This window comes from Gossypium arboreum, chromosome 9 (assembly GCF_025698485.1).
Source record: "Gossypium arboreum isolate Shixiya-1 chromosome 9, ASM2569848v2, whole genome shotgun sequence".
NCBI classification, from domain to species: Eukaryota; Viridiplantae; Streptophyta; class Magnoliopsida; order Malvales; family Malvaceae; genus Gossypium; species Gossypium arboreum.
Genome location: NC_069078.1, coordinates 49,657,563 through 49,729,651, shown reverse-complemented (window position 1 = coordinate 49,729,651; position 72,089 = coordinate 49,657,563). Strand labels below are relative to the sequence as shown.

Below are 72,089 nucleotides of genomic sequence, written 5' to 3'. Positions count from 1 at the left end.
GCAAACGTGTATATTTGTATATTTGTATTGATGGAACCTTATATTTAATATTCTTTTATTTGTTTGCTTTGTAATTTATTTAACTAACCCATCTAACATTAGAAATTGTGAGTCAATTGTATATCACTCGAGAGTTATATATTTATTTACATTGTCTTGTTAATATACTTCTATCCAATTTCATGTATCAAGCTAGCTCGAGTACAATTTATTTTCTTTTCATGTTTATTTATTTATTTTTAGTTTAGTTTGTTTTTAGTTTTTATTTTTTGTTTTTTAGTTTGCTTGAGGACAAGCAATGACTTTAGTGTGGGGGTATTTGACACGTCTTCAAATGTAGTACTTAATTTGGGTCATTTTCGCACTTAAAGAGCTTGTTTTCTAGGCAATTTAGTATTTAATATTACATTTTCGATATTTAGTAGCTAAAATTAAATATTAGTAAAATAACTATTTTTTAATATATCTTATAAGTGTTGTGACCCAATAGGCTGACACGAGCCTTAAGTAGTACTAATATATTCAATTGAGTGTGTAGGATGAAGGATTATAGGCCCAATTGACATGGAAGTAAGGGATAAGTGATACACAAGCTTCCAGAGACATCAAAGCACAAAACAAATGACACAAAGCAGAAAATGCATGTCATGTCATGCCATGCAAGGGCTATGCTGCGACATAGGTCGACATGTTGCCCAAGGAAGGCGAGGCTATTTTTGTCCACGCAATCAACTTTATACGAAGACATAGGACGTGTCGAAAACTTAATTTGGGCTACCAACACTTCTATAAATAAGACATTAGTGGTTTAATATAACTAAGTCATCCTAGACGCGTTCAAAAACCCTTGTAGTTTAGGAGTAGGATTATATTAGTTTTCTTTCGACTTTTCATAAGTTATTTGTTTTTCATCTTGGAATCAGTTTCGATCCAAGATTTTATCTATATTATTCAAGTATTTCAGTTTATTTTCTCTTTAGCATTCGATCTATTTCATTATTCTAATTAATTGATTTGCTACCCCATTCTCCTTTCAATATCAAATCCATGATTATTCAACTCTCATTTCTCTTCCGAATCAATTGTGTTCTTAACATGATTTATTCAATTGAGATTGAGATTATGAGTAACATAAGTGGCTAAATCTCTTAGGGGAGATTAAAGAGTAGATGGGGATGTGATTAGTAGTGGATTTATAGTTTTCTCAAGAGGGTTATTTGGTATAGATTATGTGCTCTTAAACCCTAGGCCTAACAACCTTAACCTAGACGAGGTCAAGAGATAAGTCAAACTGAGTTGTAACAGCCCGTTTTCAGTGAAATTAAAACAGTAATTTCGAGACCACGAATCTGATGAGTAAATTAATACTTTATTATTATTATAATGTCTATAGAATGTTAGTAAGGTCGTACAAAAATTTCTTAAGAAATTTTGACGTTTGCATGATTAATTACGTAAAAAGGATTAAATCGTAAATGGTGAAAAAGTAGAGTTCTATTAGTCAAAAGTGTCAAATAGCTATAAATTTTAAAGTGAAAGGACTTAGGTGCTAATTAAACCATTCATGAACTTAGTGGATGTGCATGGCATGATTTTGATGAAATTATTAAAGATTTTAATGGTTATAATGGTAATTTGATAAATAAGAATTAAACTAAATGACAAAATTACACCATCTTTCTCAATTGATCAGCCATCACTAAAATTAAAAGAAGAAAGACACCATGGAAGCTTGTCAGGCATTCGGTTAGGTCATTTTACTTGCATGGCATGAATTCCAACTTCGTTTTTAATGGTTTTTATGTTTTCGTGATCGGTTTAGCTTAACCTAGCTAGCCCGGGGATCAATTATAAAACTGTTAAAGGTTTAAGGTTTTTCCATGAATGTTCTTGCATTATTCTTGATGTTTGAGGGTACATTATAAGTCCTTGTTAATAAATAATCAAGTTTTGTAAAGTGACTTTCATGAAAATAACATTTAGAGACTTATTTGTAAAAATGATAAAATTTCATGGTGTAATTGTGAAATGATGGGTTTTATGAATTGATATAGGTCATTAGTGAATTCAGCTAGCGTGAAATGAGAATTAAAATGCTTAGATTTCAATTTATGAGCTTAAGGATTAAATTGTAAAAAGCTAAAATGTTAGGGGAAAAATTGTAATTTTCAGAAAACATGTAATGTGGACTGAATCGAATAATAGAGATATTAAATGGGTTGAATTTTTTTATTTAGATCAAGATAGTAAAGCCTCAAATTAGTCGATTTCATTTCTACGTTCTAATTGTCGAGATAAGTTTGTACGTTTTTAATATGTAATGAACTTTCTATTTTTTTTCTCGTATTATGATGTTTTAATTATTACATTATTAGAAGAATAATGAGGAATTGCACTTACATGCCCCTGTTTGTACTCCGGTACCCCTGAATTGCACTTGTGTGCCCCTATTTGTACTTCGGTACCCCTGAATTGCACTTGTGTGCCCCTATTTGTACTTCGGTACCCCTGAATTGCACTTGTGTGCCCATGTTTGTACTTCGGTACCCCTGAATTTCACTTATGTGCCCCTATTTGTACTTTGGTACCCCTTAAATTGCACATACATGCCCCATTTTTACTTCGATAGCCCTGGATGTACTTTTGTACTCTGTTTAGACTTAAGTAATTCTTAATTGAATAATATAAGAACTGTATGCAATTTATTGATAGATTAAACGATATGATACGTTCTTACTAAGCTATATAAGATTATTCATTTTTGTTAATTGTTTTATAGATAATTTTTGCTAACACTTTGGATGGATCAAATCTTCAGCTCACACTATCCACCGTCTTTGGTAGGTTTTTTGTATCTCCTGAGGTAGCAGCATGTATAAACTTAAGTAGTTGAATTTGGGGTTGAAACTTATTTAGGATGGTATTAAATGGTGTTTGATGAATGTGTACATAATAACTAAATATGTTTGTGTTTTGAAGTCATGTATGCATAAGAGGTTATTTTGGCATGTACAAATTGTTTTGGTACTATTTGATGTTGGTTAGTTTGTGTCGTTTTACTACTTATGATGTATGATAGATATGGCTAAAATGGTAATTTATGTTGAAGTGTTAGTAATCATATTTGAGGTATGGTTTGGTAAAACTTGAATTATGTTTGGTAGTAGAAATGTGATCAACATATGCTTGTTTTTGTTAAGTTTGTATGTTTGCAATTGAGGTGCCTTGTATGACATATTGGTTGAATGGTTTTAAACTTTTGGATTGGTCATTTCATGTTGGTTTTGGTCATGTTTTAATGCTTTGATTAGGTGTTATGAAGGCTTTTATATGGTTGCTTGAATTGGTGATGGAAATGGCTTGTAATTGGGAAAATTCATGTCCACAAGACCTGAGACACGGACGTGTGACTAAGCCGTGTGTGACACACGGCCAGGAAACACGATCGTATGTCCCTTGTAGGTTTTAAAACATGCAAGTTTGACTGACATGGCCCAGCACACGGCCTGGCACACGGGTGTGTGGCTTGGCCATGTGACCCAACTCAAAGAGTTACATGGGTGAGGACACGAGCTAGGACACAACCGTGTGTCCATATTTCGATTCTTACACAGCCTGAGATACAGGCTTGTGTCTCAGCCATGTGACCCCTGCAATCCAATTTTTCTAACTTTTTCTTATACTTTTCGATTGTATCCAATTTAATCACGAATTGTTCTTAAGGTATTTTTAAAGCCTCAAGGGCTCGATTAAGGGAAGTTATATATGTGTTTGAATGTATTAGATTATGTTTACAATAATGTATGAAATGATCACTTTAATGTTAGGATTGTATGGTAATGCTCCATAACCCTACAATAATTTATCTTGGTTAAGAAAGTGAGGTCGAGAGCTAAGCAAGTATCAACCAATCAATTAGTTAATTAGAGGCCGAGAGGTAATAATTGGTTAATCGGTAGCTAATCCACTCTAAAACCCTGATCTGAAGTTGATTGCAAACCCTGAAGCGAGTTAATCTTCCTAATTGGTTTATTGATTTTAGTCATTTATTATTTTCTTTCTTGTTTATTTATTTCTTTTCTCTTAATTATCTATTTTACGGTTTATTGTAATATAAGATTTAATTACTACTACTTAGACTTGTTAGTGTAAAAAAGTTTTCATAGACTCATTCCATCATTCCTTGGGTACGTTCCTTGGAATACTTCCAAGTGTTTGGTTGTACTAAGAATATTACAATTTGACTCGTGAACTTGCAGACACCATTGTTTTAAATTTTTATATATTTTTGGTGTTTTTTTTTACTATAAACAATAACTCGTTTATTGGTGGTCATCACTCCAATGTGACTTGATTCAATGGGTGTAGGAATTATCTTTGCAATGACTTACAAATGCTTTCAAGGTCTAATGTAAGATGCATGCATCATCTTAATGCATATTGTGATGTTGCAAAATCTTTTCAAACATTTGCATAATATAAAGATATTAATATATGAATGTTTTATTTTCAGTTCAAAAATGGCACCAACTCCCTTATCGAACATGTTCACTAAAACGAACTGAACGGAAATAACTATAAGGAATAGAAAAGAAACCTACTAATTGTCCTAAGTTGTGAGAAACTTAAATCAGTTCTTGAAAATAAGTTCCTTTTGGCCACTCAAGTTGAGGCTAGAAAACATTAGGAGTAGTCTGATGAGATTGCTCGTTACTATATGCTAGCAAGTGTGACCAACACCCTATATAAGCAACTGGAGAGTTGTAAGTCAGCCAAAGTGATTTTGGATAAGTTAGAAAACATGCTCAAAGGCCAAGCTTCCTTGGCTCCACAGTCTGTTATAACTAGCTTGATGAATTCCTAACAAAAGTCTGGTATTCTGGTCAAAGACCATATGATAACTCTTATGGGATACTCTGACGAGGCCACGGACAATGAGGCCAATTTAGACCAGAACACTCAAATTGATATGGTGTTCAAGAGCTTGTCCAAGGACTTTTCTAGCTAATGGGCCACATATAACCTTGGCAACAAAACCCTGATGCTTACACAACTTATGACATAGTTGCAATCCTATGAGTTGATGTTGAATGGTGGTTAACCAGTCCGAAGAGCATAAGCAAACATAGTTGTCGCTTCTTCCTTAAAAGGGAACATAAAGCACACTAAGAAAGGCAAGGTGAATATCTCTGGGCCACCATAAGTGGAAAAGAAGAGAATTAGAAAGCCTAAAGACTTAAGTTTAAATGCTTCTTCTGTAGTAAGAAAGGACACTTTAAGGTAAACTGTAAAGAGTGGAAGGAATACCAAAGGCAAACTATAAAGTCATTTTCAAAAGAAACTTAATTTTAGTTGCATGTTTATATAAAGATGGCTTGACCATGACTTTTAATAATGGAATTGCTATATTTAGAAATCGTAATTTTATCTGTAATAGATGGATGTCAACCAAAGATGTACACATTGCTTGAGACTAAATTAACAAATAAAAGAATTAAAACTTCTCACTCTAATGAGACGTACCTTTAGCATTTGAGACTTGGTCATATTAACCAAGAAAGAATCACTAAACTTGTGAAAGACGGCATCTTAAGTTCACTTAAAAAGGTTGACCTTTCACAATATGAATCTAGCTTAGAAGGTAAGATGACCAATCAATCTTTTAATGCAAAATTAAAGAGGGTCATAAAACCTCTAGAACTTGTACACATTGACGTATGTGGCCCCATGAGCGTCAGTGTAAAATGTGGTTATGATTTGATCGAGGTGAGGAATATTTATTGATGGTTATTCCAGATATGGATATGTATACCTTATGCACCACAAGAGTAAAACCTTTGATCTATTCGAGGTGAGGAATATTTATCAAATGAGTTCTTAGGGTACCTCATAGAGAATGAGATTTTATCTTAATTAACCGCGTCAGGCACTCCACAATAGAATGGCATGGTAGAGAGAAGGAATCGAACATTGTTAGACATGGTACTTTGATGTTAAGTTATTCAAAGCTGTCAATCTCTTTTGGGGGATATGCAGTACAAATAGCTTGCTATATTCTGAATGATGTGCCAACTAAGGCTATATCAAAAAATTTATACGAATTGTGGCATGGCTAGAAGCCCAGTCTAAACCCTTTGAAGATTTGGGGATGTTCAACCTATATATTGGATAAAGATGTGAGGAAATTAGACTCATGGATAGAATTGTGCATGTTTGTAGAATATCCAAAAGAAACAAAAGGTGGTTTGTTTTAAAAAATTGTTATAGTGTCAACTCAAGCTACTTTCCTTGAAGAAAGTTACATGAATGACTTCAAACCTTGAAGTAAAGAGGTACTCGAGGAACTTTTGAGAAATATACAAAACCCTATTGAAATGATTCCTGAACCAACTCCTAATAGTAGACCTGCAAATAATCAGCAACATAGGGTGCTTAATCACAATGGAAGCGCCTCTCGTAGGCCTAAGTTCTTCCAATCTGGCGAATGTGTTTTTAAAACTGAGTCTGTTGAACAGGAAGATGATGACTCATTCACGTATGATGAAATGATATAGAGTGTCGATTCCAAGCTTTGGGAAATAGTTATGAAAGCTTATATGGACTCTATGAACTCTAACTCAGTGTAGGAACTTGTAGACTTACTAGAAAAGATAAAACTCATAAGGTGTAAGTGGATCTACAAAATGAAAAGAAATACGGATAGAAAAGTGGAAACTTATAAGGCCAAACTTGCAGCAAAAGGTTATACTCAGAAAGAAGGTATCGATTACAAAGAAACCTTCTCTCTGGTTGTCATGCTCAATTGAATCTGCATATTGTTATCTATTGCGGCGGCTCTCAATTACGATATTTGGCAAATGGATGTCAAGATAATGTTCTTAAATGGCTATTTTGAAAACAGCATCTATATGATGCAACCCACTGAATATATAGCTAAAGGAAACAAGCATAAACTCTACAAATTGCTTAGATCCATATATGGACTTAAGCAAGCGTCTTGCTCATGGAATCAAAAATTTGATCAAGCGATCAAAACATTGGGATTTGAGCAAAATGTAAATGAATCGTGTATTTATAAACATTTAGGGGATGGAAAGGTGGTCTTTCTCATCCTATATGTCGATAACATTCTACTCACTTGGAATGGAGTGAGGACATTGTCATTAGCTAAACTATTGTTAACTTGATAGTTTAGCATGAAGGACTTAGGAGAAGCTAATTTTGTTCTAGGCATTCAAATCTTAAGGGATCAAAAGAACAAAGTGATAGCATTATCTCAGGCTTCATACATAGACAACATATTGGAGAGTTATGCAATACTGATTCAAATAAGAGAAATCAACCCTCCGTAATAGGATTTCATATATTTTTGGAGGATTTTCCTAAGGTAGCGAAAGAAAAAGAGAACATGAGAAAGGTTCCTTATACTTCGGTAGTAGGAAGTCTCATGTATGTTATGTTATTTACACGCTCAAATATCTATTTTGTATTAGGGTTGGTAAGCCGATATTAGGCGAATCCAAGACCAAGACACTACCAAGCAATTAAGCATATACTCGAGTATTTATGAATAACGAGAGATTATATGCTTGAGTATTCCGGAGGATATCTTATTCATATTGAATATAGTGATTCTAACTTCCAAACATGTCAGGATTCGAGGAACTCAACATCAAGCTGTATTTTATCCTAAACGACGAGTCCATAGTATGAATAAGTGTCAAGAAGGGTTGCACTTCTAACTTCACTATAAAGGACAAAGTATGAGTTATGGAAAACTATAAAAAAAAAATATGAGTTATGGAAAATCTATAAAAAAAAAAAACTATGGCACTATAACAGTGTGGGTATAACTATAGTTTAAAGAAACCACATAAGGACAAAACATATTGATACAAAATATCATAAGGGAGACGGTAATATTTGACGGTACAGTAGATGTAGTCAAAGATAACATATGAGGACAAACCCTGGGGATATGCTTTTCCAAGACTCTACTAGCTACAGATATTTTGGGAAACATATGGAGGGACATAGGAATACGAAGCATAACTCATCGACTTGACTAGGGCAACAAGGAGACTATTAGATCTAGTGCCCTAACTGTAATATTTTCATCTAAGTACACTTGTAATTTTTTGAACAGGTTGGTTAATAAAATTATTCATGAATTACATTAATACTTTGTATATTTTCCTCATATGGTTTTGTCATGCAATGAAAAATGGAAACAAATGTTGCTCATTGGTTGTCTAATGTTTAACTAATACTAAGCGGTATTACGTGGTTGGATCGTAATATAGAAAGATAACTTATATTAGCAGACAAACTTAAACATGTCCTTAGTCTAATTGGAAATAAAAAAAAAACTAACTAAAAGACTAATATGTTGTCTATCAAGTCCAATTGGGGAGATATTTTGTCTTAAGCATCGGAGCAGATGACTCCCAGAAGATAGAGACATAGATGTGACTAACTGAACTGATAGTACATCAGACTGGACCTGAGAAGAAGAGATCATAAATCTGTTTATAAATTTATTCACTTGTAAATTTTACAGTGTGGCATACCTGAATCTTAAGTGGATGACAAACTATGTATGTATGATTTGTACACTATGATATAAGTAAAAGTCTGAGTTCGAATAGATAAGGAACCAAAAGTTGGTGTGTTGTGTGTACGACTTCTACAGTATGTAACGTCATTCACAACAGTAGAATTTATAGCCTGAGACATGGGTAAATGATATCCTCTCACTGGCATTACATGGTTGATAAAAAGTAAACGTGGTTATAGGTCGTTCGTCTTTGTTATGAATGACTTGATTACTATTTGATAGTAATTGAATTTTCATGAAGGAGGATATAATGGTCACCATGAGATAAAATAGGATCATATTAGGAGAACGATCTCAAAGAGATTAAGGATAATCTATGAGGGTAACACACTTATGAAAATTTTATTGGACAAGCACTAATTGAATTGCTTTTGTAATAGTATGTCATTAGGGAAACCTCAGTACGATACTATAGTGGAATGACTTTGTGACTAAATAACTTTATAATTAATAGGTGAAAAGATGAAACTTAATTATAAATCATTTGAGCCTCAATTGCATTGTAACAACCCGATTTTGGATTAGCTAGAACAGTGGTTTCGGAACCTAAATCCGAGGCTGAGAAATTAGTTTTATTATTATTTTGGTGTCAGTATGATTATGTTAGTGTATGAAAAAGTTTGGTGAATTAATTGTGGCGTTTGAGAGCTTAATTTCAAAAAAAAAAAAGACTAAATTGCATAAAGGACTAAAGTCTTATTTTACTGGATAGATATACCAAAGAGCTAGAGAATAAAAATTGGGGGCCTTTAAAGTGAAATTAGGCCTTTAAATGAGTGATGGCCGGCCATGAGACAAGAAATTAAAATAGTCAAATGGTTAGGTGAATTTTTGGTAACCAAATTGACTAGAAATACAATAAAATAAACAAAGAATGATATCATCTCTTTATCATCTTCTTCTTCACCAAAATTTTCAACTATTCTAAGGGTTTTGGAAGCTTAAAAATTTCAGCCACTTATTCATCTCTCAAGTAAGTGATTTGATGGTTATTTTTGATGATTTTTGTGTTTTTGGAACCCATAAAGCTTAATCTAGCTATTGAGGGAACTATTTTGCAAAATAGTTGAGAGTCTAGGGTTTTTCCATGAAAACATATGTATTGTTAACTGAAATTTTATGGAAGAATATGAGTTATAGTTGTGAGATAAACAACATTTGTAAAGTGTTTTCATGGAAAACACCTAAAAAGACCATTTTTGTAAAAGTTATAAAATAGGTTGTAATTGTGTGAAATAGTGGAAATTTGGGGTTGTCATAGGAGTAATAAATGGTCGGTTAGGCTTGGCTAATAAAGAAATTTGATAAAAATTAATTTTTGGGCCTAGGGGCAAAATAGTCATTTTGCCAAAAACGTGAACTTATGATTGCTTAAATTTTTTTGGAGGCTAAATGAGTGAATTTTTATTATTTTAGATCAAGAAATACAAAATTTGAACCTAGACCGGGGGAAGGCCAAGTAGATCAAGTACCACCCATGTGACCTAACCAGTTTATCTCGTAGCTCTCTTGTCTACATGGTGTCCTTCACCTGGAACCACGCATGCGACCTAGCTACATATATCCCGTAGCTCTCTTGTCTACATGGTGTACACATAGTATCACCCATGCGACCTAGCTACATCATAATGTCTTGTAGCTCTCTTGTACACATGATGTGCACTCAAAGACTATACATGTGACCTAGCTACATACCATCTGTATCATCCAATCTTCCAGAAGGTTCAACCGGATTTCTCTCTCTTTCGAACAATTTCACCAATCAAGTAATTATCCACAAACATATTTCCAATATTTTTATAAAATATCATAATACAAGTAATAGTGATGTATTACTTACATATAAACTTACATCTCATTTAATATCAACGCAATAACATTAAATTACACATTGTCTTATTAAAATCATATGAACTTACAATTTCCCATAATATCCATAATCATAGAAATCACATTTATGTATGATAATTCAATGCACTTCATGTACCATAGACATATTTTAAATCAATTCATAAACTTGGCACCATAATCATTTAATTTAACATAATTCAATTAATTCACTAAATTTAACTTTCAAATATAAATTACAGCATTATTGTTGTATTATTATCATACCAACTTACATACTTTCAACACCTCGGAGATCATAGTAAATATATCAATTTTACATTGAAACATGCATAAATTAATGCTTATTATACATATGAACTTACCTTGATATTAAAACGGCCATTTTACCAACTTTCCTAATTTTCGATTTTTCTCTCATTCTAGGTTCAAATCTTGTTTTCCGGGATCTAAAACATCATATTTTACTTATTTAATTAATGTACTATTCAAAACAGTCCTTAACTCAAACTTTGGAAAAATTACAATTTTGCCCCTAAACTTTTGCATATTTACACTTTTTCCCCTAGGCTCAAGAATTAAACTTCACCCCTTATTCTTATGTTTTATGACATGATGATCACTTTTCCCTTCTATGGCAACATCAAATTCTCACTCTAACATATACTTATGACTATTAGGTATTTTTACCAATTAAGTCATTTTGCTCGTTTTCACTTAAAACCGAGTAGCACAAGTTGTCTAACATAATTTAAAACCTCATATTGTATCATAAAACACCATAATACACAAATTTTACCTATGGGTATTTTTCCAAATATGAACCCTAGGTTGAATTATTGCTAGCATAAGCTAAATCAAGTTCTTGGGACTCCAAAACGTAAAGAACTTGAAAACGGGGTTAGAACGGACTTACAATTGAGCTTGGGAAGCTTGAAAACCCTAGCCATGGAGTCTCCCTTGATATACACGTCCATGGTGAAGAAGATGAGCAAAATTGGCTTTTAATTTTGTATTTTAATTCATTTTACGCCAAAATGACCAAAATACCCTTACTACTAAACTTTCCAAAAATTCCATCCATGTCCAATTTTTGTCCATAACTTAGAAATTGGTCAAATTTCTACTTAAGACATCCTAATTAATATTTCAAATCAATTTCATACTAGAAGCTTCTAGAATGGAAGTTTTGCAACTTATTCAATTTAGTCCCTAACTTCGAATTAAGCACTTTATACATAGAATTTCTTCATGAAATTTTCACACAATCATGCAATCATATCATAGACCTCAAAATAATCATAAAATAATTATTTATATCTCCGATTTTGTGGTCCCGAAACCTCTGTTCCAACTAGACCCAATTTTGGGCTATTACATGGGTTCTGCATTGCTATGTGTTGGAAAATTATGAAGGGAGAAGAAGTCTTTTCTAAAATCGTGGCTATGCCACAATGAGTATTACTTTGACTCTAACGCTTGTCGTATATTAATCTAGCAGCTAAGTTGCGTCTCTAAGAAAGTGTCAATGAACACTCTAAAAGTGTACAAGGTTGGTTTGGCATTGAATGTCCATAATGGTGTGTTGGGATAGCCAAAGACGGAGTGTAGCGAATGAAAATAGGAATGTTGCATCTAAATCTGATCTGTACCATATATGAACTGAATTTGCATATATATATATGTAACTCATTTGTGCTGAATCAGAACTGAAATTACTTTTTAATTGAATCAAATCTCTGAATTTGGAATTACTTTATAAACGATCATTAATTGAATAAACTTTCTTTTACGCACTAAGTTCATAACTCATTTTGTTATTTATTGGATTTTAGGTGGTCCCTAATCTTGATCGGATTAGTTTCGCAAGAGCTCGGTCAAGCTTTTCTTTCTTTTAAGCATTATTATTAGGAATTTTGGTATTCCATGATGTTATGGTATTTTTGAAGATTATATGTTTAATTAATTGTGTAACGAATGATTCATTTCGACTACGTTATGATAGTAGAAATTTTAGTATTAGTGTAACTCTCTAAACATGGTCTGGAAGTCTACATCAGGTTTAGGGTGTTACATTTAGTGGTATTAGAGCTAAGCTTGTCAACACTCGGGCTGTGTTGGGCTCATAATATGTGATAAAAGTAATTTAGTGATGACTTAGTATTTGAATTAATATGGAGCTACTGAAACTTTAGTAAATAACTAAACCTCCAACACTAACCCTATAAGTATTTTTGTTCTGTTATAACAATTGTAATGTCTAAACTGTTGTTGATAAAATATTTTGGTGTGGACTAGTGAAATTATTCTATTGGTTGTGAGAACTGATCTGTGTACTCTGACATTGTAGCTAGATTGCCAAAATGAGTTCACGCGGTAGTCATAGACGTAGTATTCGGGGGCGTTGAGGACGCTAAGAAGAAGGAGCTTGAGCAAAGCCATCCTCTATGGGTAGTATGCCTAATCTGGAGACTAACGAGACTGTTGGTACTCCCACTGTTGTGAAGGAGTCCTAGATTCTGACGGCTAAGGACGACGTATTGTCTTAGGCCATGATTCGAGCACTGGAGAGGGTCGTAGTGACCCATTCAGGGTCAGAAAGCCGAGGGTCAGTTACTGAACAACTCCGGTCAAATGGTGCTGAATTGTTCAGGGGCATCATAGGAGTCGCTCCTACTATTGCTGAAAATTGGCTCGAGGCTATCGAGCGTATTATGATAAACCTTGACTACAGTCCCACTTAGAAATTGAGGGGTGTTGTGTCCCTACACCAGGATGAAGCTTATCAATGGTAGGTAAACGTTGAGCAAGGTGCTCATCTTGAACAAGTGAATTGAGATTATTTCAAGAACGCCTTCCAGGGTAAGTATGTGGGGGCGAGTTATGTTGAGGCTTACCAATACGATTTTATAAGCCTAGTTTAGGGTGACCGATCTGTGGCTGAATATGAAGCTGAGTTTCTGCGACTGAGTAGGTTTGCGTGGACTTTGGTAACATCCGACTACAACAAATGTGTACGATTTGAGGAGGGATTGAGATATGATCTGCAAGTCCTGATAGCTACTCAGAAGAGGCAAGTATTTGCGATCCTAGTTGACAAAGCAAAGATAGTGGAAGAAGTGAAGCGCACTGAGTGTGAGCGACATGATCGCGAGAAGGATCAAAATAATATTAAGAGGGATTCGAGTCCCTCTGGTTCAGGTCAACGTCCTAAGAAGTGGGCGAGGTTTGACAGGCCTCCGAGAGCTGAGGCACCAACTGTAGTGACTGAGATTCAGCTGTGTAGTGATTGTGGGAAGCGCCATTCGGGCGAGTGCTGGAGGAAGTTAGGAGCATGCCTCTGTTGCTGGTCGATTGAGCATCAAGTTAGGGATTGCCCTCATCTACTAGATCCAGTGCCCGTTGCGGCACAGACTCTGGATCCAAATTCTATTCGGCCTCTAAGGTTCAGTAACCATTCAGAGGTCATGGTACTAGTAGGGGTGGTAATGGATCTGGAAGAGGATAAAAAGCATCAGGCAGAGGTGTAAGTAAGATAGAGGTGCAAGACGCCGCAAGGAGAGCAATGACGCTGATGTCATTGTAGGTACCTTCTTTATCCATTACGTTCCATATTATGCTATTATTGATATTGGCTCTACTCACTCGTACATAGCTAGTGTTGTTTCTATAAATCAGGGTTTAACTGCTAGAGAGTTTTGTGTAATTAGTCCTTTGGGTCAGTTAATTCGAGTTGATAGAGTATACAGGCGGGTACCCCTAGAGCTTCAGGGTATGGTATTTCTAGCTAATTTAATGGTATTGTCCTTTAATGAGTTTGATTTAATTTTGGGAATGGATTGGCTCATTGAGATCGGGTCAGTCTAAACTGTGCAACCAAGAGAGTTACTCTGAGATCGAATGAGAATGACGAGGTGGCCATGGTTGGTAAGTGTCGAGATTACCTATCTAATGTAATCTCTGCTCTTGTAGCAGACAAGTTAGTCCGAAAGGTGTGTGACGCAAACCTTACTTATGTATCCGATTCTGTTCCCACAAAACTTTTGTAACACCCCGTACCCAAGTCCGTTACCGGAGTCGAACACAAGGTGCGTACAGACTTAACTTAATTATTTTCACAGTCCATTTAAAAATTTCCAGGCAAGCTGGTTACTGCATCACTGTCGCCTTAAAAATCATATCTTGAGTTTCAAAGCTCTAAAATCAGTTTTGTAATTTTTCCCTGAAACTAGACTCATATGTCCATCTACATATTTTTTTCTAGAATTTTTGGTCAGGCCAATTAGTACAGTTTATTAGTTAAAGTCTCCCCTGTTACAGGGTGCGACTACACTGAACTTCATGCATTACGACCTGGATATCTCCCTGTACAGGGCTTCAATACTGATGTCGTTTGTTTATATAGAAACTAGACTCAGATAGGAATCTATACATATATGGCATGACTCCTAATTATCTCTGGTTAATTTATAATGAATTTCCAAAGTCGGAACAGGGAATCCAGAAACCGTTCTGGCCCTGTTTCACGAAAACCTAAATATATCTTAACATACAACTCATATGACTGTTTCGTTTCTTCCATATGAAAGTAGATTCATCAAGGTTCATTTACATAATTTATTCACTATTTAATTCCATTCCTACTATTTTTAGTGATTTTCACATCCACATCGCTGCTGCTGTCAGCATCTGCCTTTAAGGTAGACTTTACCTATTTCATAGTTTCCATGATTCAATTAGCCCTTTTTGCATACATAGCACAAAGTATAATCATGATTAACCATTCCAATGGCTAATCGTTTCCAAACATTTCCATACCTCTTAGTGATCAACATACAAAACGATTATAGTACTATGCTAAAAACGTATATAAGCCATTTTCGCATGGCTATCCAAATTTATACAAATTCAAAGGGGTCTATGACCAACAAACGAAACAGTAGTCCTATACATGCCATTTCAAAGTTCAACCAAAATGTACCAAAAGGGGGGGGAGGGTTTTGATAGTGTGGGTGACTTCGACTTCAAAATTCCCGAGTCCGATAGGTGACGAGCCAAAATCTATAAAACAAAAATTCAGAGAAAACGGAGTAAGCACTTAATGCTTAGTAAGTTTTGAGCAAAGAATTTAAGCACATCAGAGGTATAGCATTCATATAACTAAACGGATAATTCCGTATATACATATTCTCAAATCATTCCTACTTCACATTCCAACCCCTGAATTCATACATGAGGGATCATCTTAGCCAAATACCGGGAGCTCACTACTCGACTGAGCGAATATTATTCAAAGGGAATCAACTATTCCCATGCACACATGAACATACCTCATTGCTGGAATTTTGCAAGCGTATTAACTGAAATTTTTACAGCAAGATTGCTCATTCCCGAATCACGTACCTTCGGAATTTAACTGGATATAGCGACTCGCTCGATTGTCTTCGGGACATAGCCCGGTTATAGTAATTCGCACAAATGCCCTTGGGACTTAACCCGGTTTTGGTAACTCACACAAATGCCTTCGGGAATTAACCCGGATTTAGTAACTCGCACAAATGCCTTCGGGAATTAACCCGGATTTAGTAACTCGCACAAATGCCTTCAGGAATTAACCCGGATTTAGTCACTTAGCACAAATGCCTTCGGGACTTAGCCCGGATACCATTCGAATAACCAAGCACATATATCAACAAATCATAACACATCCGTATTACATTCTCATTACCAAAGCTCAAACACAAGACACTTATCATATTTACAATTTCGGCTCAATAGCCACATACAAGGGCATAATTTTGATTTGTTTATTACATAATCTAATTAGATCATAATCTAAGTTCCATTACTCGAAAACTTACCTCGGATGTGGTCGAGCGATTTCGACGGCTATTCGATCACTTTTTCCTTCCCCTTATCCAACTGTGGTCCACTAAGCTCTTGAGCTAATTCACACAAATTTAACTTATTAAAGTCTCATTATGCTAGCTTATGGCCGAATATGACAAGGAGTTTAAAAGGTCATATGGCCACCCCTTTAGCTCAAATACACAATGGTCATGCATATTTTTAATCACATCAAGCAATTCAATACAATTTATTCGAACATCAAAGAGAAGCTCAAGGTACTTAGCCCATATATACATTAGACATTAGAGTCACATGGGTACGAAATCACGAATCGAATTCAACATACTAGTCAATATTTCCCCTTAGCCGAATTTTCTAAGTCAAGCTAAAGCCATCAATAGGCTACCTATGGCCGAGCATACACATCAACTTACGTACTCATTCATGTGGTCGAACATACATGTCTATGTTGAGGCCGATTGCAACACTTGATACATTCTACAAGTATGGTCACTTGTATCGACTAAACACCATTTTGTTTCAAGTTCAAAACTAGGCTAATACACACATATACACTAGTAAATCAAACACTAACATTTGTACCTCACCTTACTACCATTTCTCATCCAAATAACATGAACAACGACCATAGTTTTCTTTTACTTCCTACCATGGCCGAATGCCTTACAACACCATACCATTTCAATTTTGGTCATGGTTGAACAAGGAGCTTAATGCCTCACTCAAAAATGCTAAAAAGAAGATTTAAGAGTCATCAATCCACCATCCCATGCATCATTACAAGATTTACTTTTAGCATGCAAATGACATCCACAAATCCACCTTAGCCGAACATTATCTCCATGACATAGTAAAGATTTGAACCATGGGCTAGTTAGAACTCAAGCTAACTACTAAAACATGCTTGAATCTCATGGCACAACATCAAACTTACCTTAATAGTGACCTAGGATAGCCGAATGCTTCACTCCCTTCTTCCTTTTTTTCCTTCAATTTTTTTTTGGCCAAAGATGTTCAAAGATGAACACTTTTTTTTTTTTTTTTCTTTCTTACCTTCACAGCAATGGGGAGGGGGAGAAGCCATCACACACATTCTTTCCCCTTTTTTTTTTTTCATTTCTTTATTACCCATACTCCTTATTTTATTTATTCCAACATAAACCACTTACACAACATGTTTCATGACATGTTTTGCCCATCCCCTTGTCATGGCGGCCACTAGTTCTTAAATGGGGAAATTGACATGCAAGTCCACCCCTTTGATTACATGCAATAATAGGTCCTTATAGATTAACCTATCGCATTTCAAACGTGTCACACCTAAGTCCTATTGACTAAATTCACATGCAATCGACTAAATCGAAGCTTGAAATTTTCACACATTCATAATTACATATTCTAGACAATAAATATTACATTCAAACATTTCGGTGACTCAGTTTAGCGGTCCACAAACCACTTCCCGACTAGGGTCAATTTTGGGCTGTCACAACTTTCGATAGGAGATATCTACACCGTGAGGGGTTTTTCAGATGTCTTTCTCGAAACATTTCTCGGAGTACCTTCGGATAGAGAGGTGGAGTTTGAAATTGATCTGTTACAACATATTGTTTCGATGTCTATTGCGCCCTACCGCATGGCACTAAAAGAGTTGACCAAACTAAAAGCGCAGCTTCAGAACTCCTTGATAGATGATTCATTCGACCGAATGTTTCTCCCTGGGGGACATCGATGTTGTTCATTAAGAAGAAAGACAGGTCGATAAGGATGTGTATAGATTATTAATAGTTAAACAAATTGACAATCAAGAATAAGTATCTGTTGCTGAGAATTGACAACTTCTTAGACCAGTTTCAAAGAGCATCCATTTTCTCTAAAATTGATTTGCGCTCCAGTTACCATCAGTTCAAGGTCAAGGAGCCTGATGTGTACAAAATCACTTTCAAGACTCATTACAAACATTACGAGTTCCTAATGATGCCTTCTGCTTTAATGAATGCCCTGACGGTGTTTATGGATTTAATGAATCGGCTATTTCATCCATACTTGGATTAATTTGTAATGGTTTTCATCAATGATATCTAGATCTACTCTAAAAATAAAACTAAGCATGATGACCATCTTCACATTGTACTTCAGATACTCTAAGAGAAACAGTTGTATGTCAAGTTTAATAAGTACGAGTTTTGGTTGTAGGAAGTTGCTTCTCTGGGTCATGTAGTGATAGTGGAGGGGATCAGAGTGGATCCCAAGAAGATAGAAGCTATTGTTGAGTGGAAATAACCAAGAAATGTATCTGAGCTTCATAGCTTCTTGGGTTTAACCAGTTACTACCGAAGGTTCATCGAAGGATTTTCTTTGATTGTGTCACTTCTAATGAAACTGCTGCGTAAGAATACTCCATTCATATGGTCTGAGGCACAACAGTCTAGTTTTGATAAGCCCAAGTCCCTTCTAATACAGGCTCCTATCTTAGTTCAACCAGAATCGGGTTAGGAGTTTGTGGTGTACAATGATGCTTCACATATGGGGTTAGGATATGTGCTTATACAGGACAGAAAAGTGGTCGCTTACGCGTCGCGGTAGCTTAAGAAACACGAAGGTAACTACCCTACGCATGATCTTGAGCTAGCAGCGGTTGTGTTTGCTCTAAAAATCTAGAGCACTATCTGTATGGTGAAAGGTGTATTATTTATACCGATCATAAGAGCCTCAAATATTTGCTAACCTAAAAAAATTTAAATATTCGGCAACGCCGATAGGTTGAATTACTTAAAGATTACGATTGCACGATAGAGTACCATCTAGGTAAGGCTAATGTGGTAGCTGATGCCCTTAGTTGTAAGGCGATGACTAGTCTGAGAGTTATGTTAGCTCATTTGAATTTGATCGAGGATGGAGGGTTATTGGCTGGATTACAAGTAAAACCAATTTGGGTGGAACAAATTCGAGCTAAGAAATTAAGCGATAATTCTTCAGTTCAGCGATTGCAACATGTTAATTCAAACGAGGCTTCTGATTTTAGCTTGAATAGTGATAATGTGCTATGTTTCAATGTTCGCATTTGTGTACCCAATGATAAGGAGTTAAGGCATTCGATCCTACATGAGGCACATAATAATCCCTAAACTATGTATCCTGATAAGAATAAAATGTACCGGGATCTTCGAGAGCTCTATTTGTGGCCCTGACTAAAATGAGAGGCAGTCACTTTTATATCCAACTGTCTGACGCGTCAAAAATTTAAGGCCGAACATCAGTTGCCCTTTGGACTACTTCAACCAGTTAAAATCCCACAATGGAAATAAAAATGGGTAACAATGGATTTTGTCACGGGGTTGCCTTTAACCCTCACTAAAAAAGATTTTGTTCGGGTCATCATTGACCGATTAACCAAATCAGCCCATTTTATTCCTATCCGAACAGATTACTCCTTACAGAAGCTAGCTAAACTGTATATCACCGATATCGTGAGACTACACAGAATTTTGATTTCGATTATCTCAGATAGAGATCTGCGATTTACATCTCAGCTCTGGAAGAAACTCCATCAGGTTTTAGGCACCCGACTTAATTTTAGTACTTCGTACCATCCACAGACCAATGGATAGTCGGAGCGGGTTATTCAAATCCTAGAGGATATTCTTCAGGGTTGTGTGATAGACTTCAGAGGTAGTTGGGAGGAATACCTACTATTAGCGGAGTTTGCATACAACAACAACTTTCAGTCTAGTATTCAGATGGCACCTTACGAGGCCTTGTATGATCATAAGTTTCGTACTCCGTTATGCTGGAAAAAATTGAGTGAACGCCAGATATCAGGGTCTGAGCTAGTTTCAAAAACTAAGAGCACTGTGAAAGTGATTCGTGATAGCCTAAAAGCAACCTCCGATCGATAAAAGTCTTATGTAGATTTAAAAAGTAATGATATTGAGTTTTCGGTAGGTGATCAAGTGTTTCCAAAGGTATCACCTTGGAAAAAAGTTCTCCGATTTGGACGCAAGGGTAAGTTGAGCCCGAGGTTCATTGAACCTTACCATATTCTGAAGTGTGTCAGACCTGTTGCGTTCAGTTGGAATTACCGTTAGAATTAGAGAAAATTCACGATGTGTTTCATGTCTCAATGTTGAAACAGTATTATTCAGATCTATCGTATATTGTTACCATCAACGAAATTGAGTTGCGACCGGATTTAACATTCGAAGAGAAGCCTGTCTAAATCTTGGAACATGATGTTAAGGTACTGAGGAAGACAACTATTCCTCTAGTAAAAGTTCTGTGTCGAAACAATGGTATTGAGGAAGCCACGTGGGAACCTGAGGAATCAATCTGCCGACTGTATCCGTATCTATTCGACTCAGGTAAAATTTCGAGGCCAAAATTTCTTTTAGGGGGAAAGAGTTGTAACCCCCCAAAATTTTAGGAATTTTATTATGAGAATCTACAGTAATTAATTTTTGTATCTCTGGTTCTATGCTCTGCTTCTGGGTTTAAGGTCTGGAGTTCAAATTACATTGCTAAAAGTTTTGTTATTTTAAAATCAACACTTAGTCATTCATTACCCAGTTCAATTCAATTTAGTATGAAACTGTGCCAAGAATGAGCCCGTTGGTTCACTGGTTAAGCATCTATCTGTATTCTGTTAGGTCTCGTGTTCGAGTCCCAAATGGGACAAATAGGAAAATTTTTGCCAAATACCAAAAATCTGCTTGGAAGTTAGGAATTTAATTAACGTTAGTTTCTTTTACTTTTATTTTTATTTTTTTGTTCTTTTCTTCTTCATGTCCATTTTCATTTTGATTCTCTTTCGTTGTGATTTAAATTTTTGTTACTAATTGGAATTGTAGGAGATACAAGATCAACAAAAATTTTGTTGTTAGTTACTGGTCAAAAGGTTATCAGGTAAGTAACTGTCAATGTGAACGTTCTTGCAGATTACTTTCGTTTCCATGACTTGTAAGGAATTAAGTATTCTGTGAGTTCGAGAATCTTTGATAAACGATTATTTTTTTCTAAAGGCGAGAATATTAGCATTAAGGAATAGCAACTCGACAACTTTCGAACTTGTTGCTGAAGTCTCAGTGAGTTTGTTTCTGTCGAAGGTTTCGTCTCGAAACTTTCAACATAAGCATTAAGCACGTGGTTTGGAAATTCTACTAATAAAATGGCTAAATTGTATTACTGTATGATTGTGTTAGGCTCCGAGGGTCTATTGCATTGTTATTACTTCGAAATTTCTCCAAGTGTGTATTGAAAACCTTAGTTTTTGTAAGTTTCAGAAGCCAAAAATGGTGGCTGTCGACGCCACACAGTCGTATGGTAGGCTGTATGATTGAGTGTGTAACTCACTGTTCATCAATTTGGGGCCACACAGACAAGGCACACGGCCGTATGTTTAGGCCATGTGTGGCCATATTAGTGCAGAGTTCGCATGGCCAGGGACACGGGCGTGTGGCCAGACTGTGTAACTCACTGTTTGTGGTACAATACCACACAGCTAATGACACAGACGTGTGCCCAGGCTATGTAACTCATTATTTAGGGCGTAAGGCCACACGGCCAAGGACACGGGCGTGTGTCTAGGCCGTGTAACTCACTATATATGCTTTGAAACCACATAGGCAAGGCACATGGGCATGTGACCTGGCCGTGTAGCATGTTGTTAGGACCCGAAACCTGTTTTCAAGGCTAAAAGTGTTACTTAACATTGATATTGGCCTCTTCAACGTGCAAATTATCGAATTTGTTAATATGAGAATTGTCTGATACTCTGAGACTGATCTATGAGCAACATAATTATGTGTGCATTGTAATACTTACACAAATATTGAACTGTCTTATTTGATTGTATAAAGAATTAGAATGATTGAATACATATTATGGGTATTTGGGTTTTGCATTGGCATGTGTTGGGAAATTGTGAAAGTGGAAGAAGTTTGTTCAGAAATTACTTTTTAATTGAATCGAATCTCTAAATCTGGAATTACTTTATAAACGAGCATTAATTGAATAAACTTTATTTTACACACTGAGTTCACAACTCATTTTGTTATTGATTGGATTTCAGGTGGTCCCTAATCTTGATCGGGTCAGTGCCACGGGAGCTCGGTCAAGCTTTTCTTTTTCTTTTAAGCATTACTATTAGGGATTTTGGTATTCCATGATGTTATGGTATTTTTGAAGATTATATGTATAATTAATTGTGTGATGAATGATTCATTTCGACTGCATTATGATAGTAGAAATTTTAGTATTAGTGATGTAACTCTCCAAACATGGTTTAGAAGTCTAGGACGAGTTTTGTGTGTTACAATTTATATTAATAATTCATCCCCATTTTTTTTTGTACAGGTCGGTACAAGTTGTGGCCATGAAAACTGCCTACAATGTTTTGATTATAACAAAATACATATAAAGATAGATTAGCTAGCACCCCATACTCAATTCAAATAGCGGGTCCAAACACGAGATCTCACATTCGTTACTAGAGCAATTCAAATGACAATCATTTATTACATCAAGCTAATAAATTAAGTTTTAAAAAAATTTATAAAATCGTAGAAAATAAATAAACTTAATTTTAGAACTTTAAAATCATATCGATACCATTTAGAACAAATTTATAAGGGTTTAGAGATGTCCGAGATCAAAAACTGCTCTCAAAAGGTAAAAACTCCTCAAAATAGGGCAATGGCCTAGGCCCTACACTGTGGTATCAGTACAAGTGGGAAGATGTACCAATGCTTCTCCCCAGTACTGTAGATTTTGACATTCTATCTTCATTGTTGCAATACCATAGGGTCTTGGTATCGATACCTCTATCCTCAAAGCCAAGAATTGACTTGAAAATCACTTTTTTTGGTACCTAGAAGCTTAATACTAAAATATGGACTTAGGGCAGGTTTGGATGTGTGGTGGGATGCAGTGCAGTGCGTTTAGCTTACATTTTGTCTCACGCTATAGTATTGCTACAATATTTAATCTCACCGCCATTGTTGTTTTTACACTAACCGCAAGTAAACGCACCGTCCATCTAAACCCGCCCTTAAAATACTCAAAATCAAATTTAAAACACCGAAATATCTACCAAAACACTTGACAAACATAAAATATACTAAAAGAACAATTGTCTACAAGCAAAATTATTTCTTGAAACATACCCAGAACTAATTCATCATTCATCTCAAAATATGTTCATCATACATACATTTTCACAGTATAACCTTCATTTACACCATATGAACAAACCATTTAAGTGATAAAAATCATCATATAGGACTCGTATTATTTCCTAGACTTGGGTACAATGCAGTTTTTTTTTTTATTTAGTTGGTTTGTGAATTTGTATTCTATCACTCAATTCGATACCTCCGTAATAACATCATTAGTTTGTGTTGATGTGACATTGATGACCAGTCAAATGGTAACATGTGATAGCCTTAGTATGAATCTGTCCAAATTGATTCTATGCGTTTTCTTAACACTTTATATATTTTTAATTTTGTTATAAAATATTAAAGTTTAGGTTGTTATTATATTTAAAAAGTATAAAAGGTATAAAAGGAATACAATATTTTGAAGAATATATAAAAATTAAAATATTTAATATAGTAATAAAAAGTTTAAATTTATAAAATATATAAAAGAACTAAAATTTATAATAAATATAAATATATAAAACTAAAAAGCGCATTTACTATGAAAATACATTTGAGATTGGACAACTATACGTCTAAATTCATTCTTGATGTAATTTTTATTAATTTATATATTTTAAATTTTATTTTATTTTATTTTCAATAATAATAACCTAATTTTTTAAAAAAATTAAAATAGATAAACTTACTAAAATTACATCTAAAATCAATCTAGACAAATAAGTTTTCAGATTCAAATGCATCTAGACAACAATTTGTCCTGGTTTATTCTTAATCTCAAAATAAATTATACTTTTTTATTAATTTATATATATTGAAGATCAAAAAATATTTGATACAATTAATAAAAATTTCAATTATCTAACTCAATAGATTGAATCGAAAATAGAAAATAGGATGAACTCAACTTCCAATTCAAAATTTTAACATCGCATGTAAGAGTATAACTTGATTAGCATCGAATGGTGTTGCTGATGAAGAGTTGGAAGCTAGGGCAACGTCATATGGTTAATAGGAAGAGGAAGATGATGAATTATTGGAATAAATTTGGAGGCAGATTCTCTTCTTTTTTTCTTTTTTTTTTTTGTAAAAAGATTTTTTTTTGAAAATATACTTTTTTACTAACGTGGTTGATATGTGATTTTTATAGGTTCCATCAGTTAAGTTAATCGTTAAATCAATCAACTAAGAGTTTCGTTAAAGGAAAATACTAATTGATTTTTTTAGTCATTGAAACTTTAATTTCGTACCCTTATTTCATAAAGATTAATTGATTTTTTTTTACCGAGGCTTTTTTTTAACCCTTTAACCTTATTTTAGTGCAAGTCCAAAATATTAAGAAAAATAAAAACATGAAATCATATTAAAGATTTAGGTATGAAAGTCATAATTTGTCGTAATTTTTAGATTTTAAAATATTTTATTTTTATTTAAAGTTAATTTGTAAGGATAATATATTTAGGAATATTTTAGTTAGGATTAAATTTTTCTTTATTTTATTTAATTAGGTACATACTTAATTTTATCTTAAAAGGAAATTAATTAGGAATGAATATTTGTTTAAATTTAGCTTTAAAAAGAAAAGCTAAAGAAATAAGCAGTGAGACATGTTTTGGATTGGGAGTGAAGTAAAATTTTAATTTTTCTTTCATTAATTTTCCTTTGTTTCTCTCCTACTGGAATTTAACGCCACCATTCGGTTCTCTTTGACTCTATTTCTTTGTTCTAATCATTATTAAATTTTATTTTATTTATTAAATTGATTTTTATTATAAGTAGAGTTGCTCATGGGCCGGGTCGGGTCGGGTTTAGGCTAGACTCAACTAAAAATTCAGACCTAGGCCCGAGCCCAAAAATGGGCCTGAATTTTTACTCAAGCCCGACCGAGATAAAAATACTAAAACCGGGCATGGCCCGCCCGCCTTATTAATTTTTTATATTATTTTTAAATATATATAATATATCAAAATACCAAAAACATTAAAATATATTTCCCAATAAATTGAAAATAAATTTTAAAAATATGTAGACTTAAATAACACTAAAATAATGCAATTTAACAAGCAAATGCTTCTAAAATAATAAAAAATTAACAAATGCCTTTAAAATAATAACAAAATTAATAATAAAATAAGTTTTATACAATATCCAAACAATAACAACAAAATAATAGCAACATAATAGTAAAATGGTAGCAAAATAGAGAGAAAACAACAAGAAAATAACATTCAAAAACAAAAAAAAATGTAAATTTTTTTGTCTTTTAGTGAATTCGGCCAGGCCCGGGCCAAAAATGCCTTACCCGAGGCCTGACCCATTTTTTAAACGGACCTTATTTTTTTGTCCAAGCCCATTTTTCGGGCCTATATTTTTTCCCAAATCCTCCCACATTTCAGGTGGGCCTTCGAGTCGGGCCACCCACGATCAGGTCTAATTATGAGTAACTAAATTTAGATTTCACTTTAGACCGTAATTAATTTGAGTTAGAATTGTACATTTTTTACATTGGTATTTGTTAATTCTTTAATTTAGGAGATAGACTCAATTATCTCAAAATGTCATTTAATATCAAATCAAGAAGGGTGCCCATTGTTGTATTCATCCCACAGAAGACCAAATTGACCTGACCAATTGAATGAGTAGTTGGATCTATCAAGGGAATTAACAATTAAGTTTAAACGATCTACACAGTTGAGGCCGTTGATTTGAGTCAGGTCATTCTAGATGGTAAGGTTGTCGAGGAATTAAATTGTGAAAGTTGCTTTCAAAGTTATTCCCTTAGTAAAAGGGTTAACTGTCAGGCTGAGCCTACAGTTAATTTACATACAAAAGGGATAGTGGTCTGAGGTTATTCCTCGACCATTATAACTAGCTTATCGATTGAAGGAGAATATCCATTGTCCGAGATCAATTCAAAGCCAGCGTCAAAACCACGCTTGAAGCAATAGATTACATTTTATTGGTTTATTCCTATTTAATTTTGATTTCCTTATTTCTATTGTATTTTAATTTTGTTTTATTTATATTTTTATTAATATATAATCCCCATTTTTGTTTCATACATGTTGGCACTAGTTGTGGGCATAGAAATTGCCTACAATATATCTTGGTTATAATGAAATACATATTCAGATAGATAGATGTGGCACCCCACACCCGATTCGAACAACGGTTCCAAATGTGAGATGTCAAATTGAGTGAATAATAGAAAATAAGTTTTAAAACATTTTATAGAATTATAGAAAATAAATAAACTCAAATTTAAAACTTTAAAATCATATTGAATCCATATAGAATTGATTTATAGGAGTTTGGAGGTGTCTGAGACGAAAAACAGGTCTCGAAAGGTAAAAAATGCTCAAAGTAGGGCAATGGCCTAGGCCCTACACTGTGGTATCGGTACAAGTGGGGAGATGTACCAATACTTCTCCCCGTAGATTTTGGCATTCTATCTCCCTTGTCGCGATACCATAGGGGCTTGATATCAATACCTCTATCCCCGGAGCCAAACATTAACTTGAAAATCACTTGTTTGATACCTAGAAGCTTAATACTAAAACATGAACTTGAAATACTCAAAAATCAAGTTTAAAACACCAAAAGATCTACCAAAACACCCAATCATAACTTACATAAAATATGCAAAAAGAAAAACCATCTACAAGCAAAATTCTTCCATAAACATACTCAAAACTAATTCATCAATCTTCTAAAAATATGTTCATCATATAGAAATTTACATACACAAAGTCTAACCTTCATTTATGCCATATGAACATACCATTTAAGCGTTCAAAATTGTCATACAGGAATAGTATAGTTTCCTAGATTTACGTAGATACCAGTGTTTTTCTTTACTTAATTGGTACGTGAATTTGTATTCTATCACTCAAGTTGATATCTCTGCACTAGTACCGTTAGTTTGTGTTGATGTGACATTAGTGACCGATCAAGTGGTAAGACGTGGCAGCCTCTCAATATGACATGTGACGGACATAAATTTAAAAATATAAAATTAATAAAAATAAGTATAAGATTTTTTCACATAAAATGAATTTGTCAAAATTCATTCTAAATATATTTTTATACAATTTATATTTTTAATATTTTTTATAAAATATCAGTTTTAGATTGTTATTATTATTTTAAAATATATAAAAATATATACAATTAAAATATATAAAATGTCTACAATATTTTGAAGAATATAAAAAATTTAAAATATATATATAGTAATAAAAAATTTATTTTTTGAATTTATAAAAATGTATAAATGTATACAAGAACTAAAATTTGTAAAAAAATATAAATATATTAATGAACAAAAAGCACATCCACAATGAGTATGAACAAACGTTTGTCCAAATACATTTGAATTGGACAATCATATGTCTAAATTTATTTTTGATGTAAAACCTTTTTTATTAATTTATATATTTTAAAATTTCATTTATATTTTCAAAAAATAAAAAATATTACTAAAAATTACATCCAAAATAAATCTAGACAAAAGTGTCAAGATTCAAATTTATCTGGATAGTCATTTGCCCGTGTTTGTTCTTGATTTCAAAAAAATTTACTTTTTTTAATTTATATATTTTAAAATATTTTTATTAATTTATGTATATTATGTGTTATATTAAAAGGTTACCACGTGTCACTATCGGATTAGTCATTAATGTCACATTAGCACAAATTAACAGTGTTAGTGCGGAGGTACCAACTTGGGTGACAAAATATAAGTGCAAGTTCCAACTAGGTTGAAAATGAAGTTTAGGTACTTTTGGACAAGTTCAAGGGGCAAAATACATATTAACCCTTTTTTTTAAATGTCAAACATAAGTGTTTCATGCACTAGGTATGCAAGTGTTCACAATTTAATATATGTGCTATAAATATACTCCACATCGTATTTGAGCTAGCATTCAATACCCAAGCTAATTGCTAGACTTGTGAAAGGACCTAATTGATACTTTGATAACTCAATTAGAACATTTTGAAGTTTGAGAATCAATTTAAAATGGGATTAACATATCTTTTTGGTCATTGAACTTGGTAACTAAGTTCACTTTGGTGCATGTTCTTTTTTATATACTTTGGCACATGAACTAGATAACTAAGTCCACTTTGGTTCTTGAACTTGAAAAATATAAAAGTTTGATGATATGACACTTTAAAATTGTGCCACATCATCACTTGAAAAAAAATTTATGTAAATTTGCGGGTGATGATGTGGTGTATGGTTTCCGATTCAACCAATTTAATCATTCGATAGTTGGACCAACAATAATTAATTATAAAAATTCATAAGAATCTAAGAAATTTAGTAAATCAGTTCAAATGTTGATTTTTATCTCAATTTTCAAAATTTACCAATTCCAAGTAATTTCTAAGTGAATCAGTTGAACCCTTTTGTTCAGACCATTATATCGATCAATTCTCAGCATGTCTAATCGATCATGTTTTAATAATATCAGTCACATCATCAAATTTTGGCAGAATCTAATTATCAAGTTTAAGGATGAAAGTGGACAAAAAAGCAAATATAAAAACAAATCTAGTTACTAAATTCAAGGGTTAAAAAAATATAATATTCTATTTAAAATCTATAATTCGAGCATATTTTGTATAATTAAATAAAAAATTTGAAAAATCTAAATTAATCAATTGAATCGAAAATAAAAAAAAATTAGAATGAATTCAACTTTCAATTCGAAGCGTATAACTTGATTAGCACTGAATGGTGGTGATGATAGAGAGGTGGAGACATCGTATGGTTGAAATAAATTTGGAGGCAGATTCAGATTTTTTTTTAGAATGTGTTGTTGGGAATGAGTACAAAGGTGAGCTAATTTTGGAATGTAGCATTTTCTTCACATTTCAGTTATCATTTATGAACACAAGTTTTCCCAACTCAATTACGAAATCTAAATCTTTTTGGCAAATTTGTATCCAGCAAGTACATCAATGCCTCCACCCAACTCCAACATGACAACATCACTCACTTCCAACACAAACTTCTCCACAACATTCCCATTCATCAAACACAAACCTTGTGTTATTTTCACCGCAAAATTTGTTGTAATATAAATGTTCAAAATAAAATTTCATATTTGTTGAAAATTTATTTTTCTACTATTATTTACATCCATTAATTATATTATATATTTTTATCATCAACAAAATATTAACTTTGTGTTTGATAAATTTATTTTATTGAAATTCAAAAATTTTATATGTGTTTAATCATATTATTTTTTATTTAATATAAAATTTTAACAATTAAATTAGACAAGTGGGTAATAATGGAAATTGTTAAGTTAAATTTTTTAAAAATCACGTTTGAAATAAATTATTTCTTTTTATTATATTATTAAATGAGTGTCAAAAGCAAACTAAACTAATTAATTAAATTAAGAATCGATGGTTTGGACCATAACAATTAAAAATTTTGAATTGAGTTTAATTTAATATGGATATTTTAATTTTGATGTTATAATTTTTTTTTAAAAAAAGGAATGTCTATTTTTTATTTCTTTCTTTTTATAACATTGATGGCATCGTCCAAGTCCAACTAACCCAACGGCATAATTTATGGGCTGAGTAGCCAAACTTTTCCCGCAATATTCAAAACACCACAAATACAAAAGAAATTAAATTAAGAATAGAAAGAAATTTTCATATTCATACAATGATGCTTCTCCCATTCCAATCCATTCTTCATTTCGATTCCTTCAATCCTTCCCGCTCCGACCCTGTACCCGAATTCCCATATTCATTTCGCTGCAGGAGGACCCGGTCGCCTGCTCTTACCAAAGCTGCATTCAAGAGAAACGTAGACAACAAGAATGATAAGGGGAAGAAGCCAAATATCTGTACTGCTGACGAGCTTCACTACGTTCATGTAGACAAATCGGAATGGAAGGTGGCTCTTTGGAGATACCTTCCTTCTCCACAGGCACCAACCAGGAATCATCCATTGATGCTTTTGTCAGGCGTAGGAACCAATGCTATTGCTTACGATCTTTCCCCTGAGGTTAGCGTTTTCTTTCTTCTCATTGCATTGCATGCAACTAATATCACGAGGTTTTTTGTTTTCTTACTGAGATTATGGTTCTTAAAGCTAAGACCTTGTCTGGGTTTGTTTTTGTTTCTCTCGTTGAATTATTTCTGTTGGTGAATTAATGCAATTTCCAGGCTTCTACCCTTGATGGGTTTGTAATTTTCTAAACCTCATAGCTTTTATGGGTTTCTTTTTGTTATTAATTTTTTAGTTTTTAATTGTATTTCTCGGTGTTCTTATCTTTTCTTCCATTGGGTTGTGGTTTCGTAGCTTATGGCCTTGTGGGATTATGCTTGTTCTATTTATAGAGTTTCTTCCATTGGATTGTCATTTCTAGGCTTTTAGCTTTCTTGGGGTTCTTGTTTTTAAGTCTATTGATAATGCAAATTCATGTTCAGTCCTCGTTCGCACGCTTCATGTGCAGTCAAGGATATGATACCTGGATTCTTGAACTCAGAGGTGCTGGATTGAGTACACAAGGAATGGATTTTGGACAATATAAAGACCCTTTAGATTCTATTTCTCAGAGGAAGGATTTTTTTGGTAAGGATACAGATTATAAGAGTTTTTTAGAAACAGAAAAAAGATATGCTTTTGCCAGTCAAATTACGGATTTAATTGAAAAGCTCGTAAATATAATTGAAGAAGTTGAAAGATCATCTCCAGTACGTGCTTTTGATATGCAAAACAGCATTTCTACAGCACTAAAAGATATGCAGAAACAACTTGATCTTATTGCCAAGTATGATTGGGACTTTGACAACTACCTAGAAGAAGAAGTCCCTGCTGCGGTGAGGTGCCATCCCTTATGCGATGCATACACCAGCTGACAATTCGTAAGCCATAACAACTAACTTGAGTATTGTTAAACTAAAATTTTTATCTTAGATGGAGTACATAAAGGATAAGAGTGAACCAAAGGATGGCAAGTTACTTGCAATTGGTCATTCTATGGGCGGTATCTTGCTATATGCGATGCTATCACGATGTGGTAAGATTCTGTAAAAACTTGCTTGTTCATCTACATTTATGACCTATGTAAAACCTATTACTGCATATCCTTTTGGCTATTACCTTTTTGGTATTGCAAAATAGTTTGCTATATTAACATATAACTGCATGTTTAATTTCTCTGTTCTGTTATGATTAGAATTTATTTAGTATTTTGAAGCTAAGACCAACTTGAATTTCATTTCCTTTGGACACAGCACCGACTGAAATAGACCTGTAAACAGTTTATAATCACTTCACAGACCGGTTAAACATTTTAACAGAAAATTTATTTATAGATAAAAGAATGGAAAACTTTGGGCACAAATTATGTTGATCTAGGTACTGATAATATTGGTTAAACTCACAAAAGAAAATGCCAAGCTTGGTTCAACTATCTGATGCTTGAACTTTTTTATTTTGCTTATTGAGGCTGATCTAAGAGTTAAACTGTTGCGTTTTAATTATCACAGCTAAAGCATGTCAGCCAGGATGCTTTTGAGTCCTTAATGAGTAGAGCCAATTAATTTTGAACTCTTTAAGGCCTTAGATGGAATCAAAATCGTTGATGTATAAGTCCAAAAGAGCTCTATATGTCCCGGTAGGCTACTTGATGTTTAGTTTTATAAGCAATATAAAAGAAAAAGCTCCTTACATAGTCACAACTTCAAAAAAGAACGTTTGTCTCTCAGGCTGTGTCTCTGTCTCTCTCTCTCTTTTGATACGTGGCATTGCTAGGATCAAAACCTTAACATTGGAACAAAGAGTCTGTCCTCTACCAACTACACTGTTGTTGGCTAAAACAATCAGTAAACTTTTCATCTCTGTCTCTCTCTCTTTTGATACGTGGCATTGCTAGGATCAAAACCTGAACATTGGAACAAAGAGTCTGTCCTCTACCAACAACACCGTTGTTGGTTAAAACAATCAGTAAACTTCTCATCTTACTTCGACTTCGTATCTTGAACAATATATAGGAGTGCTAAAATGTCTTGTTTTTATAAGGTTATGAAGGAAAGGATCCTGGATTGTCAGCAGTCACTACGTTGGCATCATCGTTGGACTATATGTCTTCTAGATCGTCACTCAAACTGCTTTTACCCCTGGCAAGTGTTATTTAAGCGAAATTGCTTAAGGATTGTTTCTCTTTGAAGTGTTATTATCTGCTTGTATATAAATTGACAATAATCTGATGTTATTTCTCTTCGGTAAGTAGGCAGACCCTGCACAGGTCCTGAATGTTCCTGTTATTCCAATTGGAACATTGCTTGCTGCTGCCCATCCTTTTGCAGCTAACCCTCCCTACCTCCTGTCTTGGTTGAGTCCTCAAATTTCTGCCCCGGACATGTTGCAGCCTAAGTTGTTTGAAAAGCTTGTTACGGAAAACTTCGGTAAGAAAATATGCTTCTCCTTTGGCCTCCATCATAATGCACAAATACTAAATGTAGACCCTGGCATTGATGCTTTTAACTGTCATATTATACGAATGCTTCAAAATTCTTTAGAAGTACAACGGTACACAGAAAATTGTAGGGTCTTTCAGTTCAGAAGGCACTGTTCCATGTGTTGATGATTCCTCTGCTGTCGTTTTCATGTGCTTGTCAGCTTGTGCTGGATCCTACTTACATAATTTTGTCCTGATTTCTTTGCCCCTTTCAACCTACTGAAGTTGCTTGTTCATGTCTTTCTCGTTGATACTTCCTTGACAAGTCTAGAATAATTTAAACGAGTCTTCAAATCTCCCTTTGACCCTAGCACAGTTAGATTTTATTTACTTCCTACTTTTTTGGACCATTTCATGAATGACAATTAAAGCATAATTTACAGAGACAGTGCCTGCCAAGCTTCTCTTGCAGCTAGCAACAGCCTTTGAGGAGGGAGGATTGCGTGACAGGAGTGGGACATTCTTTTACAAGAATCATCTCAGTAAAAGCAATGTCCCTGTCTTAGCAATTGCCGGAGACCAAGATCTGATATGTCCGCCTGATGCGGTGTATGGTATGATGTAATTCATCCCTCCTGTCTAAATTGCATCTAGTTTTATTGTTCGGCTTTGCTTCGTTTTTCTCATTTAGTTTGTAATGATATCAATCGAGCAGAAACAGTGAAGCTTATTCGTGAGCCATTGGTCACATACAAAGTTTTTGGAGAACCAGGTGGTCCGCATTTTGCTCACTATGATATAGTGGGTGCCCAACGGGTAAGATTTAGTACTTTCATATTTGATGCAACATAATTAGCTTCTCCTAAATATTTACACTTCCTTTTGATGCAGGCCGTAGATCTAGTGTATCCTTGTATAATAGAATTTCTCAATCATCATGACGCAGCTTGAAGTCGTCGAGACTTCTTCATTCAAGCTTCGTTCTGTATATTTTTCCCCATGAAGGAAGGAGCCGACTTAGGAAGAATCTTGAAGCTAGTCTTGCCCTTAAAATTCTACATCAACTAGTACATATACATACATAAAAGGAGGTAAAGGATCAACACCAAGCATGTAGTTGTATTGTTGCATTAAAGTTTGTTAATATGTACAGACATTTAGAAAAAGTAGTGAATGTATATATGGTATACATATATCACTACTCTCTCTCTTAGACAACAATACTTCATCATTTGTAAATGGTTAACCATTAGAAATTTTGACTCTCACAAAACATTTGATGATCTTAAGAGAGATGTTCGACTACCATAAAGCTTATACTTCATTTTATAGAGAAAGGTTGTATTAATTGTGTCAAACTCCCAAGCTTTGATTGATTTTTGACCAAATTAATTACAAGTTTAGTCTATTGGGAATTTAATTATTGCTCAAGAACTTCCCATTTAATAAATAATAAAATAAAAAGGTAAATTTTTATCCATTTCTCTTCACTTTTTTTCCAACTAATAAGAATGCATTAACTTTTTTTTTCAGGTCCCATTAACGGATGATATATAGTAATTGGTCGTTGACTGACATGTGCGCACACATATATTTAAAAAGTTGTTTTAGAATTTCTTTTTATTTAATTAATTTCATTTTATATAATGTTCTATAATTCCTTGTTTTAAATATTGAAATATTATGAATTTTTTGAATTTTTTTAATGCAATACATTTTTATAATTTTTATATATTTTTATTTGTTTATGAAGTTTTTATATATTTTTATAATTTTAAATCTTATATAATTTTTTTACAATTTTTTATTGATTTTATATAATTGTATTATAAAAATCTTGAATTCTTTAAATTTAATAAATTGTATACATTTTAATTACATATATTTGATTTTTTATATTTTACAGATTATTTTATAAAATTTATATAATATAATAAATTTGATTTTTTATATATCTTTGTTCGGTAATATTTTAATGACCCAACAGTTGAATTTAATATTTTATTTATATAAATCATACATGTCAAATTTGAGGCAAATTAAAAAATTATTTGTTTTATGTAAAAAATATTCAGTCATTGAATACATGTTAATATACTAAGTGTAGGTTTTGATGGACGGTATTGTATTTTCCTGCGGTTAGTATAAAAATAGTAGTAGTGATAAGATCAAATACTATAGTGATATTGTAGCGTGAGACAAAAAGTAAGCTAAACACACCATACCGTCTATCCAAACCCACACTAAGTATTGTAGATCAATATGGTAGAGATATCGGATCTATTCAAAAATTTACATACATGACAAGTACAATTATATCAATAAATTCAACGGTTGAATTTTTAAAATATTTACCGTACAAAAAGATACGAAATGGTGTAAAATAAGTTTAGTTTTACACTAATGTAAGTGGATCCCTTCCTATTTTATATATACACATATTAGCTTTGAATAATTCTTAAAAGGATAAACTACAAAAATGGTCACCCAACTATACCTTTTGTTCTATTTTGGTCACTCAACTATTAATTTTTTTGATTTAGACGATAAATTTTTTAAAATTCAATATTTTAGTCACTCTATCGTTAGCTGCCATTAGTTGAGTGGTAGGAAGCTGACATGAGCTTTTTTATTGGTCTAATAATGAATTTATCCCTCTAATATTTACGCGTTCTATCAATTTGATCCTAAATATAAAAAATTCAACAAATTTAGCCCACAATGTTTGCAAAATTTGTCTTTTTAGTTCAAATTCTAAAAAATTCAATCAATTTAACCCTCAACATGAACAAAATTTTCAATTTAATTCTAATTCTAAACTTTAAAAAATATGTATATATTTTTAAAAAAAATCATTTTTAGCCCTTTATCAAGTCCCTCACCAACCATAACTATTACCTTTCTTGACATGGCTACCACAATTATTTTGACAGTGATAACACTGAATACAGGGGTGAATCCATGTAGAGGCCTAGGGGAGCCATGGTCCCCCAAAGTTTAATTTTTTTTCAATTTAGTCCTTTGTAAATATACTATAGTCCTTCCAAAAATATAAATAAGCCCCTAAGTTTAAGATTTTGTAATTTCCCCTTTGTATATATTATAGCCCTCCTAAAAATATAAGTAACTCCTCCAATATTTTTATAGTACTAAAAATAATATTTAAAAATTATTATTGATAAAAAAAGGAAAATCTTCTTAAAAAGCTAAATTACTCATAATGACTTTTGAAGTATATTTTGTTAAATAATAATAAATTAATGTTTATTTAATATTTTACATAAAATAATAATATCTTATAATTAGTATAATATATATAAAAGAAAAGAAAAGATGAAGAGACTTTTTCATCTTTCTTCTTCATATTGGTGCCTTGCAAGAAAAGAAAAAATTCTTCATCATTTTTCCTCCAAATTTTAAGTATATTTGTAACACCTTAAACCCGGCCTAGAAGTTTAAACCAGATCCCGGGGGTCACATTGATCACCGAAGTGATCGTAGAAAAATTTTATAAAATATATTGTCTCGATTCCATTACAACATTTTAAAGTTGAACAAACTGAAAACAATTAAACGTTAGCTTTCAATCAGAAAAGTTATAAATAAAATGTACGATTGAAAATTTAAAACCAAACTTGTACCATAGTTTTTATAAATCCCTACATATCTAAACAGTAAATCAAAATGAAAACTGAAAAGACAACTGATAAATTATTTTCAACTGAGACTATCCAAGACCCCTGCTCACCGAGTCCAGTGTCAGAGTTTCAGAAACGTACCTGCAAGGGGAAACACTAAGGGGGTGAGCTACGTGAACTCAATGTGAGTTTGAATCGAGGCTAAGAACAAAATTATGGAATTTAATTCAATAACGCAACAGACTTACAGATATTCACAGAGACAAAAAGTAAACTGGAATGTAACACCCCGTACCCGAGTCCGCTGCCGGAGTCGGACACGAGGGGTTAACGGCTTAAACCATTCACTTTCGCAGTCCATTTTAAAAATTTTCCAGGCAGTTGGCTAACTGCGTCACTGTCACTTTAAAAATCATATCTTGAGTTCCAAAACTCGAAACCCAGTTTCGTAATTTTTCCCTGAAACTAGACTCATATATGCATCTACAGATTTTTTTCAGAATTTTTGGTTTGGCCAATCAATACCAGATTTTTCTTAAAGTTTCCCCTGTTTCACTGTTTGACTAATCTGACCACTCTTCGCTACAAATCAAATTTTTCATTGTACAGAATTCATAATGTGTTCTATTTGATTCCATTTGAAACTAGACTCATTAAGGAGTCTAAGCATATAAATCTTATCTTATAACCATGTTTGTACAAATTATAATGATTTTCCAAAACAGAACAGGGATTTTGAGTCATTCCGACACTATCCCGCACAACTTTAAATATCTCTTTATAGGAAATTTCTTTGCTTCCACGGTCTCTTTTATAAGAAACTAGACCAACTAAGCTTTGATTATATATTTTATTCAGCCTATAATTCCACACCAACAATTTATAGTGATTTTCTAAAATCACATTACTCACATTGTCCAAGCAAATTATTACAATTTGCTCTTAAATTTCCAAGTCCAAACACTTATGAACTTACCATTTGGGTTTAAGACATATCATGGCCACATCATATCTTATTAAATCAACTCATTATGTCCTATTATGATTGAATTTACTCAACGTTTAATCACTTAAAACTTACCTCGAAAGTGGTCGACGACTAGATATCCACGGCTATTCATTTACTTCCTCTTTTCCCTTATCCGACTTTGATCCTCTAGGCTCTTGAGCTAAATCAAACAATTCACTTCCCAATCAAACACAATCACACGGCATCCATATACATTTAGAACCATTCTTAACATATTTACTACTCAAGCATGTAACTTAACAACTTAACCATTAGTTGTCGAACCACAAACAAAACATATTCATACGTCAATATCTCAAACCTTGCCATAACAACCAATATGCAAGATATCACATATACATAACTTAGCTTATGAGAACATATGTATTACATCATAAACACATCTTTTACCAATTACCTCACTTAAGCCAAATTTTTATAATCAACCACAAAGAAAAATATACCACAAATCACACTTCCAAAATGAGCTACCTCCGTGGCTGATTATACTTCATCATTAACATATCTCATTTTCGAATCATATAATCAACATTTGTTCAAGACATCAAACCTCTTTAATTTCGGCTATTACTAATATAAACATTCACAAATCATATTCTTAGGAAGACCGATTTCTTTCCATAACACACTCATCATCAATACATAGATGAAACAATCAAAATCCCTTCCTTTATACCCTAGCCGAATGCTCCAATCATCCATCAAAATTACAAATTTTAGCATGGGCTAAGTAAGAACCATGATTATTTACCTAAAACAAGTTAAAAATTTCACCATTTGACATAATATACTAACCTTCTTAATGACTCAAGTGACCAAAAATTCTTCCCTTCCTTTGTTTCTTCTATTCGGCCATGTTGAACAACCAAGAAAGAATTTTGTTTCTCCTCCCTTTCTCTAGTCACGGCAATGGGGGAACATGGATGAGACAACTTTGTTCTCATCACCCTCCCATCCATTTCTTTATTACAAACCCTTTGTTTTATTCTTTCTCCCATAACACACTAACACAACATGTTTCCAACATGTTTCACCCCATAACATTTTGTCCATCCTCATGCTCATGGCCGGCCACTACATATTAGGGGGGAAAATTGACATGCAAGTCCTCCCTTTTGACTACATGCACTATTAGATCCTTGTAGATTAGCCTATCACATTTCAAAAGTGTCACACAAGTCCTTTTGACTAAATTCACATGCAATTTACTAAATCGAAGCTTAAAATTTTCGCACATTCATATTCACATATTTTAGACCATAAATATCACATCCAAATAATTTGGTGACTCGGTTTAGCGGTCCCGAAACCGCTTTCCAACTAGGGTCACTTTAGGGCTGTCACATGGAACTAATGTCCCAACAAAACATAACAACTCAAACATACTAAGTCACTCACAGTCAACAGATTACAGTTAGATGGTCTTGCACCCAGAACTTTCAAACAGATGCATATGAAATACAGTCAAGTAATAAAACCCACCCATCCAGCCAACACACCTCTCCGTCCCTCGGTTACACCTCATAAAAGCTTATTAAGCTCATCCAACTGAAACACACCACATGGGACCTCAAAAGGCCCATCCAACCCTACACACCATGTTTGTGGACTAAGCCACTTAGGTATCAATACGCAGCAGAAATGACGTATATGCAATACAGTGCAATACGGTAATCAGCTGTACAGTCATGATGTAGTTTAAACTACCAGTTCTGATAATGGTACGCAGTAAAGCTGATGTACTGCGGTACAATAAGGAAAACTGCTGTACAAATAAGCTTGCAGTTAAAATGACAGATCAGAATAGAATCAATCTTCCTTTTCTTCACAACCAATCTAAAATACTTTATGCAAGTGCATGAATGCATTCGATCCCACAGAAACAATAAACACATCAATCGACAATCAGACAGAAGCAGATATGCACACACACCTAACAGATTAGATTCAGAATCAAACATCTCACATAAAAATCACAGAAAACACATAAGCCGAAGCCCAAAATAGAATTCTTAGCCACCCTGTCTAAAGATCAACCAAAGCTGAAACACACAGACACATTCTCAGATAAAAAACACACACAAAACCAAAATAAGTGACTTAGAGCCACACGGCCATGTGGAAAAACCTAGGCCATGTGAGGGTTAAAACGTCTATGTGGAGGGAGGCACACGCCCTTGTGAAACAGGGACACGGCCGTATGAACAAGCTGTGTAACACACTGTCCAAAATGTGCTAAAATATGGTACAGGGCAGACACAGGCGTATGAGGGTCTCACACGCCCGTGTGCCCACCAAACACGGCCGTGTATCCAAAACACACGCCTGTGTAGGATCCCTAAATTCCCAAATTAGCCACACGGCCGTATGGCACCAAATCACTGAATCCCTAATTCCCAATCACATACGCCCATGTACCCAAGGGACACGGCCATGTGGAAATCGACAAAAATCCCCAAACCGGCCATACGGCCGTATGGCATCAAATTTTCACGGAAACCCTAATTCTATGGCCGTGTGAACTAGCACACACCCGTGTGGCCACAAAAGCACACACAATCAGCCTGAAAATCAAGTTTTACGATCATATGTCACTTCAAAAACCAACCATAACGCACTACATTTCAGAAAATTACAAACAACACGAGCCTAACTTGCCCAACTACCAAACTCACAAAAAGATCATCGAATTCCATAACAAATCAACAATTTTGCAAATAAAAATAAAAGAGTTTCCATTCCCACACCTGATTCGTGATCAGAAACGTCCAAAACTCGACTCGACGACCAGGAAATCAAAACCTCTTTGAAAACCCACATGTAAGATCCTTTTTCAAAGGAAAATAAAGAAAAAGCAAAAGAAAAGAAAACGAAGAACATCCAGAAACCCAACAAAAATAATAAAAATAACTAAAAAGTAATAATAATAGTTTTATAAATTAACTTAAAACAAACCTGCTACTTAACAAAATAAAATAAAATAAAATGTTTCTCCAAAATACACACACAAGACTCGAACGCAAAACCCAGAGGTTCACTAACACTCACTCAACCACCATATCAGCAGGCCCATTCTAACACTTAAACACGCGAGTAAACACAATAGCACACCCTACTCTTTGACCCTAACCACAAAACTTAAAACTTCTAACCCCAAAAATTTAGGGTGTTACAGTTTTTCTTCTAACTTTTCATAGGTTTTGAATCTTTGAAGCTTGTTTTACATATATGTACAAATAGTTTTATTTTATCAAGTGTATTAAAAGTTGCACTTAAAGGTTATTGATAGAAACTTATAAAATTAAGTGAAATATGTATGTTTTTTTGGAGGAAAATGATTAGGAGACGGTTTCTAACTTGTTAGAAGTGTAAAAATGAAATAAAAATAGCTAGATAATGTTATAGTAAGTTTCGGCCAAAGTGAAGGGGAGGAAGAGAACATTGGTCACTTTGTTTAAAATTATGTCAAATGATAGGTTGTGAAGCAGTGAGCATTCTGGTTGAAAATGGAATAAAAAATGGTTAACTGAATCGAAAGTTATGTGAACTACAAATAAGGAAACTTAAGTTGTCAACTTGATAAACCATGTATATTCAAATTTGTCATTAGTGTTGATTTACTATATCTAGCTATATTATTTTTATTTTTATGAATTTTGAATGGTTTAATTAGTATTTAAAAGATAATGTTTCAATTGAAATCTATGATTTCAATTATAAAATTAGTAAATTTTTAATTTTAAGTTGAATTTGAATATTATGATTTCAAGTGGTTGAACAAGCACAATTATGAGTTTGTTTGATTAAAAATAAAAATTTTATATTATGCGATTTATGATTTGAATATGAAATGAGAATGATATGAAAATGGAAATGGAAATGGATGTTATAATCATTTTACTTTTTATAATTTTATAAAATAAAATTTTAGGACAATTGCAAAAATGAATAAGGTAAAGACGATTGATACTTCTTTTAAGAGGAAAAGTAGTGATAATTGTGATGCGAGTCAACCAGTGAACAATGAAGATTCTCCAACTATCGAAGTTAATACTTCTAAATGCTCAAGATTTGAAAGTGAAGATCATCCAAATCTTTCTTTTGATATTAATAATCTAGAGAGGAATTTAGGATTATGTCCTTAAATATGTGAATATCTTGTTAATTAATGAGATGAAGTCAATCGAGCATATTTAAAAATAGGGTCATATCAAATACATTTGTCTGAGTACCCACTTTCTAGTGACAAGTATCCCCGAAGATTTCAGTCTTTTTGGTTTTGCAAATTTCTTCGGTTGGAATATCCCTACTAAAGATGCAACATATTTTTTCTCATGCTATATTTTCTCAAAACATATTGTTCTTCATGGAATGGATGCATTCACTGTTAAAAGGTTTTAATAATTGGAAAAAGAGTTAATGATGGAAATAAATGTGCTTAATGTTGGCCAAGATCCACGCTCTCCACATAATAACACTGAGAAAAGTTGTCAAGATTTGTTAAATTAATCTCAGCACATTGGAAAGGTTATTAATGCACAAAGTTTAGATAAAAAAAGAAGGTAGCTACTTACGAGTCAAGACTTCAATTGATGTTGTTTGATGGTTAACTTAGCAAGAATGTGCTTTTAGGGGTCATGATGAAACCTTTAATTCAAGAAATCAAGGTAATTTTCTTGAATTGGTTACATTGTTAGCTTCCTATAATGATAAATTTTCCAAAGTTATTTTGGAAAATACTCCAAGAAATGCTAAATATACTTCTCATATGAACCAAAAGGAGATTTTACATATTATTGCAAATAAAGTGCGTCATAAGATTCGTGAAGACATTAGAGATTCTAAATTTTGTATCATTATTGATGAGGCACTTGATGAATCTAAAAGGGAGAAAATAACTATTGCTTTGAGATATGTTGATCAGGAAAGATTTATAAAATATAATTTCTTTGATCTTGTACATGTGCAAGATAGTACAACAATAACTTTGAAAGAGGAAATATGTGTTATTCTTTCTCGACATTGTCTTGATGTTTAAAATATTCGAGGTCAAGGATATAATGGTGCTAACAACATACGGGGTGTATGGAACGATTTGCAAGCATTGTTTTTAAATGATTGTCCCTATGCATATTATGTTTATTGCTTGGCGCATCAACTCTAGTTGGCATTACTTGTTGCTTCTCGAGAGGTAATTCCTATTCATAATTTTTTTCTCTAATTTGAACTTTATTGTTTATAATTAGTGCCGCTTGCAAATTCCATGATCAATTACAAGTTGCCCAAGCAATTGAAATTGCAAATATGTTGGCAATTGATGAACTTGAAACTGGTAAAGGACTTAACCAAGTTGGCACTATGAAACGAGTTGGAGAAACTCATTAGAGTTCTCATTTTAGTTCTATTTGTAGCTTGAAAAGGATGTTTGATACTACTTGTTCTGTTCTAGAAAATATTATTAAAAGTGGCTCTAATTATTCTATCTGCGGAGGTGCAGCTATAACATATAAGAAGATTACATCTTTTGATTTTGTTTTTATCTTACATCTAGTGAAAGAGATAATGGGTGTAACGCCCCAATTTTTGGGAATGCTGTGAATGTTGGCATAGGTTTAATTATGTTAGTGGGCCTCTAGAAGGCCCAAGCTTAAGATAGAACCCGGTAATTTTAGTTAATTTTTGTTTCATAAGAAAAAGGGGGTGAAATTATGAAATAGAACCTATGTGAAAATGTTTGAAAATGTTATAGGCTAAATTGAAGTGGCCAAATAAATAGGAGTGCAAAATAGAAGGATTTGCATGACAAACCTCCCATTTTACATGAAGTGGCCAGCTATCATGTTGTTGTAGACAATATGAGCACTTGATATCCATAATTCATGGTACAAATTGATAATGGGTTAGGTAAATGTTCCATGATAATGGATTAGGTAAATATTCCATGATAATGGGTTAGGTAAATGTTCCATGATAATGGTTTAGGTAAATGTTCCATGATGGACATTTCATGTCTTTTGTATTAAAGAATTAAATGGATGAAATATGAAATTTTATTAAAAGAAAAAGGGGTGAAAAGAACAAAGTTTTGTCCATCTTTGTTCATTATAGCTGAAAGTTAGAGAAGAGAAAGGAGAGGAGAAAGCTCTTGAATGTTTGGTCACTTGGGGAAGAAAATTGAAGGTAAGTTCATGGTAGTTTGCCTCTATCTTGATGTTCATGAGTTCTTCTTAATTCTACCTTAACTCTTGAAGCATATTTTGGTTTTTGGTTGTGTTGTGAGCATTTGGTCATGAATTAAAATGAAGGAAATGGTTGTTGTTTCATGTTCTTTTGATGAAAAATGGAAGATAGGTGAAGTTGAGCCAAACAAATGAGCATGCATGTGCCTTAGATGCTAAGGGGAAAAATCAGCTAACATGTTGTGCTTTAAAATGATGAAATAGAGACTATACTTAAGTAAACTCATAGATATGTGATGATTGATTGGTGATATACATGTTTAAATAACATGGATGCAAGTTATGTGTGAAAGAGTGATTTGGTAATAAATCTGCTTGGGACAGCAGCAGTAATGTGATTTTGGAAAATCACCATAAATTGTGAGAGATGAGTTAGAAGGTGAATAAATTATGTAATTAAATCTTAATGAGTCTAGTTTCAAATGAAATAAACGAGAACATATTTTGAATTCTGTACAATGAGAAATTTGATTCGTAATGAAGAGTGGTCAGATTAGCCAAACAGTGAAACATGGGAAACTTTAAGAAAAGTCTGTTATTGATTGGCCATACCAAAAATTCTGAAAATTTTATGGATAGAAGATATATGAGTCTATTTTCAGGGAAAATTAACGGCACTTGATTTGGAGTTCTGTAGCTCCAGTTATAAATAATTTAGTGACTGTTGCTCAAGAAGACAGCTTGCAGTGAAATTATGATTATGTGGTAAACATTGACAAAAATTTGTTAATGAGTTGCTTATTGTTTTCTTATAAGCTTACTATGATCTATAGGTGTGGTTGGCTGAATATTGTACGGGGTTAATACGTAGTTTGTATTTGAATAGTTAGATTAACGTGTTAGTAATCCAATTGTAGGCGGTTCATGTGTGGATCTCACAAGATATATCGCATAAGCGGTGTGTAACTAACACCCTCTTATAGACTAGATCGGCACAAGCCGAAATGCCAAAAAGCCGGTATTTTGAGATCTTGCGAGTGTGTGAATGCTCATAAGATTAATAGTTTGATGTATATGGTAAATTAAAGTGATAAGACTGCAGAGTGTGCGATTCTGTGCATTTCGATATTTTTGGGCTTAATGGGCCAAAAACGAGATAATGGGCCAACGGGCCAAAATTGGTAAGAAAACGCAGTAAGTGTTTCTGATCGTACGTAAATGGCTATGTTATGTATGAAAACCGTAAGAATAGTTAAATTACTTGAATACCCCTATGTATGCAAAATTACCATTGTAAGGCCCAAATTTTACCCGGGGCCCAATAAAACCAAACCCAAATTAAACCTAGCCCATTACCCAGTTACAAGCCCAAAGCCAATTTTGGCCCAACCTAATCCCAATACAATAGCCCAACCCAAACACACAAAAAAAAACTAGCCACCAAAGTCTGTCACCACCCACACCTCCACCTGCTCCACTTGCACGTGCAAAATAGAAAAAGGGGAAAAGACAGCAACAAATAATAATAAAATTTGTAAAAAAGGGATGGCTATAAGAAAGCCATCCGAAAATCAGGAAGAGGGGAGGGGGGATTTTGGATTCTATCTCATTTTTTTCGGCTAAAAATAGAAGCCGAAAGAAATAGTAAAAGGGGGATCCTCATTCTTGTACGCAGGATTTCAGAAAAAAAAAAAGAAAAAAACACAAAGAAAAGGTGGATTTCCGATCGTATTCTCTTGATTTTCATTTTGTTCTTTAGTTTCTTTTTTATTTCTTTTTTATTTTTGTTTACAAATCTATTAAACGAAAGTGGGCATAAAAAATAAAAAAAAAAGAGAGGAGAAGAGAGTCTTACCGGATCCACCTCGGGGTTGCGTCGACGGAGTTTTCTTTTCCGTCGTCAGAATCAATGCAAGGAGAAGGTGGGGGGTTCTTTCTCCTTTGTTTTCTTCGGTATAGAGAGGCCTCACCATTGAATCTCCCTTTATAAGTGCCAAAAACCCAGTTCCATGAGGCTTTGAACCACCATTTACGATGGAAGCCACGACGGGTTCACGATGGTTTGGTGACAGTTCAAAAGGGGGAAGGTAGAAAACCTAGCAGAGAAAAGAAGTTGAGGAGAAGGTGCTGCTCTCTTTATTTCTGCTGAATGAATAAAAGGGGGTGAATGTTTTAAGAAAAAAAAGATTTTTTTTTTTAAAAAGGGATTTGAGTGTTCTAAAAGTTTTTTTTTTTTAAAAAAGGGGCCACTGTTCTTTAATTTTAATTGCCTTTGGGGAAAGGAAAAAGATGGCCTGCGCATGTTCCCCTTAAATGGGTAATTTCCGCGGCCAGTCCTTCCTATTTTGCGTTACCTTTAATTTGTCTATATTATGTTTCTTTCATTTTTCTCCAAAATTTTGCACGTTGTTTCAGTTTGGTCCGTGCCTAGGCAGTGTTTTTGGTGATTTGGGTCATTTTCAATTTTGATCCCCGAGTATTTGTGCGCGTTTTATTTCGGCCCACAATTTTGTTTAAATGATTAGTTTTGTTTATAAATTATCCCTTTGGTTTTTTTGTGCTTACAATGAAGTTTTTTTTTCCTTAAGAAATAAGAGCATATTATTTTAGCATATAATCTTGTATTGTTTTGATGATTTCGTTGTTTTTTTTTTATGTGCATATTTTCTTTTCTTTTCTTTTTTCAAATACTTTCGTATATTATCATTATCTCTTTATATATATATATATATATATATATATATATATATATTATATTAGGTTTATTAATTTCATATATTATTTACTTAAATGTTGTACATATATCACTTTGCATATTGCTAAATCTTTTGAAACTTCATTTATGTATTATATATATATATATATATATATATATTTGATGCATCTCAAATTTCTATGTAAATTATTTTATGGCATTTATTTTAAAATTCATTCGTATGATATTATTTAATTTATTACTTATTTATATTTTCTATTTATTTTAAAAGTATTATATCCATTATTTGTTTTAAAGTCTTTGTATTACTTTTATAGTAGTGTTCTTTTAAAATTTCCTTTCTTCCTATTGTTCATTTTATTTTAAAACTTGATATTTTATTTGAGTAATTTGCTTAGAACTTAATTTGCTTAGAACTTCTTTTAAGTTGGCTTTTAATTCATTAGCTTATAATTATTAACATTTGTATTTATATATTTGTTCCTTCATGTTTTTGTATCATTCTTGATTATTCATGTAATGTTATTGTCCCAAATTTTTATTTCTGGCTCAATACTAAGCTTGCATGCTCTTTATTGCATCATGTTTTTTTAATTCCAACTTCTTTCTCAACGTCAATTGTTTTTATCTCTAAATAATCAAACAAGTATATTGACTCATTTTTTTGCAATTGTATTTGAAACTTCACAAATCAAGGCAATGTTTCGTGTTTGGAAATTCGGGAAATAGTTGTGTCCTAACTCACTGGATATGACATTTTGTTACCTCGAAATAAGATTTTTCGCAAGTAAAGGCAATATTAGATGTTTGGCAATTCAGGGAATCGTGCCCTATCGTGCTGGGTTGCAATTTCCTGTTTGTTCGAAACAATCGAATATTCCTTCGGTGTTCCACTCATGTCTTTTAAAAAATTTCATTAAAATGAAAGAGATGTTCGATATTTAGCAATTCATGGAATCGTGCCCTAACGTGTTGGGTTGCAATTTCTCGTTTGCTCAAAATAATTGAATGTCTCTTTAGAATTTCATTCATGTTTTCTAAAAAAAAAAAAAACTTATAAAGGAAATGCTCGGTATTTAGCAGTTCGGGGAATAGTACCCTATCGTGCTGGGTTGCAATTTCCTATTTGCTCAAAATAATCGAATATCTCTCCGGAATTTCACTCGTATCTTCCAAGATGAGGCAATGGTCAATGTTTGGAAATTCGAGGAATCGTGCCCTACTGTGCTGGGTATCGATTTTTCGTTAGACCAAATAGTTGGGCATCCTTTTTGTTATTTTCGAATTACAAATTTTCGAACGTCGAAACAAGAAGATTTTTGAAAATGGACTCGGGTTATTCAAATGTTATTAACAAGAACCACATTTCAAAAACATTTTTAATTTTAGACAAAAGGACAGTATTTAATCAATTTGGTACCAATTTTGGGCGTAATGAGGGTGCTAATCCTTCCTCATACGTAACCGACTCCTGAGCTTATTTTCTCATATTTTCGTAAACCAAAATCATTGTTTTAATAAACCAAAATGTTTTATTAAAACAACCCAAATTTCTAGGTGATCCGATCACACCTAAACAAAAAAAGATTAGTGGCGACTCCATTTTCGCTTTCCAAAAAGTCGATCCATCATTTTTAAAACGAAATAAAAAAATGGTTTCGACATCTTGGCGGCTCCGCTGGGGACGTAAATAAGAGAGTCAAGCCACAAGTTGATTAACTTTTGTCTTTTCATCGAAAATTGAAAATTTGGTTTTGAAATACGATCCTTTCATTGGTTTTCATCAGCTATTTTTGTGGTTTATGATATAATACCTGCTGTATTAGTTTGAGTCTTTAAATAGCTTTGCATATTGCATTGCATGACCGTTGTGGTCACACCTTTTAAGTGGGAGTGAGAAACTATGCTTTCGTGAGGTTTTCACCTCCGCATGGGCTAGGGGATCGCTTCCGGAATACATCCGTACTTATGTCTTCGTGAGGTTTTCACCTCCGCATGGGCATAAGGAAATGTATTCCCCTGAACTGAACTTGGTCCATATGAGCCTATAATGGGTGAGGACCGAGGAATCTGCTAGTTCGGGTACCCTTACTCTAGAATCGAGCCACATATAGAGACACCTAGGAGCTTACCCTAGGCAGAGCCACTCCGGACCCCTAGTGATCACCCGATTAGGTAATTTATTGGTTGTTTATTTCGATACTAACATGTTTTGTTTTGTTCGTTCATAACTGCATTGCATTACATCATCATAGAAAGAAGGTGTTGATATTCAATTGCTAAATAGAACAATTTGTCATAAGAAAACAAATTTCTTAATAACGCGGATTATAATACGGTTGTCCGAATTCGATCCAAGTGAACACAACAGAAGAAGGCTAACAGTTCATGGAAGAAAACAAAACTTTACCTAAGGATTCAAGCTGATAAAGATTATCCAAAAATCCTCGCGTCCCGACTTTCTTAAAGGAGCTGATCAACATTGCGAGGATAGTAATTCGTGGCCTGAATCAAGAGAAAAAGGAGCTAGTAGAGGTATGCATTGAAAGCTTGCAAGATTTGACTTTCACGAAGAAAGGGGATCAGTGCCTTCGCCTCGAATACGAAAGCAAGGCCGTATACGTAATCCGTTTTATGAAAAAGAATTTGTTTTATAGAAAAGTTGTTCTAGGGGAATTGAATTCAAAATCAACATCTTTCTTTCCTTTGCATTCATCCCATACATTTGCATTGCATTGCATCATGTGCATTGCATTGCATCATATGCATTGTATTGCATCATTTGCATTAGATTTTCCCAAAACGACCCTAATTAGGTAAAATTATTTCAGAACCGACAAAAGATATGGACCAAAGGTTGGAGAGAATAGAGCAAAGGCAAATGCAGATGCAAGAGCAGTTGATCGAAATTCAACAGGATATGCGAGAAATGCTAGAACTCCAAAGAAATATGATGGGCAAGTTAACCCATTTACTGGCTGGAGAATTTGAAAAAAGGAGTGGCCCAGTGGTCAATAGTGAGGATGATGTTGAAGAGATTATCTATTCCCCAGGCTTTACCCCAATAAGCGTCCCGACCCAACCAGATATGCAAGGGGTACCCGTTGTTATAGGACACCAACGCCAGACGGATACATCAACACTGTTGAGCTTCTCGATGGGTTCAGGTTTTAACCCGAAAGATGATCAAGCCGAGCCAGTTGTTCTGGCAGAAATGAAGGCAAGGGGAGAGTGGACTTTAAAAGCCCCGAAGAAGAAGGAAAAGAAGACAAATAGTACGAGTAGGTATAACAAGGGTCGTTCGGAGCCGGTTATAGTAGGCCAGCCAAGGTCAGTAACTATCAGCCATCAGACCTCCTCAAGGCAAGAACCCAATCGAAGACCGAGCTCAGAAAAACCCCAATACGCGCTCATTCCAATCACGTATGAAGAGTTTTACCGCGTCTTGTTCGACGCACATGTCGTATCCCATTTTTACATGAAACCTATACTACCCCCATATCCTAAATGGTATGATGCAAGCAGCTAATGTGAATACCACGCGGAAATTACGGGGCATTTCATCGAGAACTCTATCGCTTTTAAAAAGATTGTCGAAAGACTCACTAATTTGGGTATCGTAAAATTTGATGATCCCTCTGGAGCGGGAAATCGGTTATCCAACCTTTCTGTTAAAGAGGTGAACGTTAGTTCTATGCTGGATTGGGGCATGAGATTTAAGGGTGCATCGAGCTCAGAACTCTAATGCAAGGCCTGGTATTGGGAAACCCAAACATCAACGACGTATCAGAAGAGGGAACCCGGGAGTAGACTTTTTCAAGCTTCTGCCCTTACGTACTTAGGGTGTTTTAAACAATGGGACTGTGAAAAGGATCCTTTATTTTTAAAGCTAATCTGGAGTAATATTCAAAACAAGCTTGTTGTTTTAAGCCTAAAAGCAACAAGAATCCTTTTGTAAAATAGGCTTATATCCAAAATCTTTATTTCAATGAAATACATGTTTGAGTAAATATTCTTTTATTCTTTCCATTTTATACTGTACATACGACTATTCTTAGATTCTTTCATTCATGATCATGCCATACAAATAATCATTATTAGAATCATTTATTCTTTGGAAAACGCCTTCGTACCTATAACAGGTCCCCAGATATCAATAATGTGAGCGACGCTGTCACCGACTCCGAGTTTCCTTTTGAGCGAAATATTGACCCAAAGGGATCTCAGCACTTTGAAGATGACAGAGATGGTGCTCTATCTCCAGATTTGTTAAGAATGGTAGAACAAGATATCCTACCTTACAAAGAGTCAGTGGACAGTAAGATTAGGACAAGAGAAAGAGGCAAATATCAGAGTCTGCATCACCATAAAGACAAAGCTAGACGTCATTGAGTCATTTCCAAGAATTTGAATATTCTTGCGCGACTGTATCAAGATATGCCTGGCCACTAAGAAGTGAGGATATTGCAGAGTTTTTGAATGACATATACTAATGACATATATGATGGCCAAGCTAATCATGAGATTTGGTTTCTCCTGGTCCACCGTAGAAATGGATTACATCAATATGCTGTAAATGCCAAATTTATGGAGACAAGATTCACGTGCCCCTTCATTTCTCCGTAGACTTTCTCTATGTGGGGGCATGGAGGTTATGAGCCGATCTCTTTGAAAGCTTCTAACCAATACCGATTCGTGTTTCAGGTCGTCGATTACTCCGCGGAAAGGGTAAAAGTTGTTTCATATGCCAATGTCACTAGGTCGACAGTCACCAAATTCTAAAAAAAAAAAAAAAGGTGCCAAAAAAGAGTGTCAGAAAATCATGTCTAACACAGCTGTACAGTGTCAAAAGGTTGCAGCCTGTTCAAAGATTAGGCGCTATATGGCAAAGGAAAAAAAAGAGACCCGATGACAAATTAAAGATCATGGGGAAGATGACCGAGACTTGTAAAGATTGGTATAAGAAGTCACCATTTACCCTTTATGCTTATTGAACGTTGGCCAAGACCTTTACCGGGGTAGCGTATTTCATCAGTCTATGGGATAAAAAACTATTTTAAAGAAGAGATTTCTTGTCTCTGAGTCTTGTCAGACCTGAATGTGGATAAGGCAATCCCGATACGATCAGTTGAATTTGAAGAAAGGAGGTTGAAAGCCATCCGTCATGGTCCAATGAACGATGTGAGCTTACAATGAAGAGGTTCATCCTAGAGAGTTCCACGAGGGGAACTTGATAATGAAAATATCCCTCCTATATAAAAGACTTCAGAGAAAAATGGATGTCGAACTGAGAAGGACCTTGTGTAGTAAAAAAGACCTGTTTTGGAGGGGCATCAATGTTGACCGAGAGGGATGGCAAAGATTTGCCCAAGTCGGTGAATTCAGATTTCGTCAAGAAGTATTTCACCTAGAAAATGAGAGGCCAAGGCGAAAACCCGCGAAGGGTGCTTTGAGACTTTCAAAAAAAGAAAGAAAGAAAGAGAAGAAAAAGGAGAGGCCAAAGCGAAAACCCGCAAAAGGGCGCTTTGAAACCAAAGGGGATTTGAGTTGAAAACCCGAAAAGGGCGGCTCAAATTTGGATAGAAGTGGGGCATATAATAGTCTTGCTATACCTGAATTAACAATGAAGAAATATGCTACGTCTTGGGGCATCAACAAAGTGCTTTGAATCCCCTAAACACGTATTGAGCTCAGAAAAGTCCTTAAGAAGTTGGTACAGAGAAGCTCAAGCTGCGATATCTGGGGCACCTAGTTTTCCATTTTACCCATTTTGAATTTGCTATATTTGATTAACTTATTCGTTTTGAGTTAATTTCCTCCTTATTGCATTTGCAAACTTTGATTAATTTATTCATTTCGAGCTATGCTCCCAATTAATTTCCTTATTGTCCGTTGTTTTGATATTTTTCGAGCATTTTGCATTGAAATAACGATTAATGGACCAATAATACTTTCATAAAAGAAGTTCTGCATATTACTCTGGAAGTTTCTAAATAATACAAGAATCTGAAACAGGACTATTGTTTAGAACTCACCAAGCCTAAGGGTTGAAAATATTATCTCTTTGGACTCTTTATTGGTTGAACCAAAAGACAAGACAAGACGAGCAATTTCAACCTAAGTGTAAAAGAGGGTCATTCTCGAGAAAAGAAGATGATACTCTGCATTCATATACATCTGGTCATTACACCCAGGGAATAGTGTAACAGATCAAACTGATTGAAGATGATACAAATCATATGCCTTTGAGTTGTAGCAGAATGGATGGAAGAAACCAAATGTTATTCCTCTGAAATTGCAGTAGGAGGCACAAACTTTATGTCCCAAAAGGTACAGTGGAAGGGACTCTGAAATTACAGTGGGGCAAGCTTGCTGAGCAAAATGTGATTATTTCTTTGACTTTTCTATCAAGAATACTAGCCGAACAAGATGCCAGCATAATGCGTCAGCGATAATGTCCTAATGAACAACGAACGATGATACCTTAAGCCTTTTAAAAAAAAAAAGCTCATGACATTTCTACATTTATATAATAACACATCTAGTTATGAGCATTTGATTCATTTCATAACATCCTAATTATTTGACATAAAGCATCACATTTAGTTAGGAGCATTTGATTCATAGCATCCTAATTATTTGGCATAAGCATGGATACATGAAACCGATTTTACAAATCATGTTCCTCAAAGAACAGTGTAGTAGAATCGGTGAATTCACAAGTTTTATCTCCCTGAAGGTGCAGTGGAGCAGACTGAAGATAGCAAATCATATTTCCCTGAAGTTGCAGTGGAACTGATTGAAGCTAAATTACAGATCTTATCTCTCTGAAGTTGCAGTAAAGCAGGTCGAAGTTACAAGTCTTATCTCCCTGAAGTTGCAGTGGAGCAGATTGAATATAGCAAATCTTATTTTCCTAAAGTTGCAGTGGAACAAATTGAAGCTAAATTACAGATCTTATCACTCTGAAGTTGCAGTAGAGCAGGTCAAAGTTACAAGTCTTATCTCCTTGAAGTTGCAGTGGAGCAGACTGAATATAGCAAATCTTATTTCCACGAAGTTGCGTTGAATGATTGAAACTAAATTACGATCTTATCTCTCCGAAGTTACGGTGAGAGTAGGTCGAAGTTACAAGTCTTATCTCCCGAAGTTGCAAGTGGAGCGGATCAAGATAGCAAATCATATTTCCACGAAATTGCAAAGTGGAGCGATTTAAGCTAAATTACGATCTTATCTCTCCGAAGTTGCGAGAAGCGGTCGAAGTTACAAGTCTTATCTCCCGAAGTTGCAAGTGGAGCAGATTGAAGATAGCAAATCTTATTTCACGAAGTTGCGATGGAGCAGATTGAAGCTAAATTACGATCTTATCTCTCGAAGTTGCGATGAAAGCGGTCAAAGTTACAAGTCTTATCTCCTTGAAGTTGCAGTGGAGCAGACTGAAGATAGCAAATCTTATTTCCCTGAAGTTGCAGTGGAACAGATTGAAGCTAAGTTACAAGTCTTATCTCTCTGAAGTTGCAGTAGAGCAAGTCGAAGTTACAAGTCTTATCTCCCTGAAGTTGCAGTGGAGCAGACTGAAGATAGTAAATCTTATTTTCCTGAAGTTGCAGTGGAACAGATTTAAGCTAAATTACAGATCTTATCTCTCTGAAGTTGAGTAGAGCAGGTCGAAGTTACAAGTCTTATCTCCCTGAAGTTGAAGTGGAGCAGACTGAAGATAGTAAATCTTATTTCCCTGAAGTTGCAGTAGAACAGATTGAAGCTAAATTACAGATCTTATCTCTCTGAAGTTGCAGTAGAGTAGGTCGAAGTTACAAGTCTTATCTCCCTGAAGTTGCAGTGAAGTAGACTGAAGATAGCAAATCATATTTCCCCGACGTTGCGGTGGAGCAGATTGAAGCTAAATTACGATCTTATCTCTCGAAGTTGCGAGAGAGCGGTCGAAGTTACAAGTCTTATCTCTCGAAGTTGCGAGAAGCGGTCGAAGTTATAAGTCTTATCTCCCTGAAGTTGCAGTGGAGCAGACTGAAGATAGTAAATCTTATTTTCCTGAAGTTGCAGTGGAACAGATTGAAGCTAAATTACAGATCTTATCTCTCTGAAGTTGCAGTAGAGTAGGTTGAAGTTACAAGTCTTATCTCCCTGAAGTTGCAGTGGAGCAGACTGAAGATAGTAAATCTTATTTTCCTGGAGTTGCAGTGGAACGGATTGAAGCTAAATTACAGATCTTATCTCTCTGAAGTTGCAGTAGAGCAGGTCAAAGTTACAAGTCTTATCTCCCTGAAGTTACACTGGAGCAGACTGAAGATAGTAAATCTTATTTCCCTGAAGTTGCAGTAGAACAAATTGAAGCTAAATTACAGATCTTATCTCTCTGAAGTTACAGTAGAGCAGGTCAAAGTTACAAGTCTTATCTCCTTGAAGTTGCAGTGAAGTAGATTGAAGATAGTAAATCTTATTTTCCTGAAGTTGCAGTGGAACAGATTGAAGCTAAATTACAAATCTTATCTCTCTGAAGTTGCAGTAGAGCAAGTCGAAGTTACAAGTCTTATCTCCTTGTGCTTACAAGGAGCAGATCAGAGACATAGCTGATTTGACTTTCACGTGTTTACGTTGAAGCAGATCCAAGATGATTTGGCATCTCTGTATCAGGCAGGGAGCAGATCGAAGACATAGCTAATTTGGCTTTCACGTGTTTACGTTGAAGCAAATCCAAGATGATTTGGCGTCTCTGTAGCGGCGGAGAGCAGATCGAAGATAACAGATTTGGAGTCTCTGTAGCAGCAGAGAGCAGATCGAAGATAACGGATTTGGCGTCTCTGTATTGTCAAGAGAGCAGATCAAAGATGACAGATTTGGCGTCTCTGTATTTGCAGAGAGCAGATCAAAAATAACAGATCGGTGTTCTTGAGTTTTTAAGGAGCAAGTTGAAGATAGCAAATTTGACACTCCTGAAGACATCAGAATACTTTTAGGGAAGATAAGGAGCAAGATTTTGAGGTTTAGCCAGACTAGGCAAATTTCGTCCTTTTTATAATCTTTGCTCCATTCTCGTTACACGACAATGAGCAAAGAGGGGCAGCTGTAAGGCCCAAATTTTACCCGGGGCCCAATAAAACCAAACTCAAATTAAACCTAGCCCATTACCCAGTTACAAGCCCAAACCCAATTTTGGCCCAACCTAATCCCAATACAATAGCCCAACCCAAACACACAAAAAAAAAAACTAGCCACCAAAGTCTGTCACCACCCACACCTCCACTTGCTTCACTTGCACCTGTAAAATAGAAAAAGGGGAAAAGACAGCAACAAATAATAATAAAATTTGTAAAAAAGGGATGGCTATAAGAAAGCAATCCGAAAATCAAGAAGAGGGGAGGGGGGATTTTGGATTCTATCTCATTTTTTTCGGCTAAAAATAGAAGCCGAAAGAAATCGTAAAAGGGGGATCCCCATTCTTGTACGCAGGATTTCAGAAAAAAAGAAAAAAACACAAAGAAAAGGTGAATTTCCGATCGTATTCTCTTGGTTTTCATTTTGTTCTTTAGTTTCTTTTTTATTTCTTTTTTATTTTTGTTTACAAATCTATTAAATGAAAGTGGGCATAAAAAATTAAAAAAAAAAAAGAGAGGAGAAGAGAGTCTTACCGGATCCACCCCGGGGTTGCGTCGCCAGAGTTTTCTTTTCCGTGTCAGAATCGACGAAGGGAGAAGGTGGGGGGTTCTTTCTCCTTTGTTTTCTTCGGTATAGAGAGGCCTCACCATTGAATCTCCCTTTAAAAGTGCCAAAAACCCGGTTCCATGAGGCTTTAAACCACCGTTTATGATGGAAGCCACGGCGGGTTCACGATGGTTTGGTGACAGTTCAAAAGGGGGAAGGTAGAAAACCTAGCAGAGAAAAGAAGTTGAGGAGAAGGGGCTGCTCTCTTTATTTCTACTGAATGAATAAAAGGGGGTGAATGTTTTAAGAAAAAAAAGATTTTTTTTTAAAAAGGGATTTGAGTGTTCTAAAAGTTTTTTTTTTAAAAAAAAGGGGCCACTGTTCTTTAATTTTAATTGCTTTTGGGGAAAGGAAAAAGATGGCCTGCGCATGTTCCCCTTAAATGGGTAATTTGCGCGGCCAATCCTTCCTATTTTGCGTTACCTTTAATTTGTCCCTATTATGTTTCTTTCATTTTTCTCCAAAAGTTTGCACGCTATTTCAGTTTGGTCCGTGCTTAGGCAGTGTTTTTGGTGATTTGGGTCATTTTCAATTTTGATCCCCGAGCATTTGTGCGCGTTTTATTTCGGCCCACAATTTTGTTTAAATGATTAGTTTTGTTTATAAATTATCCCTTTGGTTTTGTTGTGCTTACAATGAAGTTTTTTTTCCTTAAGAAATAAGAGCATATTATTTGAGCATATAATCTTGTATTGTTTTGATGATTTCGTTGTTTTTTTTTATGTGCATATTTTCTTTTCTTTTCTTTTTTCAAATACTTTCGTATATTATCATTATCTCTTTATATATATATATATATATATATATATATATATATTATATTAGGTTTATTAATTTCATATATTATTTACTTAAACGTTGTACATATATCACTTTGCATATTGCTAAATCTTTTGAAACTTCATTTATGTATTATATATATATATATATATATATATTTGATGCATCTCAAATTTCCATGTAAATTATTTTATGGCATTTATTTTAAAATTCATTCGTATGATATTATTTAATTTATTACTTATTTATATTTTCTATTTATTTTAAAAGTATTATATCCATTATTTGTTTTAAAGTCTTTGTATTACTTTTATAGTAGTGTTCTTTTAAAATTTCCTTTCTTCCCTATTGTTCATTTTATTTTAAAACTTGATATTTTATTTGAGTAATTTGCTTAGAACTTAATTTGCTTAGAACTTCTTTTAAGTTGGCTCTTAATTCATTAGCTTATAATTATTAACATTTGTATTTATACATTTGTTCCTTCATGTTTTTGTATCATTCTTGATTATTCATGTAATGTTATTGTCCCAAATTTTTATTTCGGCTCAATACTAAGCTTGCATGCTCTTTATTGCATCATGTTTTTTAATTCCAACTTCTTTCTCAACGTCAATTGTTTTATCTCTAAATAATCAAACAAGTATATTGACTCATTTTTTTGCAATTGTATTTGAAACTTCACAAATCAAGGCAATGTTTCGTGTTTGGAAATTCGGGAAATAGTTGTGTCCTAACTCACTGGATATGATATTTTGTTACCTCGAAATAAGATTTTTCACAAGTAAAGGCAATATTAGATGTTTGGCAATTCAGGGAATCGTGCCCTATCGTGCTGGGTTGCAATTTCCTGTTTGTTCGAAACAATCGAATATTCCTTCGGTGTTCCACTCATGTCTTTTAAAAAATTTCATTAAAACGAAAGAGATGTTCGATATTTAGCAATTCATGGAATCGTGCCCTAACGTGTTGGGTTGCAATTTCTCGTTTGCTCAAAATAATCGAATGTCTCTTTAGAATTTCATTCATGTTTTCTAAAAAAAAAAAAAAACTTATAAAGGAAATGTTCGGTATTTAGCGGTTCGGAGAATAGTACCCTATCGTGCTGGGTTGCAATTTCCTATTTGCTCAAAATAATCGAATATCTCTCCGGAATTTCACTCGTATCTTCCAAGGTGAGGCAATGGTCAATGTTTGGAAATTCGAGGAATCGTGCCCTCCTGTGCTGGGTATCAATTTTTCGTTAGACCAACTAGTTGGGCATCCTTTTGTTATTTTCGAATTACAAATTTTCAAACGTCGAAACAAGAAGATTTTTGGCAAAGGACTCGGGTTATTCAAATGTTATTAACAAGAACCACATTTTAAAAACATTTTTAATTTTAGACAAAAGGACAGTATTTAATCAATTTGGTACCAATTTTGGGTGTAATGAGGGCGCTAATCCTTCCTCATACGTAACCGACTCCCGAGCCTATTTTCTCATATTTTCGTAAACCAAAATCATTGTTTTAATAAACCAAAATGTTTTATTAAAACAACCCAAATTTCTAGATGATCCGATCACACCTAAACAAAAAAAGATTGGTGGCGACTCCATTTTCGCTTTCCAAAAAGTCGATCCATCATTTTTAAAACGAAATAAAAAAAATGGTTTCGACAACCATTATACCCCTAGGGTTACTTTTGACTGAAAAGCATGACGATCTGATTCTATACGATGTATGCCATGATTATATATCTGTTGCATGGGGACATGGGTTATATTATGGAGGAAGCGTCCTGGTGGCTATGCCACAATTATCTGATCTGGTGGCTCTGCCACATATATCTGTTCTGGTGGCTCTGCCACAATATTGTATCTGGTGACTTCGTCACAATATCTGGCAGCCTCGCTGCGATTTCTGTGGTGTGTAGCCGTTGGGTGGGTTGAGTAGTCTCCCCACATGGTGTAAGGCTGGTACGGGGGTGTTATGGATGAATCTGGGTTGGGTTTCTGCATAAACATGTAATATCTGTTCTGTTCTGTTATGGGCCTATCGGCTTTATTCGAATTATGTTCGGGCTAAGGCCAACTTATTCTATTTCGTGGTTTGAGTGATATAGGCTATGGTTGGGTTAATTTACACATCGAGTTTCCCCAAACTCACCCTTTTATTTTTATCCACGCAGTAATCCCCAACCATAGTGGGCTTGGAGTCATGAGGGAATTCGAGTGGCCATTGCTCGAAAGTTTGATTTTCTTCGGTGAACTAGATATCCTTTTATTTACGTTTGAGGTTTTGGGTTTTTTTAAATGTAATAAGGCCGCTTAATTATTCTTGATGGTTTTAATATGTGTTACTAAGATAAGTATTACTTTTTTAACTATTGAAGTTGGAAAGCTTTAGGGCGCATTTTCAAAAAAAAAACAATTGATTTCAAAATACCACGATAACAAGCAAAGCTTCCACAATGAAAGTATTTTCCAAAATTAATCACTTTTCCTAAAAAGGACTTAATCAAATCGGTTTCCTAGAAATATACATGACGTTAAGGTGTGGCAATGGCGGTATGCATTTCTAGGATTGGATCTGAAGGGAGCTTGGTACTTAAGCAGTCCGATGGACTCGCCTCCTCTTTTCCGATTTCCTACCTGGTGCACAGCTTCCATTCACTTTAATCTATAATGAAATTATCTTTTAAAACACTAAGTAAGTTTTTCTGGATCAACAATATAAAATGTTTTGAACGCTTCGATGTGGCATGTCGGATCTGACCATAACGTATGGGCCGGGTTTGGGGTGTTACAATGGGTATTACAGATATTCTTTGTCAACATTTACAACAAAAATCCCAAGATATAGTATATGTTATGTACTTAGTCTCAAGCACCAAAATTTTGATACAAAAATTGAGAGAAGATGGTTGAGACAATTTGTTGGAAGTTGTGAAAGAATTTTGTAAAAAGCACAATATTAAGGTTCTTGATATGGATTCTTCATATGTGGTAAAACATGGTAGTCACCAGCATGTTGATTTCAATATGGAGCACCATTATTGGGTTGAGATATTCAATGTTGCTATAGATTCTCAAAGTTTTAAGCTAAATAGTAGATTTAATGAACGGACAATTGATCTTCTTACCCTTAGCTCCATTTTGGATCCTAAAGATCCTTATAAATTCTTCAATATGGATGATATTTGTTGTATTATGGAAAAATATTATCCTTTTGATTTCACTGAGTAAGAGAAAGTAATCTTGAAGTATCAACTACAACATTATAAGAAAAATATTCCAAATAATCCAAAACCACAGAATTTGTCTATAATTTATGATCTTTGTTAATGATTAGCAAAGACACAGATGTCAAAGGTATATTTTCTTGTTGATAGATTAATTCGTCTTCTGTTGACTCTTCCTGTTTCAACTGCAACTACAGAAAGAGTATTTTCGGCGATGAAAATTATCAAAATAAGGCTTTACAACAAAATGGAGGATGAGTTTCTTACTAATACTCTTGTTGTTTATATTGAGAGCGAGATTCCTTAAACTTTTTATTCAGACTCTATATTTTCATGCACAATTTTAAGTTATAATATGCTATTTTTTTCTTAATTATTAGAATACTGCTTCTTCTTAATCGATTTTTTTTTGTTGAAATCGATTGTTATGTTGGAAAACTACTTCTTTTGAATCAATTACTTATATGTTTAAATCAATTATTATGTTGGAAAACTAAATCAATTACTTATATGTTTAAATCGATTGTTATGTTAAAATACTACTTCTTTTGAATCGATTGTTACACAACATGTCTAATTTTATTTTGCCCCCTCTAAGATTAACATCCGAACTTTGCCACTGACTGAATATATAAGAAAAGAAAGGGAATTTAGGTGCCTGGTGATAGAATTGGTAAAAGGTTAAAAATGAATTTTTTTCGAAAAAAAATATTTTCTTTTTCTTTAATTTTTAGAATTAGAATTAAATTGATTAATTTTGTAAATGTTGAGGTTAATTTTATTGAATTTGTTAGAATTCAAACTAAAATGACAAATTTTGTAAACAATGAAGGTTAAATTTATTAATTTTTATATTTAAGATCAAATTAATAGAATGTGTAAACATTAAAAGGCTAAATTTGTTATTAGACCAATAAAAAAGTCCACATTAGCTTATTATCACTCATCTAACGGTAACTAACAAAAGCGTGACTAAAATATTTAATTTTGAAAAGTTTAGTAACTAAATTAAAAAAATGTAATAATTAAATAATTTATTTTTATAGTTTACTCTTTTTAAATTGATACCACATTATCAATTTTTATACATATACATTAATTAAACAGGGTTCAATCTCTAGACTTGCTAATTTTTATTTATTTTACTTAAAAACTATATAAAGGTATTAAAAAGATAAAAAATGTCATTAAAATAATAATAGTAGTCATTTAATAAAATGGTATATTAGTTATTTTCTAATCGAGTTGGTACTAGTTAATCTGTGACACCAACTCGCTTAAGGATTTTATTAATTGTATAGATAGATATGGATATAGATGTGCAATCGATGGAGATAATATTGTGCATTTTATAATAAAAATTTATAAAATATATTAAAATGAAGCATTGATTTAGTGGTAAATTTAAAGTTTTACTAATCTAATTGGCGCGGTTTCAAATTACAAAATAAATATATTTTATTAGTTTTTCTTTAAATTAAAAGACTAAAATACCCTCAAATAATATAATTTATTTTAATTACGAAGGATCCTAACCGAGTTGGTGCCCAATTAACTCGTGACACCAACTCAATCAAGGACTTTATTAATAGTAAGTATAGATATATAATTTATGGAGATAATAAATTGTGTGTATAAAAATAAAAATGTATAAAATATGCTAAAATAAAGTTTTGGTTTAAAAGTAAATTTAAAGTTGTACTAATCCAATTAAAATGGGTTCAAATCCCACAATATGTATATTTTTATTGGTTTTTCTTAAAATGAAAATACTAAAATGAAGAACATTTCCATAATTTTCCTGACCGAGTTGGTACCCGATTAACTCATGATACCAAATTGAGTTAGGAGCTTTATTAATAGAATAGATATAGAACTGATGGATATAATAAATTGTACATATTAAAATAAAAATGTATAAAATGAAATTTAATTTTAGTGGTAAATTTAATGTTTTACTAATCTAACTAATGCAGATTCAAATTTCACGAGATGCATATTTTTATTAATTTTAAAATAATATAAATTTGTTGTAAATTAAATGGATGTCATAATCCCTCTAAGCATATTAAAACAATGAGATAAAATTCTTTACTTAATTTATAATCAAGAGATAATTAAATAGAGTAATTAAGAAACTTTAATTCATTAAATGTAATACCTTTATTAATTGAATGTAAATGAACTTATAAATAGTACATTGTAAGTGAAAATAAAATAATAAAATTCTCTCGTATTTTCATCTTCTTTTATTTATTGTTTTATTAATTTTTCTATAACAAAATTATTTTTATTTCGAAAAGATATTTGTGTAATTTTTGTTAGTAGAGAATTTTATGTATTCCAAGAAAACAAATGCACCCTTTTGACTTATATGGAGTTTCATTGCGTATGGATTCTATACTTTGAAATTATTTATTCAAAGCTACATTTCTTCTTGCTTTAACTTTCATTTTTCAAATCACGCCACGTTAATTATTTTCCTTTATGAAAGCAAAACAATCGCCATCATATTTGATTTGGAGTTAAATTTGCTACCATTGTCATCCATATAAACACTAATTTTGGACTAAACTAAAATAAATGAAACAGTAAGTAAACCACCAACAAGTGGATTAAATTGAATCCATCCATGGCTGCTGCTGCTGCTGCTACTATCACCGAGGTGATGCCTCAGTCTTACAAACAGGGCAAGCATTTTTCTGCAGCAGCCACTGCTTTATACATTGAATGTGAAAACTGTGTCCACAACATAGCTTCCCCATCTCTTCATCTCCTTCATCGTCATATTCCTCCTATATATACATATCCATGAATCATCAGTTTAACAAAAAATCAGGGTAACCACTACAGTTGAGTTGCAAATACTGAAAAACCTGACAAATGCTGCACTTGTTATCCACATGCATGGGTATGTTTGGTGCTAAATCATTCTTCATCGACCCCTTAATTTTACTTATGCATCTACTTATCTCTTCTTCTTTCAATCCAGTGTTGACATACCCTATCTTATCTGCAAGCTCCAGTAATTGCTGTTTTAAAATAAAACAGAACACGTTACTCGGATTCTTCATTGTCTTATTAAAGTACTCCCATACCTAAACTCACTCAGATGTAGATAACATTGCATTGAAGGCAAGTATCTGTTTTGGAGTGTCTCACTCCCTCAACGGTGGAAGTATTGTTTCCGGAATATCTACATTCGGCTTAGCCCTGGAACAATATCTCCGCCGTTGACGGTGAGGGTGTAAGGCACTCCAAAATAGATACTCGCGCTCAACATATAGATTATTTGCATTCATTTCTACTGAATCAAGAGTAGACAAGGATTGATAGAACCAATAGCAAATGATGGATTTCTTTTATATGAAGAAATATATAACAAACTTAAGAACATAACATTACCTCATATGACATGTTGTCAATATCAAGCCTCCAGTTGCTAAATCGGTCTCGTGAATGTATTCTTTCCCCCATAAGCATATTACGTACTATCATTGTCTGCACCAACCACCATTAACACCAAAAGTTTGATTTGCAGGGCAAACAATGGTCCTACATGAACTAATTGATGAATCTCAAAGGTTTGTTTTTTTTTTTTTACCAAAACAAGAGATTATTTATACCCCATACATTCATCAGGGATTTTAAGAATTTACAAGTCCAAATAAAATCAACCCCAAATCCATGATCGTTTCCTTGCTTTTTTCAGTTAAGCATTTATTAGAACTTGCCCTACAGGACCACATACAAACATTGATAGTTGATACAAAAGTGAACATTGTAGTACTGTGTCCAACACCACACTTTCTTCAGTAGAGAGTAAGCCCTGTTTTTCATTGCGTTTAGGGTTTTAAAAATGCTTTTTCACCGCAGAAACAGCGGACAACACTCGGGTTTTAGGGTCAAAAAAGCGGTGAAAAATGTTTTTCCACCCAAACGCAAAAGCTGGAAATGGAGAACTAGCCTAAGAGTCTTTGAATTTTCAACCACAACAGCAATGGGGAACTAGCATCTTAAATTCTGACACTATATAAAAATTTTCTTGATTAACCCGGTTGTTTCATGTGATTGAAGTAGTCAAGGTTGGATTAGTCTCACTACTGAAACTAATAAACCCAGATCCTACAAGTAAGTTCATTTCTAACCACTGAAAAAGAAAAATATATGTTTCTGGTTTAACTGCAATGAATCCTTTCTAAAGGCTCTGTATTTATGTTCATTTATTTTCAGAAAAAAAAAAGCAATTTTCTAGTAAGAAATAAAAAATGAAACTTTAAAAGCTATAATCAGAGAGAAAATCCTAACTCATAAATACATGAAATCTAACAAGAAACCCAGAAAATATACCACAGCAAGGTGCTCTGGAGAAAGATGAAATGAATGAAGCTTCCAAAGAGGCGTTGAGATCAGCCAAACATAGAAAAAGAAGGTAATTTGAAGTGGGAAATGAATGAAATTTTGGATGGATAATTATGATTTCTAAATTATGAACATAAAATTATATTAGAAGTAATAAAAGAAGAGAGAGAGAGTTGTTAAAAATGATTCAAACACTGAATTCAGTGCTTATCAGAAGCTCCATATAAAATTATCTCCTAATTAACTAATTTTCATGAATTGGTGGGGCCTACGTTGATAAGCCCTTTATTCAAAGATAATACCCCGCTTTCGTCACTAACCCAGATAAGCTAATTTATACGTGTACGCCTTTTTTTTTTTTTAAATTATTTCTTCGGGTAATTTACCTTTTAGGTCACTTAATTTAATATTAACTTTCATATAAGTCACAAACCTTTACTTCTTCTTTTTTTTTTTAAATCAAATTACATAACTAAATTTATATTATTAACTAATTAAATTACTTATGTTAACTCATTTAGGTAATTCTTATGAAAATAAATACATTACTCAACACGAAAAATCTCAAAGTTGATTTCATAATATGCATGAAAAGGTTGTTTCTACATTAAAATAATTAACAAAGTTGGCATAAGTGATCTAATTTGTTAATAATTAAAGTTTAGCGATATAATTTGATAAAATTAAAAGTTTATTACTTAAAATGCAAATTACCCAAATTTCTCTGTTAATTATTAAAGGAAGAGGGAGTTATAGTTAGTTAACACACTAAAAACAAAATAAAATAAGAAATTCAATTCCATGCAAAAGAAAGACAAAAGTATTGTTTTAAAAGAGTTTTCAAGTATAAATCATGTTTAATGAACATGACTTACACGTAATGGAATTTAAATCAAAACATAAACTTTAATGTTTTTATCCAAATTGAATTAAAGGTCCCTCTATGATATGTATTCTCTAGTCAAAAGAAGGAAAGCATGTTATCATTAGGAATTCTTTCATTTTAACCCTAATAATTACATCTACTTTTCTACAACACCCTATTTTGAAAATATACACCACATAATAATAAAGGGTAATAACAATTTTAGTTAAGTTCTTTTTTAATTTTAAGTTAAATTTAGTTTTCAATCTTTAAAACAATCAAATTTAACTATCAATATTTCAAAAGGTTTAATTGACTTTTAATGAAAAACGGACTAAAATATTAATTTTTAAATATAACACTCTGCATAATAATCCAAGAATACTTTATGTTTTCTTTTTTTGTAAATTTTAAATTTTTTAATGTGATATATAAGATAAATAATATTATATCAGTATAAAGTATATGTAAATTGTTATGTGAATTATCATGCTAATATTATTAAATAATTAATATTTTAGTAGACATTTTCATTAAATAAAAGTAATTTGACTTGGAGATGCAGTAGGGTAATTGGCTTCGAGGCTACAGCAGGGGAATTGGTGGTTGCTCTACGAGCAGAGCAACGGGCCATTCACGATGGCCTGCTGTAAGTATGGAGAGAGGGGAATAGAAAGGTTTTATTAGAGATTGATAGCTCCTTGACTATAGATATGATCACAAACGCAGCTAGAGAGGGTCCCAACGCCGCCTTGGTCCGTAGTATTGCTCAATTATGCGGTAAAGAATGGGATGTGAAGGTGAGCCATATTTTTGGTGATGCCAATTATGTAGCGCATCTCATGACGCGATTGTCAAACTAGTGAAGATTTCATATTGCAAGAATTTGATCAGCTACCAGTTGAGATCGTGCATACTTTGATCAGCCTTATACTTTCTGTTGTCTCCATGGCTTAGCTTTCCTTTTACTTAAAAAAAATTAATTTGATTTTTTTAATGTTAACGGTTGAATTTAGTTAAAAATAAAAGGCGATTTAATTAAGAAATTAAAATTTAAAAACTAAATTTATCATCATACCAATTATAAATTTTTATAAAAATAATTTAATAAGGATGGTTTTTAATTCTAAAAAATATTAAATATTTTTATGCAACTCCAATGTTGCTAGTTAATTTTTTTTTCTTTTCTAGTGCGATACATAGGTTAATTGGATGTATTAATTAAAATAGATTACATTATTTTATATTAGTAAAAATAGTAAAAAATATAGGTATAATGATTTATTTGGCATTCTAATTTTACAAAAAAAATATTTTAGCCTTCTATTTAATTTTTCGTCTTTTTTAACCCTTAAACTTGTATTGTTTGTCAAATCACTCCAAAATAGATAGAAAATTTAGCGTTTGTTAACTTTGTTGGTGTGGCATACATGTGGATTGCCACTTGTATGCCATATTTGTAATTAATTAACCTTTAAAAATCAAAATATATTTTTATAATTTTTTATAATATTAATTTTTAATTTTTAAAAAATAATTTCTATATATATTTTGATTTTTTAAAATTAAAATTAATTAATTGTTGATGTAGGATCCACATGACAATCTACATGCATGCTACATCAACAAAATTAACAAACATTAATTTTTCCATCTATTTTAGGTGATATGACAAACAACACAAATTTAAAAGTTAACAAAAATAGAAATTTAAATGGAAGACTAAAATAATATTTTATAAAGTTAAAAGGTGGAATAAATTATTATATTACTATTTTTATATACAAAGATGGAATGCTAATTTATGATATTACTAATGAAATGTATGAAAAATGAGAACTTTAATTATAAAAGATACATGGATTTTATTCTATTGATAAGATATATGGAACCAAATTACATAAAATAAATAATCTTATGTATGTATGGCTTTCTCATCCTGTTAGTATTTTTATCAACAAATTATTGAGAATATTTTGTCCATTATTTATTTATATCCATGCGTTACTTATAAAGCATTTCTCAGAATATAAATGCTTGTAAAAATCTACCTTTATAGTCAATTCTTTTATTTATTTGCTCAAGATTAATTCTTGAAGATTTTTCCATAATGATCTGTTAACAAATAAATATATATAATATTAAACCAAACACATAATAAAGCATATGTAAAATACTTAATTAATAATTATAATTAGATTATTATCTAAAACTTATTGAATTTTATTTATTAAATTGGAAAAAAATCATATAATTAAAATCTAAGAAAATATAATAAAAGTTAAATTACAAATAAAAATAAGAATTAAAATTAAACCCAAAACAACAAGCATATTTAAATGAAAATATAAGAAAAGAACATGAATATATAGGAAAGGAGTGATAATGCATTTAAATCCCATTTTAAAATCATATAAAATATAAATCAAATTTTGTTATGAATATTTTATTATTAAGTAGAGTTCTATATCATGCATATCAATCTCTATTATTAGTAGAATTTTTATTATATATATTTCTTATGTCTATAAATATGAACTTTGGAGAAGTATTGTAAATTAATCTTTATTTATCAATAAAATATAAAATTTTATTTTGCTCTCCTATTTCTAGTTCTTTTATTCACCTTATTATTTATTTCATAACATGTTATCAAGACGATTCTTTTCTCTTTAAATTATTTCCTTAACACAAACAAAATTTTGAATTGGAAATTCTCAAAGAATTTTTTTCTTTCTATAGTTTGGTTTTAAACCAACGCTACAAAGCACCCACATTTGAGTGACAGTGGCGGTGATGAAACTCGATCTTCTGAGGATTGGCATACTAAGAAAGTAAGGTTTAAGGAAGTATACAGTGAGGCGAATGTTGATATGGTTGTAGATCTAGAGCCAACTTCGACTCTATCTTAGAAGGATAAACTTTTAGGGAAAGGTTTAGCCGGCTCTAGCAATGAGGATATTGGATCTGGTTCAGTTCTTTAGCGGGTTTATTGATCTCAACAATAGAGTTTTCAGATCGCATTAAGCAAATTCTTTATAAGGAGATGAAGACGACAGTAGTCCTGAAGCTATTGGGTCATAGTATTGGTTATGTTGCTCTCCATAATAGGATTAGTAGCCTCTAGAAGCCATCAAAATCATTTCACCTTACGGACATATAAAACAAACATTATTTGGCTAATTTCTAGAATATCGAGGATTATGATAGAGTGTTGACTCAAGGACTCTAGGTTATCTATGGCCAATACCTGACTGTCCAACAATAGACCAAATATTTCTCTCCGTTGCAACCGTATTTGAGCGTGGTTATGACTTGGATCTTGCTACCGGGACTTCTGGGGTTTATGTACAAAAGGATGATTCTTGAGGAAATTGGGGGCATCGTAGGAAAGGTAGCAAAACTTGACTTTAAGATGAATAGTAAGACCAGGGGTCACTTTTCCAGAATGGCAGTGTTCATCAACCTTGATAAGCCACTTGTTTCTCAGGTATCGGTGAACAAAGAAATTCAATGAGTGGAATATGAAGCTCTTCCGATGACCTGTTTCTTTTGTGTTAAGTACAGGCACGTCAATGAGTTATGTCCCTCAGTGGTCATAGATCTAAATCATAAGAGTGGAAAGTAGTCAGCGATTGTTGAATAAAGAGAGATCGAGATCAGAGTAAGAGGAGCGACTAGAATGGTATATGGGCCATGGATGATGGTGGAGTGGAAATCCTAGTGTGGCAAGAGTGAATCACGAATTTTCAAGGATAGGAATGCAGAGAAGATAATCTTGGGTTCAAGATTTTCGACATTAATGAAGTGGGAGAGATGGAAGGCGATGAAGGTGTGACTTGTGAGCATTCTTCGGATAAGACGAAAAAAGAAAAGGAAAGTATACCAATAGTTGCTAAAGGTTCTAGGGTTAAAGAAAATTTTAAGAAAAATTTAAGTAATGGGTTTGGTACAAGTCGGGGCTTAGATGAGGGTTTTGAGACCCTAGTGAGGCTTGCTAAGTCGGTTGAGGTGTGTGTTGGAGGAGAAGCCAACTTAGGCCGTGTTTATGTTGGGCTAGCAACTAAGAAAATAAAGAAGCGACTTGTGTAGGAATTTGGTTCTGACCATGATAGCTTTGGGCCTGTTATAGTGGATAGGCTTATTTCCAGCCCATGTTGTAATTTTTCTTCTGCAGGTGACGCCCACGACTATCCGTCTAGTGGTTTAATCGATTCGGCTTTTTTTACTTAAGTTACTGTGCCCAAAAATGTGGCTTGAGGTCTATAACCATTACACATTTTAATCATTTTGAAGATATTGACGGTGCGCTTGTAATTTTGAATGATGTGGTGCTTGATCCAGGGAAGCATTCGATGATTACCTTTAAAGAAAATATTAATCCAAATAAAGGAAATAGCTCGAGTGAGGCTGATTCTACTAATAGAGGTACCGATAGTTCTAGCTCTAAAAGTAGAGGTGGTAAAGGTGACTTAGTTTGTATTGGTCGAAAGCTTAATCAAACCATTAGAGATCGTGGGGAAAAGTTTAAATCAGTCAAAACTGCTTGTATTTCCTTTTCCGACTCTATGAAATCCATGGTTGAGTTAATCAACTCTTAACTTAGCAATGAGGTGGACAAATATTCCTTAATTTTTAATGGAAAGCAGTTGGAGGAGGCTAGGCTTCCTAAGCAGTAAGGTTGGTTCTCTTTTCTCTATTTGTTGGTTTTTATGGATTTGCTTGTTTTTTCTTGTAATTATCAAAGATGTGCCAACATCAAGTTTCCCCTAATTTTCCGCAAATACAATGGAGAATACAATCCCAATATTGTTAGTTTGCTTGATACAAGGGTCGATGGAGGCAAAATAGATAAAATCATTACTAGTTTAAGATTTCATTATTCTCACAAGGTGGAGGCTGTTGGGTTTTCTAGGGGCATTTGGGTTGCCTGGAAGGACTCAGTTATAGTTGAAGTAATTCATAACCATCCCCAATTCATTTGCATTCAAGTTCTTAAGGGAGGTTCATTCTCTAAGTATTCACATTGTCTTTGTTTATGGGAGTCCTGATAGACAGAAAATAAGAAAGTTTTGGGAGGGTCTTAATTCATTATTATTGTCTAGAGAAATTCCTTGAGCTGCCATCAAAGATTTTAATGTTTTATTTTTTTCTAGTGACAAAAAAGGAGGTAGTCAGATTAGAGTAGGGTGTCCTTTATTTAGAGAATTTCTTGATAGGGCCAATTTACAAGATTTAGGGTTTAAAGGTCTAGCTTTCAAGTGGCATCGGGGTGGGACCTTTCAGAGGTTTGATAGGGTAATTAGAAATGATGCTTAGATACTTTTCCCAATTTTTGTGTCACTTATCTTCCTAGGCTTAAGTCAGATCATTGGCCGTTATTCTTCTCTTTCAAGCTAGTGGTTAATTTACCTAGGAGGGATCTTTTTAGATTTCTGGCCAGTAGGGTAAAGCATACGAATTTTTCAAGTTTTGTCAAATAAAATTGATGTTTCAATGATAACATGGTTGAGTCTCTGCATCAATTGACCTCAAATATCAAAGACTAGAACAAGTCTGCTTATGGCCATATTGGTACCCATAAAGGTATCTTATGTAGAATGGTTCAAAGGGCTTTGAAAAGGTCAGACTTTGTTATTTTAAGCTAGTTAGAACCGCAAGTTAGGGAGAAATTATAATGTGTTCTACACCACAAGGAGCTGCTATGGAAACAAAAAGCTCAATGTGGTCGGTTGTATTTTGGGGATTGTAATACTAAGTTTTTTCACTCTCACATAATTCAGGGGAGGAAACATAATTGGATTTTTGCTTTGAAAAATGAGGACATTGAATGGATTTATGATGAAGTGGAGCTTCAATATGAGGCGATTAAATTCTTCCAGAAATTCTATGGTGAATAGTAGAAATGAATAATGGATTTACCTCGTAGCTCCTTTCCTAAACTTGATCATAGTGATGTGCTTTTCTTAGGTAAAAAGGTATTAAAGGAAGAGATTAAGGTTGCTCTATTCGATATGGCTCTATTGAAAGCACCAGGTAGTGATGGTTTTCACGCCTTCCTTTTTCAAAGTCAGTGGGACCAAATTGGTGGAGCCATTTGTGAATGGGTTTAGAAAGTTTTTGTTGAATAAGCTATAGACAGAAAGCTCAATAATACTTTGATTGTTCTAATTCCTAAGGTCTTGAATCCCAAAAGTTTCTCTCTATTTCATCTTATCAACCTATGCTCAGTTCTCTATAAACTGGTCATGAAGGTTATTGCTAATCGCTTTAAGGTGATCTTTCCTAGGATTATTGGTTTAGAGCAGACATGATTCATCATTGCGAGAAATATCACAAATAACATCATCCTAGCATAAGAAGTGATTAATTTCATGATAAGTAAAAGCAAGAGCAAGAGATGGATGACAATCAAAATTAACTTAGAGAAGGCATATGATAGGGTACATTAAGAGTTTATTGAAGCTTCCATACAGGCGACCAGTATCCCAGAATTCCACAAAAAGGTTATTATGTCGGCAATCACAAACACAACTACGCAGATCTTGTGGAATGGGGTCCTGACTCAGATGTTTAGTTCGATTAGGGGAATTAGACAAAGGTGTCTTTTATCACATTATCTGTTTGTCTTATGCATAGAATGA

At 33.5% G+C, this 72,089-nt stretch overlaps 2 protein-coding genes across 4 annotated transcripts; one reads left to right on the top strand and one right to left on the bottom strand.

Annotated features, from left to right (window-relative positions):
• Positions 1–30,055: 30,055 nt before the first annotated feature.
• On the top strand, positions 30,056–34,278 carry LOC108455471 (uncharacterized). The gene is made up of 8 exons (XM_053018833.1): positions 30,056–30,529; positions 30,955–31,347; positions 31,445–31,547; positions 32,552–32,656; positions 32,767–32,937; positions 33,374–33,544; positions 33,646–33,746; positions 33,822–34,278. The coding sequence occupies exons 1-8, from the start codon at positions 30,185–30,187 to the stop codon at positions 33,879–33,881; spliced, it is 1,449 nt and encodes a 482-aa protein (XP_052874793.1). The 5' UTR covers positions 30,056–30,184; the 3' UTR covers positions 33,882–34,278.
• A 28,415-nt stretch (positions 34,279–62,693) lies between these two features.
• Positions 62,694–64,821, bottom strand: LOC108455754 (probable E3 ubiquitin-protein ligase RHG1A). Of its 3 annotated transcripts, none has more exons than XM_017754299.2 (4): positions 64,569–64,821; positions 63,624–63,782; positions 63,095–63,250; positions 62,694–63,013 (listed from the first exon to the last, which is right to left on the bottom strand). In XM_017754299.2, the coding sequence occupies exons 2-4, from the start codon at positions 63,714–63,716 to the stop codon at positions 62,876–62,878; spliced, it is 387 nt and encodes a 128-aa protein (XP_017609788.1). In that variant the 5' UTR covers positions 63,717–63,782; positions 64,569–64,821; the 3' UTR covers positions 62,694–62,875. The 3 variants fall into 3 exon arrangements, with proteins under 3 accessions (XP_017609788.1, XP_017609789.1, XP_017609787.1); XM_017754300.2 differs by having other exon boundaries at positions 63,624–63,773; XM_017754298.2 differs by having other exon boundaries at positions 63,624–63,719.
• Positions 64,822–72,089: the final 7,268 nt, after the last annotated feature.

Bases quoted from the DNA above. Each gene is read 5' to 3' on its own strand.
- LOC108455471 (XM_053018833.1), top strand. From the start codon at position 30,185: ATGATGCTTCTCCCATTCCAATCCATTCTTCATTTCGATTCCTTCAAT. The intron at 30,530-30,954 runs GTTAGCGTTTTC...ATTCATGTTCAG, and splicing joins CTTACGATCTTTCCCCTGAG to TCCTCGTTCGCACGCTTCAT. The intron at 32,657-32,766 runs GTGTTATTTAAG...GTAAGTAGGCAG, and splicing joins ACTGCTTTTACCCCTGGCAA to ACCCTGCACAGGTCCTGAAT.
- LOC108455754 (XM_017754299.2), bottom strand. From the start codon at position 63,716: ATGATAGTACGTAATATGCTTATGGGGGAAAGAATACATTCACGAGAC. The intron at 63,251-63,623 runs GTAATGTTATGT...ATTTTAAAACAG, and splicing joins TTGACAACATGTCATATGAG to CAATTACTGGAGCTTGCAGA. The intron at 63,014-63,094 runs GTTTTTCAGTAT...ATGTATATATAG, and splicing joins ACAAGTGCAGCATTTGTCAG to GAGGAATATGACGATGAAGG.